At 36.6% G+C, this 67,494-nt stretch overlaps 2 protein-coding genes across 2 annotated transcripts; one reads left to right on the top strand and one right to left on the bottom strand.

Annotated features, from left to right (window-relative positions):
• The first annotated feature begins 6,762 nt into the window (after positions 1-6,762).
• LOC122402826 lies at positions 6,763-46,511 on the top strand. The gene is made up of 6 exons (XM_043405948.1): positions 6,763-6,954; positions 38,519-38,726; positions 39,763-39,911; positions 40,614-41,170; positions 42,997-44,754; positions 46,448-46,511. Exons 1-6 carry the CDS (start codon positions 6,763-6,765, stop codon positions 46,509-46,511), a joined length of 2,928 nt encoding a protein of 975 aa, XP_043261883.1.
• A 2,385-nt stretch (positions 46,512-48,896) lies between these two features.
• Positions 48,897-50,521, bottom strand: LOC122402825 (extensin-like). The gene is made up of 2 exons (XM_043405947.1): positions 50,504-50,521; positions 48,897-50,438 (listed from the first exon to the last, which is right to left on the bottom strand). Exons 1-2 carry the CDS (start codon positions 50,519-50,521, stop codon positions 48,897-48,899), a joined length of 1,560 nt encoding a protein of 519 aa, XP_043261882.1.
• Positions 50,522-67,494: the final 16,973 nt, after the last annotated feature.

The following is a 67,494-nucleotide window of genomic DNA, read 5'->3' as shown; positions in this document are numbered from 1 at the left end:
TCTAAATTGAAATTATTAAATTAAATTTTATTTAAATAATGTCTTTTGCCTGGGAATATACTAGTATAGTGTACTATATACTATACCTATACTATACAGTGTACTATACTATATACATAATATAGAGAATTCTTGTTAACGTTAAATCTTTTATGTTTGTTACAGTATATTTCAAATTGCGACAAATGTGGCGTGGCCTATAGTTGTGACATATTTTGCCGCCAAATAGAAGTGCCTCCTCGACCCCCCCCTTGCATATCACCAAACTGCGTGGGTGGTAAGTCTGACACAATATAAAAATGTAATTTGTGTTTTTTGAAAAACATTAATGACACAAACTTTATTAGAAATCCTCCATTTTGTGTATTTGAAAATATTCTATCTTGCTCTAAACTAGAACTTAAATATTTCTATTTTGTCACTTTCTCAACTTTTTCAGTAAATTAATTCTTCAATTGTTGTATTATATTTTTTAAATATTTTTGTAAAATCTCCTTCTCAAGGGTGTTCTCACTGCGTTGACCATATTTAAAATATCTAGCTTGAGACGTCTCTTGTATTTATATCACGTGCTCAACAATCTTCCATTTTAACACTTTACCGACCGATAGCCTATTAATCGACTGTTTTACCGACCAACGTTTACCGACCGATGGCCTATTAATCAACTGTTTTACCGGCCAACGCTTACCGACCGGTGTTAACTATAAATTCGAACGATTCAAAAATGGAATTCACTAAATCATGGCGGATTCCCGCGTAAATTTGAACGTAAATAAATATTGCAACGTCGCAATAAACGTCGATCATGTTCAAATTTATTTAAAAGGAAGTTTAAATGTATCTTTAATAAATAATGATATAAATATCGTTCTACTCTAAATATTTTTAAATTAAATTCTTATATTTTTTAAATGGATTATTTATAACAAATACTTTTATTTGCAGGTGTGCAGCCGTGAACAGTTTTTGGGCATTGAATATACAGGGTGTTCGACCATTAATTAATGCTATTATTGTGATTTACGATCGCGTATAATAAAATGTATTTATATGTATAACACTTCCAAAGCCATGTAAAATCAAACCAAACGGTATGTATCGTTAAAAATTGTATTTGTCAATGTTTTCAAAATTTCTGTATCAACGCATGCGTGGTAATTGTTTTGTTCGTTGATAAAAAATTTTCATCTATTGTCTTCAGAAAAGTAATTCTTATTGATTGTGAGAGTAAAAAGATTACTATTCGCGATTAATGTATCATTTGTTTAAAAAAAAACTCGAGTTAATTTCAAATAAAACACTTGGAAGCATTTGGGGAGCCGCTGGTAACAAAATTGGATTAGAATTCGGAGTGCAAGGGGTTAATAATCGTATCTTAGTTGGGTAATGCAATCATTAATTAACACTTTACCGACCGATGGCCTATTAATCGACTGTTTTACCGGCCAACGCTTACCGACCGATAGAATATTAATCGACTGTTTTACCGGCCAACGCTTACCGACCGATAGAATATTAATCAACTGTTTTATCGGTCGGTAAAGTGTTAAAAATCGATTAGACACGTGTATATTTAACTAACCTATTTAACTAATAGGTAACGAATAAAGTCAGGGTGAAGTAAAGTGCTGGTTATAATAATGGATAAGCTTCGAGCTTCATAAAATGGTTTTAGAGGACTTTATCTTTTCTATTACTAAAATAAATGTCTAGGTATAGTTAATGAAACAATTATTTTGGATTTGTTCTACTTTTCTGGCAATTATGGTCACTCTAAAACACATTACCGACCGATAGCCTATCAAACGACTGTTTTATCGACGTTTACCGACCGATAGCCGATTAATCAACTGTTTTATCGACGTTTACGACGTTTTATCGACGTAAAGTGTTAAAAAACTAAATAATATTAGGAAATTGGCTGCGATTCGCTTTAGATAGATCATCGTAAATACAGAGCTTCTTCTCTAGATTATGTTGAGAAGATATAAAAGATATAACGAGGATGTATGAATAATATGTTGATTTAATAAGGAAAAGTAATTCGAATAGAGAACACGTGTGTGTTTTAGCAACCTATGAAGATAAATATCAAAACTGGAGTTGGTACCCCTTATGACCTAACTTCATATGTTAAGAAACCTATGAATACAACAGATTAGTTTTGATTCTCATCGAGTCATCAAAAAATAGCTAACAAAAGTTTGTAATTGAAGACAATGTGGGTCAGTGAATCATAGTTTATGCAAATTTCGTCCACTATAGTCCACTGTATAGATATTTTTGTGAATTGAACGAGTTTTCTCGAAGTTAGGCGACTTTTACAGTGGACTTAGCTGGAATAAAAGAGAATCGAGTCTTCGTGTTTGGTTTCACCTGCGTAATTCGCCGCCATTTTCCTTAGCCCCTCTCGTAAACTGTAATGGCACAGTATTTCGCCACGGTGCACCTGAAGGGAACGCCGTTGCACCTCCAGCACCTGTTCCCCGACACCTGACGTCAAGGTTCGCTTCTCCGCAGGGGTCCCAACACAAAGGAAGAACGTCCCCGCGAAAATATCGACGATCAAACACCATGATGCGACACATTTTCCAAAGTAGGGGGCCACCATCTTTGACGGAAAACTACCTTGCAAATTAAATGGCGGAGGGGCACGTCGATGAACATTTTTCAAACTTACAGTTTACCGCCTTTTTTTTTAAATTTAAGTTTGATCTACCTTACTATTATTCAGTAAGAAAGTTTAATCATACATACTCATAGTAGTTTCAACGGAGAGTTATGATACATTGTTATTTTGGGTAAGAATTAATTTAAAAAGAATTCAAATACATTTTGAAGCTCCATTTTGTACTGCGGTGAAAAAAAATGTTTCATTCATTTTCATTAGAAGCTGCAATCGATAGAAATGTTTCCACGTTTCTCGTTAAATGAATATTGCAGGTTAACTATGAGTAATTGATTACGTTAGAATAGTTCTTCTATAACTACTGTACGGAAAAGAATTCATCCGCGTAGATGCTCGAGTAGGAGAAACAAGCTGCCATTCCCACGGCAGGATGCTGCGACCACTTTCGCTATTATTCAACATTATCCAACGTATTGCGAAACGCATAATAGGCTCGTGTCGGTGAGATATTTTCCATGGAGTCTTTTTCAATCGTTCGATGCACACCTTTTACTTCGTCTGTGCATTTCATTTAGTAACAGAGACCTCCTGGTCAACGCGAATAAGTTATACCGTTGATAAATTATAAACTGCATTTTTATACAATTTTTTATTTAGGAAATTTAACGCTTAGATCGTCTCACAAAGTGTTTAGAACGAAGTTCGATCCTCGAAACAAACACTTTCTTCTTTACATATCGATTCAGTATTATTTAAGTACAATTCTCAATAAAAATTATAATTCTATTTGGATTAGAACATTTTAAAGTTGTGAATTTTCTTAATAATCTCTGTTTCTCAACTTTTTCTTAAACGCAATCATAAAAATTTTTATTGAAAATTCTGATTGTATTTGTGCAAAAGTTCACGAACATTATCAAGAATTCGTAACTTTGAAATTTTTTAATTCAAATAGAATTATAATTTTTTTTCGAAGGAATAAATCCTATTTATATATATAAATCCTAACCTATAAAGAGAATAGCACAGATTCGCTTATAGCGAATAAGATTCGCTTATAGCGAATAAGATTCGCTTATAACGAATAAGATTCGCTTATAGCGAATAACTATGAATTTATCGATGCATTTTGGTCCATAAGCGACTGATCATTATAATCAATAGAATTCATACTAAAATTTGACTTTAAAGATTTTACTTGTACAGATTCGTTTTTTGAATACATTTTTAATCGAATCAAATTCACGCTTCTTTATTGTAAATTCTGATAGCGCTATTGGTCGATAAAAACTCGTAAATGTTTCGATAGAATTGATTTGTATCAGAGTGGTGAGACAGGAGAGGATTGAATCCCGTTTTGTATCTCGCAGAATGAAATTTTTCGATCATTGTCGACAGATTACAACACCCCTCGCGTGTAATGTTAATGATTTCGAGGAGGAAGTGCCTATCCCGCAGATTACAGTGTTGCCTGTAGATACTTATGTATGTCGAAAAAAATTTGCATCGAATGGCTGACCGGGCGTACCAATAACATCTATCGTCCAACAATCTCTTTCAATCTTCCTACACTATTTTCTCCGTCGTCGTTATAAATTATAGAACGCTATCTAAATAGTATCGTGCACAAGCATAAAATTGTCCACTATGCTCCTTTAACCGCAACAAACGTTGTTGAAAATTATAGTATTGCACGCCATTGTTCGAACAATTTAGCAATTTCGACTAGTTAATACATAATCGATAAGAAATGCAAATATAATGAAGAGTGATTTCAAAAACACTTTTGCTAACAAAATTTTTTAGATCTAAGCTACATACAGGGCGTTTCTCATTTTTCCATACACAGAAATAATATTGTATAACTGTGTAACAAAAAATCCATCAATGCTTCGTTAAAAATAACAAAAAATAATATTGTATAATTATGTAACAAAAGATCCATAAATGCTTCGTTAAAAATAACAAAAATAATATTGTATAATTGTGTAACAAAGAATCCATGAATGCTTCGTTAAAAAGTTGTAACAAAAATAATATTATATAATTATGTAACAAAAGATCCATAAATGCTTCGTTAAAAAGTTGTAACAGAAATAATATTATACATATAATTATACAACAAAAAATCCGTAATTTATTTAGAATTTATTTAGAATTTATTTAGAAGATTTGATCAGAAGGTTATCACCCTGGAGGATTATTTTAATCTTCAAATTTTTATTTGAAAACCATAGAAAATTTATTTAGAATTTATTTAGAATTTATTTAGAATTCATTTAGTATTTATTTGGTATTTATTTAGAATTTATTTAGAATTCATTTAGAATTTATTTAGAATTTATTTAGAATTCATTTAGTATTTATTTAGAATTTATTTAGAAGATTTGATCAGAAGGTTATCACTCTGGAGGATTATTTTAATCTTCAAATTTTTATTTGAAAACCATAGAAAATTTATTTAGAATTTATTTAGAATTTATTTAGAATTTATTTAGAATTCATTTAGTATTTATTTGGTATTTATTTAGAATTTATTTAGAATTCATTTAGAATTTATTTAGAATTTATTTAGAATTCATTTAGTATTTATTTAGAATTTATTTAGAAGATTTGATCAGAAGGTTATCACTCTGGAGGATTATTTTAATCTTCAAATTTTTATTAGAAAACCATAGAAAATTTATTTAGAATTTATTTAGAATTTATTTAGAATTTATTTAGAATTCATTTAGTATTTATTTGGTATTTATTTAGAATTTATTTAGAATTCATTTAGAATTTATTTAGAATTTATTTAGAATTTATTTAGAATTCATTTAGTATTTATTTAGAATTTATTTAGAAGATTTGATCAGAAGGTTATCACTCTGAAGGATTATTTTAATCTTCAAATTTGTATTAGAAAACCATAGAAAATTTATTTAGAATTTATTTAGAATTTATTTAGAATTTATTTAGAATTCATTTAGTATTTATTTGGTATTTATTTAGAATTTATTTAGAATTCATTTAGAATTTATTTAGAATTTATTTAGAATTTATTTAGTATTTATTTAGAATTTATTTAGAAGATTTGATCAGAAGGTTATCACTCTGGAGGATTATTTTAATCTTCAAATTTTTAGTAGAAAACCATAGAAAATTTATTTAGAATTTATTTAGAATTTATTTAGAATTTATTTAGAATTTATTTAGAATTCATTTAGAATTTATTTAGAATTCATTTAGAATTCATTTAGTATTTATTTAGAATTTATTTAGAATTTATTTAGTATTTATTTAGAATTTATTTAGAAGATTTGATCAGAAGGTTATCACTCTGGAGGATTATTTTAATCTTCAAATTTTTATTAGAAAACCATAGAAAATTTATTTAGAATTTATTTAGAATTTATTTAGAATTTATTTAGAATTCATTTAGTATTTATTTGGTATTTATTTAGAATTCATTTAGAATTCATTTAGTATTTATTTAGAATTTATTTAGAATTTATTTAGTATTTATTTAGAATTTATTTAGAAGATTTGATCAGAAGGTTATCACTCTGGAGGATTATTTTAATCTTCAAATTTTTATTAGAAAACCATAGAAAATTTATTTAGAATTTATTTAGAATTTATTTAGAATTTATTTAGAATTCATTTAGAATTCATTTAGAATTTATTTAGAATTTATTTAGTATTTATTTAGAATTCATTTAGAATTTATTTAGAATTTATTTAGAATTTATTTAGAAGGTTATCACTCTGGAGGATTATTTTAATCTTCAAATTTTTATTAGGTTACTCAGACATTGGCTTTTCATTTTTCGTTAAAAAGTTGTCAATTGTAAATATTATATCTGGTTCAGTCTACTTAATGAGAATGCAGAACTTTAATTATCCGTAGAATTAACGACTACGATAGGGCGATCCTGTACCCCCGATACGTCGCATAATTCAGCTTAAAGGCCTCCAATGTTCTAATCTACACCTGGCGTACGATCTAACTCGTCGAGTTTATAGAGCAAACGGTGCAACACCGATAGAAGACCACCCACCGGACCCACCCAGCTGGGTTTCTCCCTTTCTTCGTGCTGAAAACTCATCGAACGTCTGCTCAGGGCCCTAGATATCCGACTTCCGTCATGCTATTACAGCAAGAGCTCCTCCTTGCCCCCGCGAAGAAACTGGACATTAAATTTTCACGGTTCGGTGCCATCGAACACGAGTCCTCAGGAGGAACTACCGCAACGACGTTTGTATCCGGGGGAGGGCCCAAGACAACGCATATGGCACTAAACTGGTCTACGGAGGTCCCAATTAGGCGAACTACACAGGTATCCTAATACTGGCACACTGTACTTACCCTTCGGACCTGGTCACTTCTCAAACAACACCATTTGATATGTTATTTCAAGTCTTTGTTCATTTTATTACTATTTTTTTACTATTATTTTGCAATTCTTTGAAATAATTATTGAAATTTGCTTTAATATTTGCATCGATGCATTGTTTTCACAATCTTAGTTCATTTTATAACTATTTTTATCCCCACAATCGCTTCCAAAATAACATTATTTGAAATAATATGTTACTTTATTTTGTAAATATTTCAAATAATTATGAAATTGGCTTTAATATTTGGATCGATGCATTGTCATCATACATCAATATTATTTCAAATTTTAGTTCATTTTATAACTATTTTTATGCCTACAATTACGAAATAACATCATTTGAAATAGTATGTTATTTTATTTTGTAATTATTTGAGATAATTATGAAATTTGCTTTAATATTTGCATCGATGCATTGTTTTCACAATCTTAGTTCATTTTATAACTATTTTTATCCCCACAATCGCTTCCAAAATAACATTATTTGAAATAATATGTTATTTTATTTTTTAAATATTTCAAATAATTATGAAAATGGTTTTAATATTTGGATCTTCAGCTATGAAGCTCATTTTTCATTGATTGGACACGTCAATAAGCAAAATGGTCGCTTATAGGAAGTACGCCATGTTCGTTTCTTGTCATTTCCGTTTATTTCTAACCTACAATGATAGACAAGCTTAACAATGGCGTCGCATACGATTAAAGAGCGTGTTAAAGTAATTAAAACTCATTTTAAAAATTAGTGCTCGACACAAAATACTCATCGTTGATTACTTGAATTTTTCAGCGTAAATAATCACTGATCCGAGCGAACAATTCGATATTTGGTTAAGAAACTTTATAAAACCGAATCTATTCGTACAGAAAACATTGCTGTTGTTAAATAGAACGTATCGAAATGAATTTATAATTCAAAAATCGACTATTTATCATTATTTTTATTCCAAACAAAGTACTTACCTGTCTAAGAATTAGTTTACCTTTTAGAAATTCGAAAATTAGTACCGTTTAGTCGACGTAAAGTAATAAATTCTGGCTAGAGGTTTCTGAAATTCGGCTCGTAGAAGTAAAATAAATCATACCGGGGGAAATATAACGGAACACGGGGGCCCATTAGCGCTCAGGAAGACAAGGACAAACCTCTCGATGACTTCGAAAAGGCGCCCCAGGCGTCGCTACGCCGAGACGTCGTCGATAAGGATTCCCTCGACCGTAAAACGAATTGGTTATATTTAACATTGTTAAGAATGAATGGAAAGTTCGTTGAAACACGCCGGAAGGGTTGCAGTTGGTATTCTGCATAAAGATATTCGTTGCTTTAATGCGATCTCGCAGTTCTGAATTCTTGAGAACGTTGCAACGGCTTTGCAAGCATTTCAGGAAGCGTCGTGGAACTAATTCTGCGACATTCGTTAATTCACACAACCCTATCGATAATACGAAACGGAAACATGGTTATTATATAAGTCTTGATAGGGAGATTCGGTGGTGCAGCGAGTAAGGTACTCGGCTGTGAATAAGCTGGTAAATTTTTTACGCTGGTTCGCGCCCCGTTCAAAACATATAAGTTTTAATAATTTGTTATTTACGAATTTCAAGAAAATTTATCGTAAGAACGCGTGTCAGATAAGATTCCTTGAATTAATAGTCGGCTTAAACATTTCAAATTAATCTTCGTAGATATTAAATCTTGTTTCATTCTATTAAAATGTCTTGTATATTTATTTTATTTTCCATTTCATACATACGTTTCTATATTCATGGTTCTGCCGTAAAGTGGTCGATATATTTTCTGAAGAGCATAACAATCTAATGTTACGTAGCCTTGTATACATTTATTGGAATTATTCTTTTTATAATAGGATATTATAATAATAAAAAAGTTGCTTGTGTTTCTGTCATTAATGATTTAAGTTGCTTAGAGAGCTAATAGCAAATAAAAACACGATGGAGGATATGCGGCCTCTTCCCACGTTTTACCTGTGTCACCTGTCCAGTTTTTTAGTTCGAACGATTTTTGGGTGGGAAGCGTTTTATCTGATCCTGGACACAATGATTAACGTAGTATCATTTCGTAGGCGGGAATTTTGAACTATTCTCGAACGATTTTCTGTACTGGTACTGTGATTCAATGCTACGAATCGATTATGATGAAATAATCGATATTATACGTGGGTTTTCTTAAAGTATAGCAGTTTTCCATTAGTTTCCCGAGCCGTTAGAAGAAACTGTTTATTTAAACGTGGATATTTAAACCGAACGCGTTTCGAACCGGTGAGAGTAATTATTTTTAAGCAACCTGTTCGTTCACACGCCGTTGCAGCTTGTCGCGGAACTATTTCCGGTTGAGGACACCCATCGCCATAATTAATTTCCGTTTTTCATGCATCCGAAGCGCATGTACTTGGGTTTAAAGGTGCGTAACAAGAGGCGACAGTTGGATCATTCTTTCACACCTGTCCTCAGCTGCTTCTTTTTGCTAGACACCTTTCACTCTTAACTCGATTAATATTATTTTCTGAAATATTCTGCGATATTAATTACACTTTGTTTAAAATACTTTTCGATCGGATACAATCTTCAAATAAAAAATAAACCTGGTAATAACCAACTCGACTCTTTATTTATACGACATTTTTATTTAGACAATTTACACATTAAATTTATTTTTTGGACATCGAAAATTTAATTTCCAAGCACGATTTGTAAATGAAACTGTCTTTAAACCTACATTGCTTTTATTACAAAGTAAAATTACAGTATTCCTTTGGGTTTCGCCCATCGTCGTTCGAAGGGGATTCCCAAAATGTCCGTGACGGGATAATCCGGGACTTCTTCCAACAAATGTCTCGTATTTCGAGCCAGGTACCCGAGATTTCCCCCAATCAGAGAATTCTAGCCTGATATTTACGAGAACTTTCGCCATCGAGCGTTCAATGCCAGTCAAAATGGTGGGCGCGTGTCCTTCGAACCCTCGAAAATCTCTTCCGCCTCTATGACAACACGAAATCCACCAAAGATAAAGGTTGAAGATAAAGCTTCACGCCTCTGTAGACGGTTGAATAAATTAGAATAAGTTTCGTAATCGACGACATTGCATAGAATATCCCAGTAGCCGGTACAGTAAATTTCCAAGCGTAATATCTTGAAAACTAATGAAAATCGGGTAAATAAATTGCAGGTTAATGTGGATTCCAAACTTTGAGCTTTGACGTAACACTTACTTGTCTAAAATTTGGATGAATTATTAGCATTATTATATTTAAAATTTCAGAAATCTCTTGACCCGACGAATTTTCATTGTTTTTTATTAAAATTACAAATTTTATTTGGATGAATTATTAGTGTTATTATATTTAAAATTTCAGAAATCCTTTGACCTGACGAATTATCATTGTTTTCTATTAAATTACAAATTTCATCCTCGTCAATGTGGATTCCAAACTTTGAGCTTTGACGTAACACTTACTTGTCTAAAATTTGGATGAATTATTAGCATTTTTATATTTAAAATTTCAGAAATCTCTTGACCTGACGAATTATCATTGTTTTTTATTAAAATTACAAATTTTATTTGGATGAATTATTAGTGTTATTATATTTAAAATTTCAGAAATCCTTTGACCTGACGAATTATCATTGTTTTCTATTAAATTACAAATTTTATCCTCGTCAATGTGGATTCCAAACTTTGAGCTTTGAAGTAACACTTACTTGTCTAAAATTTGGATGAATTATTAGCATTATTATATTTAAAATTTCAGAAATCTCTTGACCTGACGAATTTTCATTGTCATTAATTTGTTTAAAGTTGCATCAACTGCTAAAGGTTATTAGCGACTCTTAGAATAAATTGTTAGAGGTTGTTGTACAATTTAGTCATTTTGAGGAACTGTAGTAGTTGTTTTTTATTAAATTACAAATTTTATCCTCGTCAATGTTGGAATATCGAAATTATGAGACCAAATTTTGAATTGAAACGCTGCTTTTCGAAAATGTCAACGCAGAAGGTGGATTTTAGATCGAAAATGAGAAGAAAAGGTGATGTTGCTTAGAATAGACGAAGTGGATGATATTTCGAGGAACGCAACAAGCTTGATTCAACCTGATTCCGTGGCAGCTTTCAACGGAGCCTATTGCCCGCGTCTGACTTCTAAAAGAAGACGGAATAAACGTAAGAAGAAGCAGAAGGGAACAGGTTCTAGATTCATTCACATCTCGCGGAGGCCTTGGGCCCGACAAAAACCATTCTATGCAGTTCCTATAGACTTATCCTTGTATTCTACCGGTATCCCCGAGCTACGAACTCCCGTCGTAAACGTCCAACGAGACAAACTAATAAATGTTGCAACGAAAATGAAAAACTCAATGCTCGTCTCGCTACCATTTCGATCTCGATCGTGTTGCAATTAGAATTATGTAAATCTGCTTGTTGAAACGCTTTCAAAATGTCCAATCTTAATAAAAAAACATAATAATTGACAGTAAACCAGCCATAATACTAAAAACATCAATTCGAAACTAATGGAAGAATGTTTAGAACAATATTCGATTTATTAAAAAAATTAAAAAATTAGTCTCAGTGTTAGTTTAGAGTCTTGAAATTATAGTAAATGAGAGTAATTTAAGTTGAAAATATTGTCAGTAGATTTAAATTTAATAGAAAACAATGATAATTCGTCAGGTCAAAGGATTTCTGAAATTTTAAATATAATAATGCTAATAATTCATCCAAATTTGAAACAAATAGGTATTACATCAAAGTTCGAATTTTAGTATCCAAACTAGTCTATGGAACAAAATTTTCTTGATCCTGCTTGAACCTAATTGCACGAATAAACAATTTAAAAATGTCAACGTTTTATATATATTCAAAATATTGCTTCAAGTCGTAGTAAAAGACTTGTCATAAACGTGAAAGAAATCACCAAATAAGAGACTTTTAATTCCATTTACGTAGAAGCAGTAAAGAGTTTAAAATTTGAATAAAGTTGTGCATAGCATAAAAGGAAAGGAAGACTATGCAGATAAAAGCAAAACAGCAAGGATTCGTTCGAAGTTTTAAAAATGGGAAATGCTTCGCGAAGGGCGCGAATGATTTACGCCACCCTGGTTCCCAATCGAGTGAAGCGCTACGCGCGAATACCTACTGCCTACTGGGGCCTCGGTATCCCCCCACTCCTCGAGCCCACGTGCATCTGCGCGTAGGCGCAACGCGCAGAGCTCCTCGCCGCCGTCGCTACTCTCGCCAGTCTCGACGCAGTCGCGCCGGTGTGTGTACGTGTGCTCCGATCGCTCCGTCAATTGTCAAGACACATCGCAAACACAGCAAACGCGTACGAAATATCTTTTTGTTAACAGTGTAATTTATTTGGAAAGGGTTTTCGTTCTCTGTGAAGTTCGCGTGGTGAGTTTAGGCCGATAAATTGCCATCCATCCGGTGTTAGCATGCATTGATTCCAGGAGTATCTTTTCGCGAGAGGTGAGTGCTCGTTTATCGTTATCGTTATCGTATATCTAGGTTAAATTTTAACGATTTTACTACTTTATTAATTGAAACAACAGCGAATTACGTGAATTTTATTCATGATTACAGGATATCCATAATCTTACGAATTTTATAATTATTTCTTTATGGATTATTGAAGAGAAATAATTTTGTTTTTAGATATAGGATCTAGAAGCTTGTGAACTTCATTTTATGTTATTTGACATGAATTTTCAGGTTATTGTAAACATTCTTGTATGAAAATAGGCTCTAAAATTGCAAGTAAACATTCAGAATTAAATTTTCGGAAATTTTCCAGAGATTAGGTGACAGTTTGAACTGTTTCTTCGGTTTCAAACCGAGTTTGGACACTATAAACAAACATTGTCACGTGTTCCATGCTTCTAACAATATTTATACGCCTAAATATTTTGATTTTCGTTAAAAGCAGAGTTTCTAACTTGGTTTTTCTAAACTAAAAACGTCGTATCTGTGATTGACGAGCTGAAATATCGCCCTTTGCATTTTTATTAACAGTTCTAAGCCTCGAATGCTGTTGCTAAGGAATGCTTCGAATAGCAACGGTTGTGTATTTGTAATCAACGAGAATTCATATAGCTTTCAAGTGTTTACACGATGTTGAATGTCGCGTGACCGTTGCTCTTGACTCTCGAATACATCGAAACAGAGTTTCGAGTTCATTGGACTGGTTCGAACGATTCTGTGCATTTTACAAAACTATTCAACTCTCAAATTAATAAATAAACTATAAAAATTTGTACGTTTATAGAACGTACTATATTTCTGACTACCTGAAAAGAAATGAATATTTATTAATTTGTTTACTAATCATTCATGAAATGCTTTTCTCATATTTATTGTAATTTCACTGCTCGAATCGTATTTTCGAAAGACGATACATCCTCTTTGAGATTTTTAAGGGCAAGTGTACAGAATTTGCTCTGTTTTCTAATTCGAAAACAATTATATTTCGTTATGAGTGAAGGTAAAAGTCACAATCGCTTCCCTTGTCGATTTTCGACAAACTTCTGCATTGTTTTAGAATTCTGAATTTTAGATATCCTAATTCTAATTCTAATTCTAATCTTTGTCTCAAATAACTCGAATTTAATTCAGAAATTATTTCATGATGATGTTTGCTATTGAAAGTTTAATGATTTTGCATGGTTGCTCGCTTAGGTTTTGTTTTTTGACACAATTGGTGATTAGTTAACTAATGATAGGATCTTAAAAAATTAATGTCATCTTTAATAATGAGAAAATTGTACAGAAAAATCGAATTGGGGGTTCGATTTTGACAAACTTCTGCATTGTTTTAGAATTCTGAATTTTAGATATCCTAATTCTAATTCTAATTCTAATTGTAATTGTAATTGTAATTGTAATTGTAATTGTACTTCTAATTCTAAATTCTAAATTGTAATTGTAATTGTAATTGTAATTGTAATTCTAATTGTACTTCTAATTCTAAATTCTAAATTCTAAATTCTAATTCTAATTCTGATTCTATTTGAAATTCTAATTGTAATTGTAATTCTAATTCTAATTCTAAATTCAGAATTCTAATTCTAAATTGTAAATTGTAAATTGTAAATTGTAAATTCTAATTCTAATTCTGATTCTATTTGTAATTCTAATTGTAATTCTAATTGTAATATTAATTCTAATTCTAATTTCTAAATTCAAAATTCTAAATTCAAAATTCAAAATTCAAAATTCTAATTCTGATTCTATTTGTAATTCTAATTGTAATTGTAATTCTAAATTCTAAATTCAAAATTCAAAATTCTAATTCTAAATTCTAAATTCTAAATTGTAAATTGTAAATTCTAAATTCTAATTCTGATTCTATTTGTAATTCTAATTGTAATTTTAATTCTAATTCTAATTTCTAAATTCAAAATTCTAATTCTAATTCTGATTCTATTTGTAATTCTAATTGTAATTCTAATTGTAATTGTAATTCTAAATTCTAAATTCAAAATTCTAAATTCTAATTCTAAATTCCAAATTCTAATTCTAAATTGTAAATTGTAAATTCTAATTCTAAATTCTAATTCTAAATTGTAAATTGTAAATTGTAAATTGTAAATTGTAAATTCTAATTCTAAATTGTAAATTGTAAATTCTAAATTCTAAATTCTAAATTCTAATTCTAAATTGTAAATTGTAAATTGTAAATTCTAAATTCTAAATTCTAATTCTGATTCTATTTGTAATTCTAATTGTAATTCTAATTGTAATTTTAATTCTAATTCTAATTTCTAAATTAAAAATTCAAAATTCAAAATTCTAATTCTAATTCTGATTCTATTTGTAATTCTAATTGTAATTCTAATTGTAATTGTAATTCTAATTCTAATTCTAATTCTAAATTCTAAATTCTAAATTCTAAATTCTAATTCTAAATTCTAAATTCTAATTCTAAATTCTAAATTGTAAATTGTAAATTGTAAATTGTAAATTCTAAATTCTAAATTCTAAATTCTAAATTGTAAATTCTAAATTCTAAATTCCAAATTCTAAATTCTAAATTCTAATTCTAATCTCTGTCTAGTGACTAGTGGTACTTGTAGTTGGTCAGCTTCGTTCTCCCGTAGTATTATCACCATTTTTACCATTTTCATCATTTTTACCGCAAAATATCATTGTCTAGATTGATTAGATTCAAATGCTAGCCGTACAGTCGCTTATACGGTGAACAATGATCAGCAATTTGTATTTACGACCGTATAATGGACAGTCTTAACTCGGTACTAAGAGATTGTTTCTTACGGCGGAGGCGCAAAAGGATACGAAGTTAACGATAATTGCATTGTGCGACTGTTGATCTTATTGTTGGGATGCTAACTCGGATGACACGCAATCCCCCTGCATTGGGCGTTAATGATCAGCGACCCTTCAGTGCTTATTCAATCGTAAATACTAGCTTTTTTCCTCGTTTCCATATTCAATTCTTATTGTCACCAATAGTTCTTGATTTCAAGCATTTGTACTCGTCGAAAAAACTTGCATCAACGATATTAAGCAACGATCCTTTTTGCAACACTTTAAAATGATATCTGATGAAACGTTCAGAACTGCAAGCTTACATTTAGTATTCAAATTCAACATACCAAGCAATGAGAATTTTAAAACTAAATTATCATTTTATAATTTGTCGATATTTGTATTATTTTATCGTTTCAATGAGTAATTGATCATTAATATTATTCAGAATTCATTGAAGAAGATCGAAAATATGCAATTTTTATTTAGATATTCAAAGCAAAAACAATGGTGTTTCAGAATTCATTGAAGAAGATCGAAAAAATGACAATTTTTATTCAGATATTCAAAATAAAAACAATAAAAGAAACTAAGAAGCTAGGAAAGAGGTATTGCTTGTTGTTTACTTAAAAAATTGACTTCAGCTTATCATAAACGCATACATTATTCACCAAACCTGAAAGACTTGAATTTCAATCTCCTAATACTTCTTAAACTCAGTGATAACCATACTAATCGTACAAAATTTCGTTTGGTTCCGTGGCAAAGCCAACTTCCAAAGGGACCAATCTCATGCAAGGTTTCGTTCAAGCTCATACGCATAATTAGTGTCATTCCTAGGTGTCCACAGATGTTCAGGCCCTGTGGGTACCAATGTACACACGATAAAAACCTCTGTCGTAGTGTCTAACTCGTCACATGTGTCGCAAACGCGATTAGAAGCATCCCCCCCAGGTGTTTGAAACGAATTTCATCCCGTGATTGTTGACACGAAGGTAGGAAGAAGCTAACCTGGTGGCTCTAGCAGGCAACCCGAGTGATAGCCCTACTGATCGTACAAAATTTCGTTTGGTTCCATGGCAAAGCCAACTTCCAAAGGGACCAATCTCATGCAAGGTTTCGTTCAAGCTCATACGCATAATTAGTGTCATTCCTAGGTGTCCACAGATGTTCAGGCCCTGTGGGTACCAATGTACACACGATAAAAACCTCTGTCGTTGTGTCTAACTCGTCACATGTGTCGCAAACGCGATTAGAAGCATCCCCCCCAGGTGTTTGAAACGAATTTCATCCCGTGATTGTTGACACGAAGGTAGGAAGAAGCTAACCTGGTGGCTCTAGCAGGCAACCCGAGTGATAGCCCTACTGATCGTACAAAATTTCGTTTGGTTCCGTGGCAAAGCCAACTTCCAAAGGGACCAATCTCATGCAAGGTTTCGTTCAAGCTCATACGCATAATTAGTGTCATTCCTAGGTGTCCACAGATGTTCAGGCCCTGTGGGTACCAATGTACACACGATAAAAACCTCTGTTGTAGTGTCTAACTCGTTACATGTATCGCAAACGCGATTAGAAACATCCCCCCCAGGTGTTTGAAACGAATTTCATCCCGTGATTGTTGACACGAAGGTAGGAAGAAGCTAACCTGGTGGCTCTACCAGGCAACCTGAGCTTACCTGGGTGGATTTGTCGATCGATGACGTCACCCTCTACGAAACAGGCACTCCTGTGCACATCTACCTGCGCTCGTGCACGCGTGTTCGATGCTCGCGAATAAAAAAGGACGAAACGGACCGTTGAGAAAGAAGAGGCATGGCGAAGGCAATCGGGCAACGAACTCTCCCGGCTAGCTGATACACCTCTTTCTCTTTCCCACCTTTATCCCTACGTTCACTCATTCTTTCCCCCCCACTTTTCCAGGTCTTTTCCATCACGACCTTCTTCCTTTGAGACTTTTCTCCCGTTTCATCTCTGATCATGCGACTTTCCTCCTGAGGAATCCCCGAACGCGTGTCACTAGCCCTAGACTAGATTAGAGGGAAGGAGAAGTTATGGCAGGTGCTTCTCGTGGCGATTGGATCCATTTCTAATAAACACTCTCTACTAGTTTCAAGACAATTTAACAGTGCCAAATTTTAACCCTCTACCCAGGATTTGGAATCGAAAAATCGGACAAAATTCTCAAACACGTATCTCAATAACCACAATGCGTCAGATTTTTTTCATAATTTTTCTACTCGATTAAATAGGGGAAAATAGGCAGAAATTCGTTAACCCGAATTTTCTCAATAACTACCCTTCCAAACAAGATGGAGGGTTAAAATTTGGCACAGAACGTTTTTTTCTTGATGCTCTATCGATGGGTCCGTCGTATGTCACATTTGGTTCAAGGGCACATTTCACCCCCTTATTCGGCTGTACCCTTTTCAGGAAAAACATTGTTCCGGCACTGAGACCTTTTTCATAATGTTTTTAAGGCTTCAAACTATTATTTAAGCCAAAAAAAAAAAATTGAATTTTTCAATATTCTAGAATTACCAGACCCCTTAAGCGACAGTCATTTTTATATTCCCAATTTCTTTGTTTTCCAAGGACCTAAACCAAAGAATTGGAAACTACAAAAGTCCTCGAGACTTGAAGGTAGATTATAAAAACACAGGATACACCTGTATTTAATTTATTCACCGTTGTTTATCAGGATAAGAGAGAACGCGTGACACGTGCTGCGTCGCTTATTATAATTATCTGCCCTCGTGGAGTTTACCTTTAGGGTTGTCGTAGCAATTATACCGTTTCGCGCTAACGATTCCTCTGTGGAAGCGCAATTATGGTGGCGCATTAAGCATGCTCGTAAGGAGAAACGATAAACGGAACGCGTTCGGGTACGTTACGTCCACCTAAAATGGCGGGGGCATTACTTTTAAGCACAAGCGCCATTATTTCCGAAGGATCTCGATTCCTACGGTGTTTTGTTCCGGAATTTACAATGCTCTGATAATTCCCCGGGAGGTAAACGTTCGTATCGAAATATTTAAGAAGCGATTATTAATCTGGCACAAGGCAGAACCTGATTAATAAAAGAAGTATCAGGCTTCTTACTCTTGGAGAGTTTCTATACCATAAACAACTGGGGCAAATTAATTTAAAACACAATATTAACACATTACCGACCGATAGCGTATTAATCGACTGTTTTACCGACCAACGCTTACCGACCGATAGCTTATTAATCGACTGTTTTACCGACCAACGTTTACCGACCGATAGCCGATTAATCAACCGCTACCGGTCGGTAAAGTGTTAACTTGTATACAGGGTGGGGTACTTGAAACAGACAACCCGAGTAACTAAATTGTTTCTAATTAAAGGAAAAAAGTGTCAGGCGACAGGTTGTTTCGTTTAAAGGGACACACAAAGCAATAGCAATCTTTTATGAGGATGAAAAGAAGATATAAACTTCAAATTTTTGTTTTTTTTCAAATTGGAGTGATATGAATTTTTATAGTATTTTGATAGAATTTTTTTGGATGAACACAGTGACCTATAAATGAAGGTCATTCAAGGTTACACAAGGTTTTTAAATAATAAAATACTTCTTTCTAAATTCTTTTGTCATCCTTTACGCTTTTCCATTGGAATTTTCTTAATTGTGCCATTTTTACGATTATGGTTACTCATAGAAAAACTGATACACGTATATACACAATGCAGATATTATATTATTACGATTGTTTTACAAAAAAAACATTGATAATAAATTTTATAGTATATTGGTTAATATTCGCTCTATCATTTTTCATGATTTTCGTTTTTCATTTTTAGTAATTTTGTTTTATGCTCTACGGAAAAGTTTTGTAATACTTTTTTGTATGTATCTAGGAGCTCTACTTCGGGGAAAAGTTTCATTTAAATATATTCACTATTGTAGGAGTTATGGCTGTTTGAAAATTGCACCATTTTGGGGGGATTTTTTCTCAGTTTACGGGGTCAAGGAACAACTTTTCGGAATTTTTTGGAATTTCTACATATTCTACACTAAAATACGCGTTGTTTGCCGTTTTAAACATTAAAATCGTCCAATCCGTTTAAAAGTTATGACATTTTAAAGATTTAAGGGGACCTCAGGTTAGATTTTCGATAAAGAATTTTTTTTCTGGAAACTGAGTAGGATTTTGGGGGTTCCTGTAATGACCAAAAATGATTGTAATCCTCCCCTGCAATTGAAAATATTTTTTCTAGATCGATTTGAAATTGTCTAATTTTGTCGAAAAGTTTCTTATTTTCACGAATTTTTTTCTGGAAAGTGGGTAGGATTTTGAGGATATGTCTAATGACCAAAAATAATTTTATTTGAGCTCCCTAGCTAAAAATAATTTTTTTAGAACAATTTGACAAATTTTTTTTTCGCCAAAAGGCACCTCATGGTCAATTTTTCTTGAAAATTCGTTTTCCATTTTTAGTAATTCTGTTTGATGCTCTACGGAAAAGTTTTGTAATACTTTTTTGTATGTATCTGGGAGCTCTACTTCGGAAAAAAGTTTCATTTAAATATATTCACTATTGTAGGAGTTATGGCTGTTTGAAAATTGCACCATTTTGGGGGGATTTTTTCTCAGTTTACGGGGTCAAGGAACAACTTTTCGGAATTTTTTAGAATTTCTACATATTCTACACTAAAATACGCGTTGTTTGCCGTTTTAAACATTAAAATCGTCCAATCCGTTCAGGAGTTATGACATTTTAAAGATTCACATGGAACCATTTCAAGACCTCAGATTAGATTTTCGATAAGGAATTTTTTTCTCCAAAGTGCGTAGGATTTCGAGGGTATGTCTAATGACCAAAAATGATTGCAATTTATCCCTGCAATTAAAAATATTTTTTCTAGATCGATTTGAAATTGTCTAATTTTGTCGAAAAATTTCTTATTTTCTCGAATTTTTTTCTCGAAACTGCGTAGGATTATGAGGGTATGTCTATTCACCAAAAGTTATTGTATTCGAGCTCCCTAACTAAAAATAATTTTTTTAGAACGATTTGAAATTGTCTAATTTTGTCCAAAAATTTCTTATATTCTCGAATTTTTTTCTGGAAACTGCGTAGGATTATGAGGGTGTGTCTATTCATAAAAAATTATTGTATTCGAGCTTCCTAACTAAAAATAATTTTTTTAGAACGATTTGAAATTGTCTAATTTTGTCGAAAAATGTCTTATATTCTCGAATTTTTTTCTCGAAACCGGGCAGGATTTCGAGGGTATGTCCAATGACCAAGAATGATTGCAATTTTCCCCCGCAACTGAAAATAATTTTTTTAGAACGATTTGAAAATCTTTTTTCGCCGAGAAATTTAATCCCCCTTATTATTGCAATTTTATTCTTTTTTTTTTTAAGTGCAATTTTAAAATGAAAATACATTTAACGTTAAAATCCCGCATAACGCCAATATTGATTCTAAAAGAAAATTCCATGTTAGGTGTACGTCATAGTAAAAAAGTTGCGTTTATAAAACCTGCATGATGCATGATGCATGATGCTTCCTTAAATTTAAATTATATTTTGTATGTTTTTATTGCGAATAACCGATTGATTATCGAAGAAATAGACCGCAACAATTAACGTGAACCACTCTGTACATGAGTGAACGCGAAGGAAGAAAATGTTTCCTTTTTCGATTTCGAGGGAACCGGTTCACCGGTTTTATCGGCTCGTATGTTAACGAACAGTTACTGCATCGTATGCAACACGGAGGACACGACTGGAGTCGATTCGAGGCTCGAACGAAATCGGTGCCACGGGTATTTCGGTCGACTTCTCCTCTCTTTCTTCCTTTTAACTCTTATGTCTCGCTTCGTTCGGGTTTAGTCGTTTTTTGGGCCCCGTAGAAAGTAAAACTATGGGGGCCCCGAGTGTCCTCGTCGTCTGACACACATTCGCGTTTTCGAGCCACTCCTGTCCTCGCGAGATCTCTTTCTCGGCACGTTTCCTCGGCAAATTCGACAGGGAGATGCGTAGAAAGCGGATTTAGTTGGCTCACGGGTCCGAATTATGTCCGCCATGGCTGAATCGACCCGCGAAAATTCTTAAATCGTTCTTAGAATTCACGAGGACGCAATGTTTGATTGCTACGAGTCACACAAAAGGGAAAACGAAGCTTGTAAATTTAGAAAAGAGAAGAAACTAGGAATCTCTGCTGCATGGTTTTGCATCCAATAACTTTGCACGTCTATTTTTATATTAAATTTTCTTTCTATTGCTACGAACAACTAATAAATAAGAGAATGAAGCATTTAATATTTGGAAAAGGGGCCAAGCGAATGCATTTTGCATCATTTTTCCACGACTTTTCTTGAATGAAATTTTGTTTCGATTAATATTTCTTCGACATACAACTGTGCTTATTTTTAAACATATACAATTTCGTATTGAGAGAAGAGATACAGTAAAATATTTATGGTGATTTGTGGTGATAAAGTGTTCCTCGTTTTACGGGGTGAAGGAACAACTTTTCGGAAGTTTTTAGAATTCCTACATATTCTACACTAAAATACGCGTTGTTTGCCGTTTTAAACATTAAAATCGTCCAATTCGTTCGGAAGTTATGACATTTTAAAGATTCATCGGGGAAGCATTCTGGGCCTCATATTATATTGTCAGTAAAGAATTTTTTTCTCGAAAGTGCGTAAGATTTCGAGGGTACGTCTATTCACCAAAAATGATTGAAATCGACCCATGCAATTAAAAATATTTTTTCCAAAACGATTTGAAATTGTCTAATTCTGTCAAAAAATTTCTCATTTTCTCGAATTTTTTTCTGGAAGGTGAGTAGGATTTCGAGGGTATGTCTACTCACCAAAAATTATTGTATTTGAGCTCCCTAGCTAAAAATAATTTTTTTAAAACGATTTGAAAAAATTTTTTTTTCACCGAAAAATTTAGCCCATCCCCTGTCGATTTTTCTTGGAAATTCGTTTTTCATTTTTAGTAATTTTGTTTGGTGCTCTACAGAAAAGTTTTGTAATACTTTTTTGTAGGTACCTAGGAGCTCTACTTCGGAAAAAAGTTTCATTGAAATATATTCACTATTGTAGGAGTTATGGTAGTTTGAAAATTGCACCATTTTTAGGGGGATTTTTTCATTTTACGGGGTGAAGGAACAACTTTTCGGAAGTTTTTAGAATTCCTACATATTCTACACTAAAATACGCGTTGTTTGCCGTTTTAAACATTAAAATCGTCCAATTCGTTCGGAAGTTATGACATTTTAAAGATTCATCGGGGAAGCATTCTGGGCCTCATATTATATTGTCAGTAAAGAATTTTTTTCTCGAAAGTGCGTAAGATTTCGAGGGTACGTCTATTCACCAAAAATGATTGAAATCGACCCATGCAATTAAAAATATTTTTTCCAAAACGATTTGAAATTGTCTAATTCTGTCAAAAAATTTCTCATTTTCTCGAATTTTTTTCTGGAAGGTGAGTAGGATTTCGAGGGTATGTCTACTCACCAAAAATTATTGTATTTGAGCTCCCTAGCTAAAAATAATTTTTTTAAAACGATTTGAAAAAATTTTTTTTTCACCGAAAAATTTAGCCCATCCCCTGTCGATTATTCTTGGAAATTCGTTTTTCATTTTTAGTAATTTTGTTTGGTGCTCTACAGAAAAGTTTTGTAATACTTTTTTGTAGGTACCTAGGAGCTCTACTTCGGAAAAAAGTTTCATTGAAATATATTCACTATTGTAGGAGTTATGGTAGTTTGAAAATTGCACCATTTTTAGGGGGATTTTTTCATTTTACGGGGTGAAGGAACAACTTTTCGGAAGTTTTTAGAATTCCTACATATTCTACACTAAAATACGCGTTGTTTGCCGTTTTAAACATTAAAATCGTCCAATTCGTTCGGAAGTTATGACATTTTAAAGATTCATCGGGGAAGCATTCTGGGCCTCATATTATATTGTCAGTAAAGAATTTTTTTCTCGAAAGTGCGTAAGATTTCGAGGGTACGTCTATTCACCAAAAATGATTGAAATCGACCCATGCAATTAAAAATATTTTTTCCAAAACGATTTGAAATTGTCTAATTCTGTCAAAAAATTTCTCATTTTCTCGAATTTTTTTCTGGAAGGTGAGTAGGATTTCGAGGGTATGTCTACTCACCAAAAATTATTGTATTTGAGCTCCCTAGCTAAAAATAATTTTTTTAAAACGATTTGAAAAAATTTTTTTTTCACCGAAAAATTTAGCCCATCCCCTGTCGATTTTTCTTGGAAATTCGTTTTTCATTTTTAGTAATTTTGTTTGGTGCTCTACAGAAAAGTTTTGTAATACTTTTTTGTAGGTACCTGGGAGCTCTACTTCGGAAAAAAGTTTCATTGAAATATATTCACTATTGTAGGAGTTATGGTAGTTTGAAAATTGCACCATTTTTAGGGGGAATTTTTTACATTTTACGGGGTGAAGGAACAACTTTTCGGAATTTTTTGGAATTTCTACATATTCTACACTAAAATACGCGTTGTTTGCCGTTTTAAACATTAAAATCGTCCAATCCGTTCGGAAGTTATGACATTTTAAAGATTCACCGGTGAAGCATTCTGGGCCTCATATTATATTGTCAGTAAAGAATTTTTTTCTCGAAAGTGCGTAAGATTTCGAGGGTACGTCTATTCACCAAAAATGATTGAAATCGACCCATGCAATTAAAAATATTTTTTCCGGAACGATTTGAAATTTTCTAATTCTGTCAAAAAATTTCTCATTTTCTCGAATTTTTTTCTTGAAACTGCGTAGGATTTCGAGGGTATGTGTAATGACCAAATATGATTGAAATCGACCCCTGCAATTAAAAATATTTTTTCTAGATCGATTTGAAATTTTTTAATTTTGTCGACAAAATTTCACACCTTCTCGAATTTTTTTCTCGAAACTGCGTAGGATTTCGAGGGTATGTCTAATGACCAAAAATGATTGAAATCGACCCCTGCAATTAAAAATATTTTTTCTAGAACAATTCAGGCGCCTCGATTTTTCTTGAAAATTCATTTTTCATTTTTAGCAATTTTATTTGATGCTCTGCAGAAAAGTTTTGTAATACTTTTTTGATCTTATAGATCGTGGCGGAGAAATTTGTTGTCATATATCCGGATACACCACTGTACTCAGAAAAGATAATAGAAATTAAATTGCTATTTTACTGTATATCGTCGGTAATTCATGACCATATTAAACGAAATAGTTTGCGCGCATCTATAGTCTGAAACCCGCCAAGTTATTATGAAAATTGACATCGAATAGTCCGGCGACTGTATCCCGTACATATCGCGATCCACAAATGAAACACACGTTTCGAATTGTGTACGTAGAGAGAAGTTCCATGGTGCAGAGAGGGGCCCCCCCCCATTGAATTTCCATAGCATAATACACAGGCAAACTGCTTATAAATTTCGCGGAAGGGAAATAAACAGCGCTATCACCGGCCATTGAAACAAATCAAGCACGAATAAAGCTGCATTTACGACGATGAAAATTCTGCTCGTTATCCTCCATTCGAGGGTCGCGTGATAGCCGTAGAGACGTCTTTATATCGAATAGAATATCCTGTAGAAACCTATCTAAGAACGAGAAGGGGCCCCCAGGACGCGAGCCTTTTCAGGATACACGAAACCGGTGGATTTATGCAAACTCACCGACCAGGATACGCTTGTTTTGCATTCAACGTCGTAGCCAAACAATGTTCCAGAGAACGTGGGAGAATCACGGAAATTGTACACGAGACGTACTTGACGCGGTAAAATTAACGCAACTGGTGTGAACTTCGTGTAAAATACATATGCTCCGTTAAGTTCTGACGATTCATTGTTAACTAACCAGTCCACAGGTCGCAGAGACTATTTAGAGACTCTTTGATCGTCTCTATCGAGCACAGTTTCCTAAATAAATCGATTTTTATTGAAATCCACCGAGAAATGAAATTAAAAATCAGAAATGAAAAATTCATAATTTCTAAGAAAAATACAAAATTCTGAATATTATCGAATATACTTCAAGCCAAATTGCACGTTTAAAGCACTTCAGTCTAAAAATGAGACTGTGGATATTAGTTCGAGGATTATCAAAGTAAATTAAAATCGTTTGTTCAATAGATGTTTACTGTTAAAAAAATGTTTCAGTGTATTTTACATAATTTGTAGTCGAGCCCTCCGTGGCTATGTGACTTAGACGCTTGTCTTCGATTCTCGAGGTCTCAAGTTCGATTCCCCGAGAATTAGAAAAAAAAGAAATCCGTTTTTTCAAACTTGATACAAATTAGTTACTTCTTCGCATAATTTTGTAGTCTTGGGACTTTTCCTTTGCTCCAAAAATTCCTGCTTTGGTCGAAGCTCGCTAGTCCACGAGCGAGAATTCACGCGATTACCAAACAATCGTCGATCAGCGGGCGGTCTGAAAGCAAGCGAATCTACGCTGAAAAATACAGTGAATCGATCTCAATGCGAATGAATTCGATGAAAAAACGAGTACAATGCGTTCAGCGTGGGAGAATCGTCGGAAATGTACACGAGGTTAACCCCCCTGTAGGAAGGGGGACAATCCGACATCTGTTCGTGGCACATTGGAAACCCTAGCCACGTGTTCCCGAAGGGCAGGTTCCCATGACCGAAGGGGGGCAGGTATTATACGCTAGGTCAGGTGTGCCCTCGGTGGGAAGACCTTTCAACAGCTTCGGTTTTTCGCGATTAAGTCGATCCTGTCCACCGAAAGGACGTTTTCCATTGTTCGGTCAGGTACTTGAATAGGCTAGCTTTCGACAAAAATTAAACAAAATTCGTAAACATTTTCGATCCCCCAAGGGTCACGAATGACCCACTCTGGACATTCCCTTCGCTTGATATCTTCGTTATTATCTTTGATTATGACAAATAACTATGGAAATAATTGTCAAAAAAAAGTGATAAAATTTTGCAATGCCCAAGGGTCACGAATGACCCACTCTCGACATTCCCTTCGCTTGATATCTTCGTTATTATCTTTGATTATGACAAATAACTGTGGAAATAATTGTCAAAAAAAAGTGACAAAATTTTGCAATGCCCAAGGGTCACGAATGACCCACTCTAGACATTACCTTCGCTTGATATCTTCGTTATTATCTTTGATTATGACAAATAACTGTGGAAATAATTGTTAAAAAAAGTGACAAAATTTTGCAATGCCCAAGGGTCACGAATGACCCACTCTAGACATTACCTTCGCTTGATATCTTCGTTATTATCTTTGATTATGACAAATAACTGTGGAAATAATTGTCAAAAAAAAGTGATAAAATTTTGCAATGCCCAAGGGTCACGAATGACCCACTCTAGACATTCCCTTCGCTTGATATCTTCGTTATTATCTTTGATTATGACAAATAACTGTGGAAATAATTGTCAAAAAAAAGTGATAAAATTTTGCAATGCCCAAGGGTTACGAATGACCCACTCTAGACATTACCTTCGCTTGATATCTTCGTTATTATCTTTGATTATGACAAATAACTGTGGAAATAATTGTCAAAAAAAAGTGATAAAATTTTGCAATGCCCAAGGGTCACGAATGACCCACTCTAGACATTACCTTCGCTTGATATCTTCGTTATTATCTTTGATTATGACAAATAACTGTGGAAATAATTGTTAAAAAAAAGTGACAAAATTTTGCAATGCCCAAGGGTCACGAATGACCCACTCTAGACATTCCCTTCGCTTGATATCTTCGTTATTATCTTTGATTATGACAAATAACTGTGGAAATAATTGTTAAAAAAAAAGTGACAAAATTTTGCAATTTTTAATTCAAGCTTGCGCCATTTTGCCAATTTTCAACACAAATTTTTGCTACGAGATTGCTAATAGAAATCTTATTGATTCAGTCAAACTTGAAATTGTTCTCAGCCACCATCGAAGTCCTCCAATTATAATAACTAAATTTTTGAGTTGAAAGCTTATTGGCAATTAAAATGTGAAATTTTAATTTTATTGCCATGAATATTGTACGATTAACAAACAAAAAAAGTAAATCGTAATTATCGGTGCGTATATGGAGCAGATCGGCTATTTTTAATATAAATTAACACTTCTTTTACTGTTTTCTTACTGTTCGTGAGTTAATGGGATGAAATTTATGTTTCTCGTTGGTGTTTTTTTTTTTTATACAGATACGTTACATACTTAACACGTATAGGAACAACCACAGCGATTAGAAAGTATCCTTTTTTTATTGTAATTTTTTTATTACTTTTGATAATTTTGTAATTACGATTTAACGTGTTACAAACGCCAACGAGAATGGTGCTTTCGAGTGAAAATGATGCTAGAAAAATAGCGAATAATATCAGTGAAATGATAAGGAATTAACCTAAATGAAATAGGGTATAATTATGTTGAATTAAGTACGCATTTTAATAATAATTTTTAAGGCATATCGTCGCGGTCATAACTTTCTTCCGATGCCGTAATACATGCTCTTTATCCGTTGAATCTCGGTCGCGCGGTTCTCGTATAATTAATGAGGAAACTAATTGTGCAGTTCTGCGAACACTATAATACATGCTAACATTCTAATTACGTGCTTTTTGCGAGTAAATACTAGTGATTTCGTTCCTCCGCCTCATACATTATCGTTGTTCCTCTTCCGCGCCGCTCGGTTCACTCTTTTCTCGTGGCCATTTTGTGACATTTGTGCCATTATTTAGTCAATGACCAAGAAACACGTTTTTAAATGTACTCTTTTGCGTAGAATCTTTCTTGGAAGCTTAAGTATCTTCAAAACGTGTTTAAAATGACAAATTTCATTAAATAGAGAGTCAAGTGGCCATTTTTTTAGTTTATTATTGCATATTTGAATACATCGTATCTGGAGCAAACATCAGTATTGCAAAAAATGTGTAATTTATTAAATTTTACGTTATTATTAGCTCAGAACCCATCAGTGTCTATTTGTAAATTATACTTTTTATGTTCGATATTAATTTAACGAGTAAATGGTAACATGTATGTCATATTTATGAATTAAATTGATACTGTTTTCTACTTAACGTGTTAAATAGTTCACTTTATCTTACAAATATTAAATTTTATCCATCTCTCAACGAACCTGAATATTCAATTTAATAATAATATTCAAATCGTTCTTAAAAAATTATTTTCGATTGCAGGAGTCAATTTCAATCATTTTTGGTGAATAGACATACCCTCGAATTCCTACCCAGTTTCGAGAAAAAAATTCGAGAAAATAAGAAATTCTTCGAAAAAATTAGAAAATTTCAAATCGTTCTAAGAAAATTATTTTTAGCTAGGGAGCTCGAATACAATTATTTTTGGTGAATAGACATACCCCCATAATCCTACGCAGTTTCCAGAAAAAAATTCGAGAAAATAAGAAATTTTGTCGACAAAATTAGAAAATTTCAAATCGATCTAGAAAAAATATTTTTAATTGCAGGGGTCGATTTCAATCATTTTTGGTCATTACAGGTACCCCCGAATTCCTACGCATTTTTGAGAAAAAAATTCGAGAAAATAAGAAATTTTGTCGACAAAATTAGAAAATTTCAAATCGTTTTAGAAAAAATATTTTTAATTGCAGGGGTCGATTTCAATCCTTTTTTTGTCATTAGACATACCCTCGAAATCCTATCCACTTTGGAGAAAAAAATTCGAGAAGATGTGAAATTTTTCGACAAAATTGGAAAATTTCAAATCGATTTAGAAAAAATATTTTTAATTACAGGGGTCGATTTCAATCATTTTTGGTCATTACAGGTACCCCCGAATTCCTACGCATTTTTGAGAAAAAAATTCGAGAAAATAAGAAATTTTGTCGACAAAATTAGAAAATTTCAAATCGTTTTAGAAAAAATATATTTAATTGCAGGGGTCTATTTCAATCATTTTTTGTCATTAGACATACCCTCGAAATCCTATCCACTTTGGAGAAAAAAATTCGAGAAGATGTGAAATTTTTCGACAAAATTGGAAAATTTCAAATCGATTTAGAAAAAATATTTTTAATTACAGGGGTCGATTTCAATCATTTTTGGTCATTACAGGTACCCCCGAATTCCTACGCATTTTTGAGAAAAAAATTCGAGAAAATAAGAAATTTTGTCGACAAAATTAGAAAATTTCAAATCGTTTTAGAAAAAATATATTTAATTGCAGGGGTCTATTTCAATCATTTTTTGTCATTAGACATACCCTCGAAATCCTACCCAGTTTCCAGAAAAAAATTCGACAATCCTCCTGGGGATCTAAATGCAATTCAATCGTAAATCCTTCGAAAAGGATCAATGGATCTTTATACAATATTGATAAAAATTTCCTCAGTATGGCCGAATGATCTCCAAGAAAAGAGCTTTCAGCAGTTCACGTGGTCCACCGTGTAGATCCGTTAGCGACAAATATGGAAGAAGCATGATTCCCGGAGGTGATGGGGGGAATTGTTGTTTATTGCACAGAGATAGTAGCGTTTTATGCAACGCGGAGAAGGGCGAGACTCGACAAGTGTCGCCGGTTTCAGGCGTCTCGAACGCGTTAGTGACTCACGTTACCGATACGAAGAAAGGAAAGTATCAATCGAAACGAAAGTTCTCTCGAGTAACCACCATTCGAGCATCGGCATTCTGGCCGCCATTTTATCGCGAAACACGTTTCTTCCTTTTGTCTCTTTCGTCACCCATTAACATTCAATTCAATCGAAATACCTTATGTCAGAAATTGTAAACGAAATCTTAAAAACAATGTTAGTTTAGCGCCATTTAATTTCACAAAATGTTAGGTTAGCGCCATTTAATTTCACAAAATATGAGGTTAGCGCCATTTAATTTCACAAAATATGAGGTTAGCGCCATTTAATTTCACAAAATGTTAGGTTAGCGCCATTTAATTTCACAAAATGTTAGTTCAGCGCCATTTAATTTCACAAAATGTTAGGTTAGCGCCATTTAATTTCACAAAATGTTAGTTCAGCGCCATTTAATTTCAGAAAGTGTTAGTTTAGCGCCATTTAATTTCACAAAATGTTAGTTCAGCGCCATTTAACTTTGTACGTGCAATGAATGTTTCAATATTCACTTGTGTATTCTTATTGCTTGTTTACTGAGAAAAATAGACAATCTGACATGTTGAACAATTAATATTCTTTTTTTAAAAAACATCGAATACAATTTGGTACCAAATATATCAAAGATTGTAGGAGAGAATCTTCAGTTTCTTAGTTTGTTAGTTTGTTAGTTTGCTAGTTTTCTAGTTACTCAGTTTCCTAGTTTCTTAGTTTCCTAGTTTCTTAGTTTCTTAGTTTGTCTAACAACACTTAAGCTAAACTCTAGATACCTGCAGCTCTGAAGCTCCTATTTCTCGAATGTCCTATCAAAAATAAAACGTTTTCAGTTTACAAGTAGTAAAATTGAGGTATAATAAGATCCCCATAGCTTTGGGTAGCAGTGAAAGCAGGTAGAGTCATAAATTTAGGGTTCAGGAGGCGATGACAACCTTCCTAGATCGGATTCGATGCCCCAAAGCTGTTGGAACAGGTCAAGAAGCATTGTATTAGGGTTTATTTATTGCAAACGTTCTAAAAACAACTTGTAACTTTAAACTGTCGAGTCATCATGGCCGATCGACGTGTTAAATCCTCAGTTTTAGTGCGCCCATCGAGTGTACCTTGAGTTTCTTGCACAAAAGTTGCTAACACTCCGTCAAACTATCACATCGAAGCTTATTATTCATTCTGTTACACTCAGCTATCGAAGTAGCTGCATATATCGAAGAGAATTTACATGAAATCCACATGAAAATGAACTTCCTCCTACAGTATAGCGTCCAGAAGACTTTGACGCGCTTGCAACTGTAACTTTACACCGGTATTTAGGAAAAAAGGGAGAATTCACGAACGTAGCAAGAGTTTCTGGTTTTTACCACGCAAATTATGACCACGAGCCTCGCCGGGAACAATGGTAACCGATGCCTGACGATTAACGGAACCTCACAGAGCCGGACATGTGTTCCGCTGGTAAATGGCGATCGTGGTCCTCGCTGGGAACGTTTTTTCCCTCCGGATGTCGAAGACCGGAGACCCAATCACCCACATTTTACGGTCAGGTTACTCTACCTGGTTTTAATATCGGTGTTCCACAGTTCTGTGCAAACGCACGCTGCATTTAACCTCGTGCATTACCGTTTCTAGCCCCCCAATAGACGCAAGGTTGACCCGTGACTCGCGTTTAGGAGAAAGCTTTGCACGGAAAAATGCATTTGTACCCATTGTTAATCTTCTGTTTGCTCTGTTTGGTTATGAGAATTTTCAAGTAACTTCTAAATTGACCTAGGAATGCTAGAAAAACGTTTAAAGATTCCTTATACAGAGTGTTCAATCACCAAACAAAATCCAGGAAGGTAGACTTTGTCGACAAAATTAGAAAACTTCAAATCGTTTTAGAAAAAATATTTTCAATTGCAGGGGTCGATTTCAATCATTTTTGGTCATTACAGGCACCCAGGAATTCCTACGCAGTTTCGAGAAAAAAATTCCTTAGCGAAAATATAATCTGTGGCCTGAAATGGTTCCCCGAAAATCTTTAAAACGTCATAACTTCTGAACGGATTCAAGGATTTTAATTTTTCAAAAGTCAAACGACGCGTATTTTGGCGAAGATTATGTGGAAATTGCAAAACTATTGGAAAAGTTGGTCCTTCACTCCGCAAAATAAGGAAAACCCCATAAAAATGGTCCAATTTTCAAACACCTATAACTTCTACAATAGCGAATATATTTCATTGAAATTTTTGGAGGAACTAGAGTTCGTGGATACCTACAAAAAAGTATTAAACAACTTTTCCGTACAGTGTCAAACAAATTTATTAAAAATGAAAAACGAATTTTTAGGAAAAATCGACAGTCCCTTTTTCCGATGCAAAAAAAAATTTCGAATCGTTCTGGAAAAATTATTGTAGGCTGCAGGGATCAATTATAATCATTTTTGGTTAATATATATATCACCGATATCCTACGCACTTTCGAGAAAAAAATTCGAGAAAATTAGACATTTTTCGACAAAATTAGAAAATTGCAAATCGTTCTAGAAAAAATATTTTTAATTACAGGGGTCGATTTCAATCATTTTTGGTCATTACAGGCACCCACGAATTCCTACGCAGTTTCGAGAAAAAAATTCGAGAAAATAAGAAATTTTTCGACAAAATTAGAATATTTCTAATCGATCTAGAAAAAATATTTTTAATTGCCGGGGTAAATTACAATCATTTTTGGTCATTACAGGTACCCCCGAATTCCTACGCATTTTGGAGAAAAAAATTCAGAAGTTGGAGAAATTTTTCGGTGAAATTAAAATTTTTCAAATCATTCTAAAAAAATTATTTTCAATTGCAGGGGTGGATTACAATCATTTTTGGTCATTACAGGCACCCCCGAATTCCTACGCATTTTCGAGAAAAAAATTCGAGAAAATTCGAAATTTTTCGACAAAATTAGAAATTTTCAAATCGTTCTGAAAAAAATATTTTTATTTTCGAGGGTCGATTTCAATCATTTTTGGTGAATAGACATACCCCCGAAATCTTGCGCATTTTCAAGAAAAAAATTAAATACTGTCTGAACTTAAAATGTTAATAACTTTTTAACGAATCCTCCATCAACAAATTGGTATTCTTGATTTTCGTTCTATTTTGACATCTAGAATCTCCCATTAAAATTTTTCCCAGGGGTGATCAATATTAGCAGTGAAAATGGATTTAAAAAATAATCAAAAATACTAATCTGCATATATATATTCTTATTTCATATTAATACACTTTATTAATAACAAAGCGTTTTAATTTAATGCCGGGTGATACACGGTCCAGGTAGGAAGTATTTTCTATTCTATAGTTGGTGATCTAAACACGATTACTGTAATCAATAGGTACGCTAACTACGCGTGCTCTGGATACCGTGTATCCTGAATATTAAGTTCTCCGGATAGCAAGGTATCCTCAGATGTAGCTGTTCTAGATAGTAGGTGACCTGACAATGAATACCAGGTGTTCTATATACAACCATAGGTGTTGGCCTTAGATCCTTCGGAGAACTAGAGCCACCTTTCACATCTGGATCCTCGATCTATATCCTCTTATAGAATTTAAGCACTTCGAGACAACAAGTACACACTATAGATTATGCTAAATACAGATACTTCGGATTTAGTGTAGATACTTAAAGAAACTTTCCCAAAAATGTACAAACAAAACATTTTCCATGTTTCTACTTTAATTAATCTACAATTAAGTTGCAGAAAATAAATAAAGTATGCTTTCCTTATTTTTTTGGAACATATTAAGAATAACAATTTTTTTTATATTTTTGCTTTAATCAACCTTGAGAGCTGCAATCACCAGTGTTTAAACTAAGGCGTAATAAAATCATGAAAAGTCACTAAAAATGATTGAAAAAATTCATTTTGTATTCTCAATGAACAGTTACGTAAATTGGTAAAATAATTTATAGCGTCAGATGTAACGTTTAGTTAAAAAAAAATTGATAAATATGGTTGAATTTTGCAAGGTACACTACCACCCCTTATGAACCATTAAATTATGGGTTTTCTTCGGTTCTTTTCGCAATTGTAGAAAATAAGAGTCACCCGTTAGATCGAAAGCACCGGTAGAAACGTTCCAGGACCGTAGAAGAGGGAACAGGGTGTGGAGACAGGGGGAAAAATGTGCCTATAGTGTGCCCACGTGTGTCTCGGGCTGGCCGTATAAGTGCATATCACATACGCCACATGCCTGCGCGTTTTTCCGGGGCGAAACGTGCACAGATGCTCGCGAGAAAATGGCTGCCGCTACTCCCGACCGGATACGATCAATTTTCCTTTACCAAACTTGAGATCTCGGCCCCTACACTACAAATTCGAACGTAATCTTCCTTTTCTCTGCAGAAATAACGACTAGACTGCGTATCTTAATGCAAATTCACATTTTTATTAATAGAATTAATGAAACGGAAGCTTGACAGAGCCTAAATATAATAATTCGTATCTTATTCGAAGTATTTCTCATATTTTCGCATATTAAAAGCATTCTCTAGTTTCTTGAGGATTAAAATTCCCCATCTGCAGTCTAGTTACTAATTAAATAGCACTCTGTGTATTAAAGAAACGACAAACTGATCACCCAGAGCATAACAGTCGCATCGTTAGTACCAAGATAACGTTTTTATCAGTCGGAGAGGACAATTTTCTGAACAACCTGACCATCGCTGTGTTTATGATGGAAGTTTGTCGCAGATCCCGGTTGCGTGCGCCTGCGAGTATGCGCAGAGGAGTGTGCGCGAGCGAGAACGCGCGCATGCGTGTTGCGTCGCTTTTCCACCGTCGAAATTCCCCATAAATGCAGAAACATCCGCAGCCTAATAATTCGTATAATAATTCGTATCTTATTCGAAGTATTTCTTATATTTTCGCATATTAAATGCATTCTCTAGTTTCTTGAGGATTAAAATTCCCTATCTGCAGTCTAGTTACTAATTAAATAACACTCTGTGTATTAAAGAAACGACAAACTGATCACCCAGAGCATAAAAGTCGCATCGTTAGTACCAAGATAGCGTTTTTATCAGTCGGAGAGGACAATTTTCTGAACAACCTGACCATCGCTGTGTTTATGATGGAAGTTTGTCGCAGATCCCGGTTGCGTGCGCCTGCGAGTATGCGCAGAGGAGTGTGCGCGAGCGAGAACGCGCGCATGCGTGTTGCGTCGCTTTTCCACCGTCGAAATTCCCCATAAATGCAAAAACATCCCCAGCCTAATAATTCGTATAATAATTCGTATCTTATTCGAAGTATTTCTTATATTTTCGCATATTAAATGCATTCTCTAGTTTCTTGAGGATTAAAATTCCCCATCTGCAGTCTAGTTACTAATTAAATAACACTCTGTGTATTAAAGAAACGACAAACTGATCACCCAGAGCATAAAAGTCGCATCGTTAGTACCAAGATAACGTTTTTATCAGTCGGAGAGGACAATTTTCTGAACAACCTGACCATCGCTGTGTTTATGATGGAAGTTTGTCGCAGATCCCGGTTGCGTGCGCCTGCGAGTATGCGCAGAGGAGTGTGCGCGAGCTAGAACGCGCGCATGCGTGTTGCGTCGCTTTTCCACCGTCGAAATTCCCCATAAATGCAGAAACATCCCCAGCCTAATAATTCGTATAATAATTCGTATCTTATTCGAAGTATTTCTTATATTTTCGCATATTAAATGCATTCTCTAGTTTCTTGAGGATTAAAATTCCCCATCTGCAGTCTAGTTACTAATTAAATAACACTCTGTGTATTAAAGAAACGACAAACTGACCACACAGAGCATAAAAGTCGCATCATTAGTTTCTTGTATGATATTATTTAGATCATCATCGTTTCTTTATAGCCCATTTCTTTCAATTTATGATCTTTCTGACTATCGTCGCTCTCGATGGATTACGTTAATTTAACGAGGTCGATAGTTATATCGTAGAATGCAACTTTCTATATCATTTTGTGGAATTTAGCATCAGTATACTTTCTCTGTATGCTTGGGACGAATATTTGAGCAAGATTCTTGTGCATTTTAATCGATAGATGATCAATAAAATCGGTTGCTATTAATAAAATTTCTCTTTGCTTTCGTATCATTATCTTAAATCGACAAAATCGACATAAAGTTTTTCCTACTTTACGGGGTCAAGGAACAACTTTTCGGAATTTTTTAGAATTTCTACATATTCTACACTAAAATACGCGTTGTTTGCCGTTTTGAACATTAAAATCGTCCGATTCGTTCAGGAGTTATGACATTTTAAAGATTTAAGGGAAATTTCGGGGACCTCGGGTTAAATTTTCGATAAAGAATTTTTTTTCTGGAAAGTGAGCAGGATTTCGGGGGTACCTGTAATGACCAAAATTGATTGTAATCCACCCCTGCAATTAAAAATATTTTTTCCAGAACGATTTGAAATTTTCTAATTTTGTCGAAAAATTTCTCATTTTCTCGAATTTTTTTCTAGAAAATGCGTAGGAATTCGGGGGTACCTGTAATGACCAAAATTGATTGTAATCCACCCCTGCAATTGAAAATAATTTTTTTAGAACGATTTGAAAAATTTTAATTTCACCAAAAAATTTCTCCACCTTCTGAATTTTTTTCTCAAAAATGCGTAGGGATTCGGGGGTACCTGTAATGACCAAAATTGATTGTAATCCATCCCTGCAATTAAAAATATTTTTTCTAGATCGATTTGAAAATATCTAATTTTGTCGGAAAATTTCTCATTTTCTCGAATTTTTTTCTCGAAAATGCGTAAGATTTCGAGGGTATGTCTGTTCACCAAAAATTATTGTAATCGATCCCTGCAACTCGAAATATTTTTTCCAGAATGATTTGAAACTTTTTAATAACTTGTTAACGAAGCCTCAATCAAGACTTTGATATTTTTGATTTTCGTCTGATTTTAGCCTCTAAAATCTCCCATTTAAATTTTTCCCAACGTTAACGAACACCCTGTATACCACTGGTTGATATCAACAAACTCGAAACCCCTAAATCACCAAGTTTCACAAAGATTTCCAACGAAATCTTGAATTCTGTCCACGTTCCCGACCCCTTCAGTCCACCGTGGGGGGGGAATCCCAGTTGGGCCAGTGGTACCCCGGCCTCGAACAACGAACGACGCGATCGTCGTCCATGAAGCAGCTAGAACGTCACGATTCCGTGGAAACGCAGTACGCAGCGATGTGTAGCGTGACTCGGAGCGAGCTAACGATTAAACAGCATCGAATTACAAAGAGTAGAAGGGCAGCACCCACGTACATACACGTCTCCTTTGAGAAAACGCAGCCAGCCAGAACGAAGCCAGACGGTGGTGCCGGCCTAACGGGCTTCCTTCTTCACTTTTCATTCATACACGACCATCCACGAAATCTCTGGTGCTGGCCCCCCCCTCCAGAGGACCACCCGTCTGCCACGTTTCCTACAGAAATAGATGCGTCAGGATGCCCGGTGTCTCGGGACACCGGAAACAGTCGCTTCCCGTCGTACGTTCTTCTTTTTTCGAACACCCTCGCGTTCCTTCTCACTTCCCAATAAAAAATTCGACCTGAACGAGCTTCTATCTTTCGCTGTTCGCCTCTGCAACCGACTGCTCACCTATTTCAAGGTAACGGTGCGAGATCATAGGTGACGCGAGATGCATTACAGTTATATGCCTGGACGCATGGCGTACTTTAATCTCAACCGACGTTTCGAACGCGCCTTCGAGATGAAAAATAAGATTATAGAAAATATATAAGAAAATTATGATTTGTCTTCGTCCAAAGGGTTCGGAGATCTTGAATCATAGTCATTATCGAATCATAGGCATTGCGTATACAATACTCTGTTGTTTTCACCGAAATTTTATGCAATCTTTGCTCGTTTAGCCTATTAATCGACTGTTTTACCGACCAACGCTTACCGGCTGAGAGCCTATCAATCAACTGTTTTACCGGCCAACGCTTACCGACCGATACACGATTTATCGACCGCTACCGGTCGGTAAAGTGTTAAGGGATGATTTCACTCAATTTTCTTCGTGGTTTCATAATTATTCTTGACCAAACGAAAGTAATGTTTAATTTCAAATGAATTTTCCTTCGTGAAATCTTCATAATATTTATTATGAGTTAAAATGACCATGCATTCTGTCTTCCAAGGGTTAGGTCAACTTCAGAATATACAGTTTTTCGAGAGTAGCTTGATCATGGTTGTCAAAGAAGAAAAATAGAAAATTAAAGGCTTCATAAACATTACGATCGATCGTTTTCGACACTCGTTCGATATAAGCAAAGGCGTAAACACTATAATGATAAATTTGACGCGAATAGAAGAGGATTACAGCTTGCCAAACGTCCTTGGAATGCCGGGAAAGTGAGTTAGGCTTTTACTGAACTTCCAATGCTTGTTCTCGCTACGATTGGACGTTCACCCCGGTTTTTGCGGTTTGACTACTCGAAGAGATCCCCTTTCTTGGTGTTCGCTTCCTTTCTATGGTTTTTAGCTTCCAGAGAAAGCGTCTTACGCTTCCTGTATTACCGTGAACGTCAATTTTCGATCGTGGATCGAAAGTTATTCGTTTCTCTGATCAATGGCGTCGCTGTTTGTGATTCCAGGCTATCGCGATGCGTCTGTTCAAACGTCAGGCATCTGATACCAGTCCTCAGCTTGTCTCGGCCACGCCATTGTCTCAGGATGGAACTGCTGTCGATGAGAACTCTGAAAAAAAGAAGACGCAGAGCGAAAACGATGGTTCGGGACGAGAAAACGCTGGAGACGCGGTGAAACCCTCTTCTTCTCAATCTTGCGTATCTAATCGCAAAGGTAAAATGTTCAAAACTCTAAAAATCAATGTTCTAATTTGGGTAATTAACTTTAATCGAGTGGTGCTTCTAAAGTATGATAAAGTCTCTCCATAAATAAATTTTGAAATCGTACTTTCTAGAAAATATTTTAGCGTTTGATTAGAATGTTTTAGAAATCTTTATGAAAATTAATTCTGTTTGACCTAATTTCTGACTTAATTTCTGACTCAATTTCTTTTAGTATTTATTGAAAATTATTCACTTAAAATGAATTATTATAAATTAAATTTATATTTAAATAAATTTAAGTTGAATTTTCATTTAGCGTTTGATTAGAATGTTTTAGAAATCTTTATGAAAATTAATTCTGTTTGACCTAGTTTCTGACTCAATTTCTTTTAGTATTTATTGAAAATTATTCACTTAAAATGAATTATTATAAATTAAATTTATATTTAAATAAATTAAAGTTGAATTTTCATTGAAATTATTTTTACAATATTATATTTTAAGCGTGGTATCACTCTTCATATATTTTCTAATTTTCTCGTTGAAATCATGAAGCGTTACAGCGTTTAATGCACTCATGATAGCTAAATTTCATGTGAAATTGATAGTAATTAACACTTTACCGACTGGTAGCCTATTAATCGACTGTTTTACCGACCAACGCTTACCGACTGATAGCCTATTAATCAACTGTTTTATCGGTCGGTAAGCGTTGGTCGGTAAAACAGTCGATCAATAGGCTATCCGGTCGGTAATGCGTTAATAATGCATTAAACCAACGATTATTAATTAAATCTGTGTTGGAGTGTTATTAGAGGTATTTATTAATGCAAATTTGTTATTTCAGAAAAATAAAAACGTATGAAATGCTTCTTCTAACACTTATCTAACGATTTGGATAAACGAGAGCATCCCACGATTGCTTTATTTATCGCTAAAAATATCAGACACGTTTTATAGTGTTAGTGAATGCTTTCATGACTTTCCTGTAAAGTGACGTGCCATTATGAAGCAGAAATTAACGCGATTCGTGGTTTGCATCGCAGGAATTTCGACATGGGGTAGGAAAGTGGGTCGAAGATGGGATCAGCTGAAGAGATCGGATAGTTCGGAGTTGCTTTCGGTCTCGAGCCGAAGGAGACGATGGAGCCCGAACCGGAAGAGCTGCGGCGACGTCACGGACGAGAAAGAAAAAGTAAATACTTTAATTTACACCTAATTAATTTAATTACTCGACTCGATCTCACCTGTTTGGTAACCTGCCAATCACCACTCTTTCCTGGAATCAGTAATTTAACTGGAGCGTTGCATCAAAATGCTCGATAGAGATCTAACGTAGATGAAAGTGAATAAATAAACGATATCAATTATACTGAAAGTTCTAGAATCTTGTGTTGCGTAAGGAAAATTTATGTAATCGATTTAAACGTTTCTAATCAGAGCACTCTTCTTCGATATTATGTTTAACACTTTACCGACCGATAGCCTATTAATCGACTGTTTTACCGGCCAACGCTTACCGACCGATAGCCTATTAATCAACTGTTTTATCGGTCGGTAAGCGTTGGTCGGTAAAACAGTCGATTAATAGGCTATCGGTCGGTAATGTGTTAACATAAATTTTGTATAATACAACAGCATACAGCATCGAATAACCTTCAAAAGGAAATGGAAAAATTCGACACTTATTTTCCAATAAATTCGTTTTTCAGGCCAATGAAATTTGTTTCATTCGATGTTATTTGAAGCTCATTAGTTGACGTGTACTGCAATATTGCATTATAAAAAAAATGACTAAACTGAGAATTGCTCTGGCGATATAAAGGAACGAAACAAAAGACATATTTGCAAGGTAAATGGTGCAGCTTCTTTAATTACAAGATTCGATTGTGTTCAGAGTTGCAGCCCATCGCCAGAGTTACCAAAGCCAAAGAGAGTGTCCAGAGTGGAGTCCCTGCGGAACTTGTTCAGGAGCACGGAACGTAACAGCAATCTCCTAGGGGGTGAAGTGTCCAGGAACGTGACTATCCAAGAGGAGGATGTCACCTGCATCAGTCATTATCCAATGGAGAAAGCCCTGAGCGAAGGTGCTATAAAAAACGTACCCTTTCGCGCCAGCGCTGATGACAGTCGACTGGGTCGCGAATCCCTTCTGCACGAGAAGAAGAAACAGATCAGTCGCAGCATCCAGGACCTCCAGGAGCAGCAAAGAGTGTTGGATTATATTTTGAAGAATCATGGCATGCTGAAGACGCAAGAGGGATCAGATTTTGCTAGGGAAACCTTGGGCGATGTGAGGAGAAGCTCGAGTCCAAAACAACGAACCGGTCGGTCCACGTCGGATGGTAGCAAAAACAGTGTATCGACGCACACGAAAGACTTTCTTAGCAGTCAGCTGAATAATATTAAGAGGAACCTTTTCAACACGCGCGCCAGCGTCAGCGAATGTGATAGGTCAGAATTGCTTTTAGCTATGGTTACTAAAAATAGCTTCCAATATTGCAGGGAACATTCGTTAAATGTCTGTAATAATTATGACATGACAGATAACTAATGATCAAAGTGAACTTTTAGCTTTTAAGATAAAGAATTAATCCAGGAAGAGGTAGCTCCTTGTGAATGTTTCAAGAGGTTATTAAAAATGAGTGTAGATAGACGTTTTCACAGACTTGTGTCTTTCATGTTAACTGTGCAAGAGAAAAACATCATCTTGATCTCTGTTTAATTCCGTAGAAGTTACTTCTTTAGACTTTGTTTTTGTGAGTTACCTTGTAACGTGAAATCATTTACAGACGTAATATAAAACCATGTGTTACCAATACTAGAGCTACTAAAGCAGTCGAAATGACCCATTCATAATTTTTAATAACAGTTTTATTAACCCAGACCTAACCCAGACCTAACCCAGATCTAATCCAGATCTAATCCAGACCTAACCCAGAGCTAATCCAGACTTAAAACAGATCTAACCCAGACCTAACCCAGACCAATTCATCGCTGACAACGGGGGTTAGGTCTGGGTTAGGTCTGGATTAGGTCTAGATTAGGTCTGGGTTAGGTCTGGGTTAGGTCTAGATTAGGTCTGGGTTAGGTCTGGGTTAGGTCTAGATTAGGTCTGGGTTAGGTCTGGGTTAGGTCTGGATTAGATCTGAGTTAGGTCTGGGTTAGGTCTGGATTAGATATGAGTTAGATCTGGGTTTGGTCTGGAATAAGTCTGGGTTAGGTCTGGGTTAGGTCTGGGTTAGGTCTGAATTAAGTCTGGGTTAGGTCTGGGTTAGGTCTGAATTAAGTCTGGGTTAGGTCTGGGTTAGGTCTGAATTAAGTCTGGGTTAGGTCTGGGTTAGGTCTGAATTAAGTCTGGGTTAGGTCTGGGTTAGGTCTGAATTAAGTCTGGGTTAGGTCTGGGTTAGGTCTGGATTTATAGATAACCTTATTCCCCAAGGGAATAGATTTATTTTGCTTTAAATAGATTTAACCCAGACCTAACCCAGACCTAACCCGGACCTAATCCAAATCTAATCCAGACCTAACCCAGACCTAATCCAGATCTAATCCAGTCCTAACCCAGACCTAAAACAGACCTAACCCAGACCTAACCCAGACCTAACCCAGACCTAACCCAGACCTAACCCAGACCTAACCCAGACCTAACCCAGACCTAACCCAGACCTAACCCAGACCTAACCCAGACCTAACCCAGACCTAACCCAGACCTAACCCAGACCTAACCCAGACCTAACCCAGACCTAACCCAGACCTAACCCAGACCTAACCCAGACCTAACCCAGACCTAACCCAGACCTAACCCAGACCTAACCCAGACCTAACCCAGACCTAACCCAGACCTAACCCAGACCTAACCCAGACCTAACCCAGACCTAACCCAGACCTAACCCAGACCTAACCCAGACCTAACCCAGACCTAACCCAGACCTAACCCAGACCTAACCCAGATCTAACTCAGACCTAACCCAGACCTAACCCAGACCTAACCCAGACCTAAAACAGACCTAAACCAGACCTAACCCAGACCTAACCCAGACCTAACCCAGACCTAACCCAGATCTAACCCAGATCTAACTCAGATCTAACCCAGACCTAACCCAGACCTAACTCAGATCTAACCCAGATCTAATTCAGACCTAACCCAGCTAGTTTCAATAATTGTCGATAGTTCTAATGTCCGTAAGTTACTCCAAACCTGCATTTACCTTCACCAATATCAATTTTAGATCAACCTAAAATTTCAAATAGTTAAAATCGTGTGTTCTCATTTACAGAACCGATGCTCAAAGAACTTGCCCAACGACAGGTCTGGAAGACCTGATGAACAACCTGCGATTAGGTTGCGACGAGAGTGGCTACGACTCCGACAGCACGCGAGCTGGAGCGGATTCTCCTGACAGCGAGAACTCTGTACCAGCGATGTTGAAACCGCGTAGCTTCTCCATAACCTCCGACGACTACCACGGGATCGATTTGTCGTTGCCAGTCAGCACTCCGAAGAAGACAGACGAGACTACGAGGACCGAGGAAACTGAAACGGGAGCTTCCTGTCTCGACGAGACTCTGGTCGAGAACAACTCGTTAAGTCTGTTGAACGAGTCCACGAGAACAAACACTACTACTTTGCTATCCGATGAGGACGACACCGACAGCTGTGACGAGGATACCTTCGCTGGGTTTCCAGAGTTTCGGATGAGCTGCAATACAGAGTACGCAAAATCCGATGCCAACACCTTGCCAAAAAGCTACATCGACTCGTCGAAGGCAACCTCAATCAACGCAGGTGTGTCGAGGACATTTTGCAATCTCTCGAGCAAAGAGCTCTCCAGGCTACCGGAGAAGAGGTCGGTGAAGTTGCAGAGCTTGCAGAAGGAGACCAGGTCTCACATACCATTAAAATCTCGTAAACACGCGAAAGCATCCCCCAGCGCGGTGTATTTGCTAGAAACCGCCGCGTCTCCATGTAAAGACAGTCCACCAGCATCGAAGATGAACTCTACGATCGTGAGCAACCCTCTGCAGTACTACAGTCCAAAGAGATCGCGATCCCAGATGGAGCTGAAGAACTCAGACACCTTGAACTCGAGGAACAAGGCGAAGAGACTGGCGCAATCGACGAAGATGGCGCCTCCAGCGACCCCAGCCAAGACCTTGATCCGTCGAGAACTGAAAACTATGAAGCTGTTCGTGGAGAGACCCGGGTGTCTTGGTATTTCCGTGGAGAGGCGAGAGGCTGTCAGACCTTTCTACGTGATTTCCAAGATGGACGCGATCGGGGAGGCGGCCAAGTCGAAGCAGTTTCGGATCGGTGACGAGATCGTGCGTGTTTGCGGGAGGAGGCTGCGCGGAATGTCGATCCTCGAGGCTAGGAACGCGCTGAGGAGCTGCACGGGGACTGTCGAGTTGCAGATAGCTAGGGAGCCCACTTTCACGTTTGGCGAGGAGCTGGGTGACACTTGGAGCGACACTTGGGGGGACATATTGGTCCGTACTCGTAGCGACTCCGAGGTGTGGACGTTGAAACAGGAGAAGACGGAAGTTCCGGTCTCGGTGGACTCGCCCAAGTGCAAAGTAGTCGGTGCACTGACGAAAGACGGGAATTACGTGTCCGCGGATCGCATGGAAGGCGAGTCGTGCACGAAAAAGGGCTCCGATCAGAAGATGACTGGCATGAGGAAGTTCTACGTGGTGAGGAAACGCGACAATCCGGTTTCCTGTCCGCGCAGGGCGACTAGTCTCACGATGGATCTGCTGACGATCACTCTGGAGAAAAGTGGGACGAAGAAGTTGGGTTTCTCGATCGTCGGTGGATCGGATAGTAACAAAGGATCGATGGGCATCTTCGTGAAGGATATCATGGCTGGTGGCCAGGCGGCTGACGATGGTACTCTCAGAGTTGGAGACGAGATTCTGGCTATCAATGGAATATCGATGAATGGATTGACACATGCGAGGGCCTTGCAGACTTTTAAGGCCGCCAAGCCTGGAAAAATGATCTTCCACGTGGGTCGAAGGGACCCCACGCACAAACGGTTGTCTCGCAGACGATAGAATTCTTGTTGATCGTAACTTTGGGTTAGTTCTATGGTGCTTTTGCTTTATTATTACACTCTTAAACAGCGCTGCGCGTAACACTTTTAACAATAGATTTAGGGACTGATTTGACTCATTAAAAAGCTGATTACTGTATGTATATGAAACTTAAAATGGTGGATTTTAGTTACGTAATGAAGTATATGGAAATGTTGATTCCTCTCTGCTTTTATGGTTGTGAGCCAATTTGACTGATAAAGGAATTGAACAGTTAACTGATTTAAACACAGAAAATATGTGATTTACATGTAAATATAAACTCTTGTTATATTGTAAATATAAACTATGCTTGTTTTGTATACGATCAAATGATCTGACTAGCTCGTTCGACGATAGGGCTTGTTTGCTATTCAATGATTAATGAATACGTGTCAGTCTAACCCAGACCTAACCCAGACTTAATTCAGACCTAACCCAGACCTAACCCAGACTTAATTCAGACTTAATCCAGACCTAACCCAGACCAATTCATCGCTGATAACGGAGGTTAGGTCTGGGTTAGGTCTGTGTTAGGTCTGGGTTAGGTCTGGGTTAGGTCTGGGTTAGGTCTGGAATAAGTCTGGGTTAGGTCTGGGTTAGGTCTGGAATAAGTCTGGGTTAGGTCTGGAATAAGTCTGCGTTAGGTCTGGGTTAGGTCTGGATTAGATCTGAGTTAGATCTGGGTTAGGTCTGGGTTAGGTCTGGAATAAGTCTGGGTTAGGTCTGGGTTAGGTCTGGAATAAGTCTGGGTTAGGTCTGGAATAAGTCTGCGTTAGGTCTGGGTTAGGTCTGGATTAGATCTGAGTTAGATCTGGGTTAGGTCTGGGTTAGGTCTGGAATAAGTCTGGGTTAGGTCTGGGTTAGGTCTGGAATAAGTCTGGGTTAGGTCTGGAATAAGTCTGCGTTAGGTCTGGGTTAGGTCTGGATTAGATCTGAGTTAGATCTGGGTTAGGTCTGGGTTAGGTCTGGGTTAGGTCTGGAATAAGTCTGGGTTAGGTCTGGGTTAGGTCTGGGTTAAATCTATTTAAAACAAAATAAATCTATTCTCTGGGGGAATAAGGTTATCTATAAATCCAGACCTAACCCAGACCTAACCCAGACCTAACCCAGATCTAACCCAGATCTAATCCAGACCTAACCCAGACCTAACCCAGATCTAACCTAGATCTAATCCAGACCTAACCCAGATCTAACCCAGATCTAATCCAGACCTAACCCAGACCTAACCCAGATCTAACCTAGATCTAATCCAGACCTAACCCAGATCTAACCCAGATCTAATCCAGACCTAACCCAAACCTAACTCAGATCTAACCCAGACCTAACCCAAACCTAACCCAGATCTAATCCAGACCTAACCCAGATCTAACCTAGATCTAATCCAGACCTAACCCAGACCTAACCCAGACCTAAAACAGACCTAACTCAGATCTAACCCAGACCTAACCCAGGCCTATAAACTTCATGTTAAATAAACCTATTTTCACAAGATAGATAACAAAAAAACTAACATTAAATCTAATAGTAATACTGGTCTTATTTATTGAATAATGCAAGTAAATTTGCACGAATATTATTGGGATGTGCTTAAGACTAATATAATTGTATTTTAATGCTTTCGTTGTTCTAATGAAGAACAATACTATGTTACAGATACATAATTCAATCGAAATCGTACGATTGCTTGGACAAATTGACGGAGACTGGAGTCGAATAGAAAGCAAGAAGATCCAAATCACATCAAAATTGCACTGATTTCATTTTGACGAGCGAATCGAATGTATATTAGTCGTGGGGGAAGAAAAGTATATGTATATATTTTCGTATAAAAATTTCAGCACGTTGTTTACGATTCACGATCGTTGACTGTCGATTATACATAATTAACCGATTATATTGTAATCATATTCATTTTTTTTCATCGTGAAGGTTGATAAAGCGTTTGTAGAATTTTACAATTAGTGTATCGTAATCAGCGTGCATGTGACTTTTTGTGTAATAATGTCACGCGTTCGAATTGACCTACATTTGTAATAATTATTTTCCTTAAGATAGTAATTGTGATATCGGTTGACTATTTTTATTAAAGAGCAATCTAAGTAAGTATTTCTTCAATTATTGCTTCAAAACTAATGAGATTAATTACGGCTGATAGTTCCATTTAAAAACAGAGATTTTTCAATAATTTCGTAAGTGTATTTATTTCAGTAATCAAACTACTGTTAAATTGGCGTGTTTAAAATTAATTGCAATAGAATTACGTATAAAAAAGAATGTTTTCGTGGTTATATTTCTGCGGATATGTAAATATATGTTTTCGGTTTTTAACAGGATGAATTCATTTGTTTCGTAGAGAAATCGTAATTGTAATAATAATTATAACAAAAATTGTACATAGTCATGTCCCGTTAGATGTAGAAACGCTAACACGTTGGATGATGGCTGTTTAATTTCCGGTGTAGTGCAGATTTAACATATGTTTCCAATCGAAACATATTTTCGTTTAATATCAGCTACGCACCAGCTCTGAATGATTATCATTAACTCATAGTTCGCTCATAGTTCGCTACTCAATTAGGTTTAAGCGTTTCGCGGATTAATACTTTTAAGCTACTGAGACTGACATTCGGAATGTCTACCTGAGAAATGCTGTGATATTCATTGTAGTCGCATTAGCTGGTATCGTACAAACTGTATTTATAATGAACCTGGTTTTGTTAATAAATCTATGTACATGGTTAGCTCGCTTTCTACCGTCTGCAATTTTCTCATTAACATTGTTTAAGCACTCCATTTTGGAAACGTGGTAACATATTAACACTTTACCGACCGGTAGCGGTTGATTAATCGGTCGGTAAGCGTTGGTCGGTAAAACAGTTGATTGATAGGCTCTCAGCCGGTAAGCGTTGGTCGGTAAAACAGTCGATTAATAGGCTATCGGTCGGTAATGTGTTAATAAGAAGCATTCGTTGTTTCAAATGATCCGGCATAGAGTCTGCTACGCGCAGAAGGTAAAAATAAAAACATACAACGTCGTGATATTGTTATTATTATTGTATTTATTTGAAAATTAATTCGATTTTGCATTTGGACTGAATTATTTTCATTTATTGTGCTGTCATTTAGGTTTTTAGGTTATTATTTAGGTTTTTCGAGCTTCCTGTTGCATTCGTTACATTTCACACGATAAAAGGTACGTGAATTTCGTATTTTTACATAATTCTTTTAAATTTCTGTTGGAAGGGACTCAAATTATTATGTTATCATTTTATAAAGTTCACTGAATTCTAAAATTTGTCGATGCATGTGTTTCATGTATTAATTTATCTCCTATAGTGAATTCATATACAAAAATACCATTCAATAGAAGCCTGCCTTTATAAAAATTAATTCAGCCATAATGACTTGAACGAAAACGTTACATAAAGTGCAGTTATGCTAAATAAGGCTGCACAAGACAAATGATTCCTCACGTTCAATCAAAACTACTCGAATAGTCAATTTACAATATTTAATTATTGATCATTTTCACTGGATATATGAAAATTCCTTTTTTTTTTGCGTTATAAAATACATATTTACATCGTAACATAGACATTGCGCTATAATTACAAGATTTTTTAAAATATAATCACAAAAATCCTTATCTTAACTTGGTCGGTAAAACAGTCGATTAATACGCTATCGGTCGGTAAGTGTTGGCCGGTAAAACAGTCGATCAATCGGTCGGTAATGTGTTAATTTGCCACCAACAGGTTAAACTATTCGCTTAAGTATTCAAGTGTATATCAAAGAGAACGTCATTACACGAAATTCAGATTTACCGATTAAAATGTTTAAAAAAATTATTTCGTTATTCAAACATATACTGCACATATGATTCTTTATAATAAATAAGCCTTTCAATTATTAATTCATGAGCTAAAAAGAGAAAAAGCTGATTTCTCTCACATCTTATTACTCAGAGGAACTGTTTAAAGCTCCTTGCATTTTCGTTTCAGTCATTTTTTTGCAATTGCGACTGAGACGGTGAGTGTATCACATTTTATAGTCCTGAACCACCAGAGTATGAAGCAGTAGGTGAGGGATGATGTTACAGGCGCTAGGGAGCTGGAAGATAAGTTTGTTGGGGGGCAGGGTAGTTATTTTGGGGCTGTGGAGCTGGATAACTAGGTCTAGGTGGCGGATAATAGGGCTGAGGGGGTGGTGAAGGTTGTGGGTAACTTGGTTGAGGAGGAGGGTAACTTGGTCGTGGAGATGGAGCTGGGTAACTTGGTCGAGGAGCAGGGTAGCTTGGTTGAGGTGCAGGAGCTGGATAACTTGGTCTTGGCTGAGGAGCAGGGTAACTTGGTCTTGGCTGAGGAGCAAGATAACTTGGCTGAGGTGCAGGGTAGCTTGGTTGAGGAGCTGGGTAACTTGGTCTTGGCTGAGGAGCTGGATAACTTGGCTGAGGAGCAGGGTAACTTGGTCTTGGAGAAGGAGCTGGATAACTTGGCTGAGGTGCAGGGTAGCTTGGTTGAGGAGCAGGGTAACTAGGCCTTGGAGAAGGAGCTGGATAGCTTGGCTGAGGTGAGGGATAACTTGGCTGAGGGGAAGGATAACTTGGTTGAGGAGAAGGAGCTGGATAACTTGGCTGAGGAGCAGGGTAACTAGGCCTTGGAGAAGGAGCAGGATAACTTGGCTGAGGAGAAGGAGCTGGATAACTTGGCTGAGGTGAGGGATAACTTGGTTGAGGAGTAGGATAACTTGGCTGTGGAGAAGGAGCTGGATAACTTGGCTGAGGAGCAGGGTAACTTGGTTGAGGAGCAGGGTAACTAGGCCTTGGAGAAGGAGCTGGATAACTTGGCTGAGGTGAGGGATAACTTGGTTGAGGAGCAGGATAACTTGGCTGTGGAGAAGGAGGAGGATAACTTGGCTGAGGAGCAGGAGGAGGATAACTTGGCTGAGGAGCAGGAGCAGGATAACTTGGCCTAGGCGTTGGAGAAGTATTATAAGCAGGGGAAGTCGTTGTTGTAGAACTGGGGTAACTGTATCCCTCAGTAGAAACTGACGAACTGAACGCTGATGCAGACGACGATGATGATGTTGTAGGTGCTGGTGAAGTGAACGTTGGGGCAGTTGCTGCGGAGTTTCCAGCCGATGTAGAGTACGGTCTGGTTACTTTGACGTCGCTGAACGCCTGTGCCGATGCTGTGCTCGTCGGGAAGCTGGCGGGTCCTCGAAAATCTTGACCTTGCGGTTCCACTTGGCCGAACGGTGGTAGATAGGTTGGCGCTGGCGTTGAGTACGTTGGTTGCGTTGGTGGAGGTGAAGGGGGCGTTGGAGGTGGTGAAGGTGGAGGTGTTGGAGATGGAGGTGTTGGAGGAACATAAGTGCGTGGTGTTGGTGGTGGCGTTGAAGGAGGTGGTTGTGGGGGAGGCGACGGTGGTGCTACATATTTCGGTTGCGGCGGTGGTGTTGGAGGCGGTGCTGGGGGTGGTAGATACGAAGGGGCATACGTAGGAGTAGAGCTAGTTTGATAGGTTGTCGGATTGCTAGTAGGAGGTGGGAATGGTATTCTTGGTATCTCGTAAACGTATCCCGCCTGGCGAGCCGTCCGTTGAGTCTGTCCAGCAGCGCAGTTGAACAACACCAATATCTCCAACTGCACACGAAGCAATGAACAAAGTATCTTTTATAAAAAATATTCTTTGTTAGGAGTCTACGTACCCATTCTAATGGCCGCATAATCAGTTATACCTCCCAAAACAAAGTGACAACGCCTTTTATACACTCCCCTGTTGCTAACTTCGCGCTCGGCACTTTGCCCGAAACCGCACGTTTCGAAATATTCCACCAAACAGACGTCCGCGAGATTGTTTGCGTCCCGGTTGCATCGAGGGCTATTAGATCCGTGATTACACTCCTCGAGAAGGGTGACATTTTTGTTTGCTCATCTCGTACACGAAATCCTAGTGAGGAACGTCGTTTCGTTACGACTACATCGTTCACCATAAATACGCTTGTTTACCTAATTTGTAATGTCGACACAGTCAACAGGAACTCGTCCTTGTTCGATCCTAGACTTTTGAATCGTGTTCTCTTGTGAAATCCTGAGGAATTGTATTTTTGCTGAACTGTATTGTTGGAATTGTTACGTTGTGCAGTGTATTCAATTGCTAAAGTGTTGTCACCTGATTATAGCGTAACAGTAGTCTACCTGCTAATTGTGTAGCGGAAAGGAGTAATTACAGAGCATTTATCCACTCTCACGATTCCACTGATATTAATTTCATGGCAAAGCTGACTCTAATCACACAGTATTCTATTTTATGCAGTTTTAGGAACTTCAGCGACATTTACTTTAGTTTTATGATAGGTGACTGTGTGATATGACAATATCGTGATAAGCAAGACACCAGAGGATGTCATCTTCCCTTGACTGGGACCTATATCCATCATGCTTGCTGGTTGTAAACAAATTATCGATAAAAAGAGAGGTCTTTTGTCACGGTGCACTTGTCAGAATTGCGCAAGTGCAGCTGCAACGCCATCAGTGCAAAATGGCGTCGCGGCAAAACATCGTCCAAGTGGGATTCCCCGTGAAAGAATCGATGGAACACAGCTGTGTGTTCCTCGAGCAACTATAATGGCAATCGGGCTTCAATTTTCTCCCCGTTTTTTCTCTCTTTCTCTGTTTGCTCGCGAGAGTTCGCTAATGTAGCGTTGATCCGAAACGCCGCGACAAATTGGAATGCGCGCGCACTTTCGCTTACGAACACCATCGACGGGGCTCGTAAATCTTCTTGTGCAAACTTATCGGCCCCGACAGGTGGGTTAATGCGATTTTTATTCTCGAACCTGTTATGATTAATCGCGAACGGAGAGGTCCGGTAATTATGTTCTCTCTTTCTTTTTTCTTTTTTTTTCACGATGTCGAGAATCGACGCGTGATAATTACGTTCATTCCCAGATCGGGCAATTAGCGAGTCCAGAATTTTTTTTTGAAGGCCTGATTAGGTCTCGCGGTACTTTTAGTTTAGGGTTTGCATCGCTGGTCTTTTCAAGTACAAAATGGAGTATCTTGTTTGATAAATTATATCCCAGAAATATCAATTTTAATTTTCTTATGTATTATACATTTTTCTATGACTATGAAGAGTAAGATTGGTTCTGTCTATTTCATTTTGCACTCGAAATTCTTCATTTTTCTTACGCCATTATGCGTTCTTTGGAACCAAATACATTAAATGCTGTTATTTGCATCCATAATGGACGTTATAGAGAGAAATATTACTTGGAAGTGTTCCACGGGTCAAAAAAAGGGAAACAATTTTCTCAATAACAATATTTCAAAACGTATGAGATCCTTGTGCATTACTGAAAACATAAATCACGATGTTTACAGTCTCCTTTCTGTTGCAGAGCCCCCCAAGGCGGATATTGCTGATGAAAGAAAGGCGCATGGGTCCTCGAAAGTCCTCGAAAGTCCAAAAAGTAAACAATTCGAGGAAGAACGAGTGTGAAACAGATGACCAGGCCAGTTTTGTAGCAGAAAGACGCCACAGTCCAATTTGTTTTGCGGCACAAGTCTCTGTTCCTGTGTACTCTGCAATCATTGGCACGAGGGAAGCCTAATGCCATAGTCGGGAACTCCAGCAGGGATCACGCGACCATTATCTCCTCGCATAACTAAACTTTCCATAGTCCAGATGGCCTGGAAGAGCCATTCTTTCCTTTCATCTTCGTCGAAAACGATGCCACTGCTAGTGGGCCCCAAAGAACGATTCCATCTCGCGACAAAATTTGGAAACTAAGCACTTTATATAAGAATTTTATACACATGTTACCGTGAATGACCGAAATTGGAGAATGTCAACTTTCACCGGTGAATGTCAACAGATACCAAATACGTCGGTGAAAGATCGAATATTTCATTACATTGTTGTACATTCGGACCCTCTCCGGTGTGTGTCGACAATCACAGATATGCTCTGGTGGACGTCCAAAACAGAAGAGTCAAAAAACAAGCGACTGGCTCTCTCCTGCCAAATCCTTTGTTCTGCTAGGAGTCGATCAGCTTTGTCAGTCTTATGCAAGCTTTGATAACGCGAGCAACGTTTTCTTAATTTTTTTTCCGATACCCTAATTTATACTAAATGGATACTGCAGTAAATCGTGATCTTTTTCTAACGCAGACCTAACCCAGACCTAACCCAGACCTAACCCAGACCTAACCCCCGTTATCAACGATGAATTGGTCTGGGTTAGGTCTGGTATAAGTCTGAATTAAGTCTGGGTTAGGTCTGGGTTAGGTCTGAATTAAGTCTGGGTTAGGTCTGGGTTAGGTCTGGGTTAGGCCTGAATTAAGTCTGGGTTAGGTCTGGGTTAGGTCTGAATTAAGTCTGGGTTAGGTCTGGGTTAGGTCTGAATTAAGTCTGGGTTAGGTCAGGGTTAGGTCTGGGTTAGGTCTGAATTAAGTCTGGGTTAGGTCTGGGTTAGGTCTGAATTAAGTTTGGGTTAGGTCTGGGTTAGGTCTGGGTTAGGTCTGGGTTAGGTCAGGGTTAGGTCTGGGTTAGGTCTGAATTAAGTCTGGGTTAGGTCTGGGTTAGGTCTGAATTAAGTCTGGGTTAGGTCTGGGTTAGGTCTGGGTTAGGTCTAAATTAAGTCTGGGTTAGGTCTGGGTTAGGTCTGGGTTAGGTCTGAATTAAGTCTGGGTTAGGTCTGGGTTAGGTCTGGAAGAAAAATTAGATTTTCTAATTAGCAAACTCGTCTTTTTAAGAGTAAATTAAGACCTAACCCAGACATAATTCAGACTTATTCCAGACCTAACCCAGACCTAACCCAGACTTAATTCAGACCTAACCCAGACCTAACCCAGACCTAAACCAGACTTAATTCAGACCTAACCCAGACCTAACCCAGACTTAATTCAGACCTAACCCAGACCTAACCCAGACTTATTCCAGACCTAACCCAGACCTAACCCAGACCTAACCCAGACTTAATTCAGACCTAACCCAGACCTAACCCAGACTTATTCCAGACCTAACCCAGACCTAACCCAGACTTAATTTAGACCTAACCCAGACCTAACCCAGACCTAACCCAGACTTAATTCAGACCTAACCCAGACCTAACCCAGACTTATTCCAGACCTAACCCAGACCTAACCCAGACTTATTCTAGACCTAACCCAGACCTAACCCAGACTTATTCCAGACCTAACCCAGACCTATCCCAGACCTAACCCAGACCTAACCCAGACTTAATTCAGACTTATTCCAGACCTAACCCAGACCTAACCCCCGTTATCAGCGATGAATTGGTCTGGGTTAGGTCTGGAATAAGTCTGAATTAAGTCTGGGTTAGGTCTGGGTTAGATCCTTTCAGAAAGAGAGGCGAAAAAGTTACGTCACCCTTGTGACGTTTTATAGCGACTGAATTACGGGGGAAGAAAATATAAATCACCAACATGTTCAACACTCACCATTAGTGCATGGTGAATGTCAACATTTACCGGTGTAAGTCAGAAATAAGGGTGTTTAACAAATATTTCGGACATACACTAAGCGACTATGTGAATGTTGACATTCACCGGTGAAAGTCGACATTCTCCAGATTTCGGTGTTTCACTGTAACACATATATCCGTATCTTTCTATTAACTCCTTGGAAATTACGAAATTTCAATAACAATTGAGAAGATTTAACTGACTACGCCTGGCAAAGTATTTTAAGTAATGGGTTAGGTGATAGAAACGAGAAATTGGGCCTTTTTTATGAGAGTTTCACACTTTACGAGGCTAAGGAACAACTTTTCCAACATTCTTTTTAGATATTCTTCACCAAAATACGCGTAGTTTCCATTTTGTAACATTAAAATCCTTCAATTCGTTCAACACTGGCCACACATTATGTTTTCAGTAGGGAAAATTGGCGAAGTTGCGGCAATTTTAACGCGTGTGTATCAAGCTCCTCCAAGTTGGTTCTACCAAACTAGTCTATTCGATAGATTGCAAATGCTCATCGAAGATGTATCAACGTAGCAACATGAGACCAGCTGGAAATAAAGAAAATCCGCCCTCGTGGTATACTTCGTTCGGACCTTGTAAACCTCCATTACGATCGAAGATACCTCGAAACGTGTTCGAAATGAATTAGCCTTAGCGGGGTAGCTCGTGAAGATATCAAAAGCGTGTTTCAAACGTGCAGTAACGCGCAGTTAAACGAAGTTTATGGATAAACCAGGTTGAATATTAACTCGACCACAAGGCCAGCGCGTCTGTGCAACATTATGAGCGTTATTGCTGCATTTCGGGGGCCCCCATGCCGCTCATAAATGCGACTTTATCGGCGCGAACTTCGTCGGGGCCTGTTCGTTATTTCGAAGTCTTTTTTCTGGGGACTTCGATTAAAAATCGGCACCGAAGCCACTCTCAATGCGGAATCGACGTATTTCAGACCGTGGGGGATTATTTACTAACCCCCTGGTAGCGAATTGCCTTTAACTTAACGTTAACGCCCGGAAACAACACGGTCGGTTAGAGAGTGTTGCATAAAAACAAATGTAAAGTCTTAACGATCATTTTCTTTCATGTTGATGGGTTGAAAATACTTAACAAGTGTTTATGATACGGTAAAACCCCGTTTAATAGTTCAGATATGTTTTTAAAAATTTGTACGTCGATGAAATCGCGGTTAAACAGAGTCTTAACCTTGCACGGGCATTGATAGCGCTTGGACTTAATTTTTGGGAATAAATTATACTTTTTCTTGGGTGCTCGTTGTCGATTTTCTTAATGATAACGATATTGATAATTGGATTTAATAATTTAGTGATTATTTTGAATCGAAACATAGAAGAGGTAATAAATTCTTCTCTGTTAATATAAAAGATACACTTCTCAAAAGAAATAGTCGAAATTTTGCATTTTTACGTATTTCATTATACGTCACAAACAATTGATTTTTGACAAAATTTGTTAACAAAGAATTTAACTGTATGGATTGCAATTTATAACAAAAATAAAAACCTTGAATTTCTAGTAAAGATCATTTCTATAATATTTGATAATTTTTCCAGAACAATTTGCAATTTTTTAATTTTGTCGAATTTCACACATTCTTGAATTTTTTTCTCGAAAATGCGTAGGATTTCGGGGGTATATCTAATGACCTAAAATGATTGTAATTGACCCCCGAAGCCAAAAATAATTTTTACAGAACGATTTGAAATTTTTTTTTTTCGTCGGAAAATGCCCCCTGTCGATTTTTCCTAAAAACTCGTTTTTTATTTTTAACAGTTTTATTTGACGCCCTACAGGAAAGTTTTGTAATACTTTTTTATAGGTACCCATGAGCACTATCTCGGGAAAAAGTTTCATTGAAATATGTTCACTATTGTAGAAGTTATGGCTGTTTGAAAATTGGGCTATTTTCATGGAGTTTTCGTCACTTTACGGGGTTAAGGAACAACTTTTCGGAATTTTTTGGAATTTGTACATATTCTTGATTAAAATACGCGTTGTTTGCCGTTTGAAACATTAAAATCGTCCAATCCATTCAGAAGTTATGATATTTTAAAGATTCGCATGAAATTTTAAGGCCACATTTCTAGTCATAAATTACATTTTCGGTTTGGAATTTTTTTCTCGAAAATGCGTAGGATTTCGTGGATATGTGTAATGACACAAAATGATTGTAATCCACCCCTGCATCCGGGAATAATTTTTCCACAACGATTTGAAAAATTTTTTTTTTTGCAGAAAAATTTCAGCACCTACTCGAATTTTTTTCACGAAAATGGGTAGGATTTCGTGGATACGTGTAATGACAGAAAATGATTGTAATCGGCTCCTGCAACCGAGAATAATTTTTTCAGAACAATTTGAAATTTTTTAATTTTGTCAACAAAGTCCACCTACACGAATTTTTTTCTCGAAAGTGCATAGGATTTAGGGTGTATGTCTATTCACCATAAATGATTGTTACTGCCTCCCACAACCGAAAAATAATTTTTCCAGAATGATTTGAAATTTTTTATTTTAATTTCCTTACGAAGAAAAGGTTCGTGAAGTTTACGAGTATAAACAAAGACTTCTCAATAACATTTAATTGTAAGAGGCCCAATGTATCAACGTTTGGTCGAAAAGCATCCCCTGGAATTTGTGGAGCAACCCAATAATTCAAACGGCGGAAGTATGCACGCTGCGTGGCGAAGGAACTCTTGCAAAGAGAATCTCGTGGATTTCCGCGAACGAAGAGAGAGAACTTCTGGAACAATTACTATCGCAAGGACGATAATGCGTGGCACTTGCTGCCGACCGGTTGCATGCCAGATGGCCAGGTTTTGCCAAGAATCTTATAAACACTGTAATAGACGTCTTCGTATTTAATACGTAGTCTTACAGGATAACGACGAAAATGAATAGAAAGATTCGAAAAATCCAAACTTTCGAGAGCAAAGAATGGGATTTTAAATTATTAATAATCGAAACTTAATTATTTTCACGACGTTGTCAAAATTGTTGAGATCAAGTTCAACTCAGGATTGCCCCAAATAAAGATAAATATCGCCCATACCGACAATCTGAATCATTTTTTTAAAACTAAGATACGTATGTAGCTATAACAGAAAGACAAAGAAAATTTAAAAAAAAAATATGATAAAATACGTATTGTCGTGAATATTTCGGACGTTTGATCCCAGTTACGAACAGTCGAAGTGTTAAGTACTCGAGTGATTCAATAAACATTTTCAGTACCGCAACGTTTCACTGATTCATAAGAAAACAAGAACGGAAGAGTTCTTTTCTTTCTGTTAAAATCGATAAAGACATGCCCAATTACTATTATCGAGTAAACCGGAAAAGAAAGAAGCGAGAAGCAACCTGTCGATCAACGAGTACCGGAGGCAGAGGCTAAAATCCATTTGCAAAACGAAAAAACGTTCGAACGTGTCCGCGTTTCGCTTCTAGCGGGCACGTCCGATCTTATCGACTATTTTTCCAGCGTTTCGAACAATTTTCTCCGGGACAAAGGGGCACGAAAGAAGCGTCGTTCGAACGAGTCCCCAGGTATCAGCATTTCATTAGTGTCTTGGTCGTAATGACTTCCAAGGCAGCTTCTTCCCGCAGAGCGCGATTAAGCTGATTCCTCGTGATTATACGTTTGCGCGTTTCAGCGTCGGACAGGTCGATGTGTCACACGGTGATTCTCTAGGGAAAACTCTCTGCAGGCCAGAATTCTCCCGCGGAAAGAAAGGGACGCGGGAAACGGAGGGAGTGCCACAAAAAAAAGTCGGAGCACCGGAGGAACGGCCAGTTTTTGCGACCAGGCTAGTTACCTTAGACCAGCGATGGGCCTGTCGAGTGCATTGCTAGTATTCAAGCAAGTCAAGACTATGGAGTATCGAAGCAACTTAAGGAGCTTCCATAGATCTCTCGAAAGGCCAGACTGCAAGAGAAAGCATTTTCTCCGGGAAGCAAATTGTACTTTTAAATAAGGAATAGAATAGTTTAACGAGGTTTGATAGATCTCTTGAGGCCCAAACTGTAAGAAGAAAAACTTCTTTCAATATTAGATCTTGGAAAATGAATTTTATCCTACTCTGATAGTAGACTGGGGCAAATTGAATTTTTAAATAGGGAATAAAATAGTTTAACAAGGTTTGATAGAAAGCTTGAGGCCCAAACTGTAAGAAGAAAAACTTCTTTCAATATTAGATCTTGGAAAATATATTTTATCCTACTCTGATAGTAGACTTGGGCAAATTGAATTTTTAAATAGGGAATAGAATAGTTTAACAAGGTTTGATAGATCTCTTGAGGCCCAAACTGTAAGAAGAAAAACTTCTTTCAATATTAGATCTTGGAAAATATATTTTATCCTACTCTGATAGTAGACTGGGGCAAATTGAATTTTTAAATAGGGAATAAAATAGTTTAACAAGGTTTGATAGAAAGCTTGAGGCCCAAACTGTAAGAAGAAAAACTTCTTTCAATATTAGATCTTGGAAAATGAATTTTATCCTACTCTGATAGTAGACTTGGGCAAATTGAATTTTTAAATAGGGAATAGAATAGTTTGACGAGGTTTGATAGATCTCTTGAGGCCCAAACTGTAAGAAGAAAAACTTCTTTCAATATTAGATCTTGGAAAATAAATTTTATCCTACTCTGATAGTAGACTGGGGCAAATTGAATTTTTAAATAGGGAATAGAATAGTTTAACAAGGTTTGATAGAAAGCTTGAGGCCCAAACTGTAAGAAGAAAAACTTCTTTCAATATTAGATCTTGGAAAATATATTTTATCCTACTCTGATAGTAGACTGGGGCAAATTGAATTTTTAAATAAGGAATAGAATAGTTTGACGAGGTTTGATAGATCTCTTGAGGCCCAAACTGTAAGAAGAAAAACTTCTTTCAATATTAGATCTTGGAAAATATATTTTATCCTACTCTGATAGTAGACTGGGGCAAATTGAATTTTTAAATAGGGAATAAAATAGTTTAACGAGGTTTGATAGATCTCTTGAGGCCCAAACTGTAAGAAGAAAAACTTCTTTCAATATTAGATCTTGGAAAATGAATTTTATCCTACTCTGATAGTAGACTGGGGCAAATTGAATTTTTAAATAGGGAATAAAATAGTTTAACAAGGTTTGATAGAAAGCTTGAGGCCCAAACTGTAAGAAGAAAAACTTCTTTCAATATTAGATCTTGGAAAATATATTTTATCCTACTCTGATAGTAGACTGGGGCAAATTGAATTTTTAAATAGGGAATAAAATAGTTTAACAAGGTTTGATAGAAAGCTTGAGGCCCAAACTGTAAGAAGAAAAACTTCTTTCAATATTAGATCTTGGAAAATAAATTTTATCCTACTCTGATAGTAGACTGGGGTAAATTGTACTTTTAAATAAGGAATAGAATAGTTTAACGAGGTTTGATAGATCTCTTGAGGCCCAAACTGTAAGAAGAAAAACTTCTTTCAATACTAGATCTTGGAAAATATATTTTATCCTACTCTGATAGTAGACTGGGGCAAATTGAATTTTTAAATAAGGAATAGAATAGTTTAACTATTTTAGAAGTTTAATTATAAATTAATGGGTCATTTCGACTGTTTTGGGAGTTCTAGTGTTGCACAACTTGGTATTTCAAGTATGTTGCGTTTTCTTCGTCGTTTCTGTGTTGGAGTTGCTTGAGATTGTTTGAATCCCGTCGCTACTGTGGGCCCAGCTAGCATTCTCGAGGGGTCCCGGGCGAGACGGGGCCTTCCGTGCTGGCCCCGATGCGCGGAAGGCTCGTTCCACGTCCTCTACGAAGAAATGGAGCGGGACGGCCGCGTAATGCTGTAATCACGGTCCCTGCGGTCGCTCGCGGACCCGTAACGATCGCTGGCTGCAACTTCGCTGCCAGTTTATTCTATTTTCTCGCGTATTAATGGCCGCCGTATCACCGCCATTTAATTTTCTGCTTATCGTCCGTTGGTTTGCACCCGCGGCCTTGATTAATCTTGATTAATCCGCGACTGGGTATCGCGGACACGTTCGAAGGATCTGTTCTGTTTTCTTCTGTCTCGTTTCTTTTTTTTATTTAGCCACGGTGTTCCGTAAAGGGAGACGATTCGATGGTGTTATGGTGATCGATGCTTGCTAGAGGAGAGCAGGGCAAAACCAATGTCTTCCCAAATATTTGCTTTAGATTGTATCACAGAATTTTGCTCCTCAACTTCTGCAAGAAACAACTTTTTTTCATATAAATTTGATCGAATAACTGTTATTTTTGGTCTTTGGGAGACTTCTCACTAAGGAATTAAAGTATTCATTTCTAAGCTGAGATATTAAACAAAATAAACTGTAATAGAATTCATGGATTTCGATGAGGCTATACAAATTTTAAGTTTAGTGGTTTCCAATTTTAAGACGCATGAAACAGTTAGGGGATGCTTCTTAAATCAGCCTAGTGACGCATCTATATGCATCTGACTTAGTATTTGTGTTCCAAGAACAAGTTAAAGACAGTTATTGTCCAATAGATGATACTATTTAATTGTTTTGATATCAATAGAAACGATACTGATTGTTTGGTTCTAACACCAAATAATACACAATTTAATACGTTTATCGCGACCTTTCTCGATCACATATTTACGACCGTGTGTACGATACGTTTCGAAGATTGTGCACCGGTTATGCGACGTTCGTTTTGCCCTTTTACTCGGTCATGCTGTTTCGTAATGGGGTGGTGTCGGGGTTCCCCGATGCTTTGCACTTCGCGCAGCTATTGGCAACGGTGTATTCCATTTTTCCTGGATTATTATCTGGTTTGTCCAGTTCTTCCCGAGAATTTTCTCGAGTCCCGGGCAGATAGATGGTTGGTCCGTTTGCAAGTTTGATAAATGAATGTTTCATTGAGGAAGCGAAGACTCTGATGGCGGTAAAAACTGTTCTTACGTTTCGAGTGTTAGGACTCCAATTTGCTCGTTGAGCTTGGATTGCAGTCAATTGGCGGATCAAGGCCAGTTTCTCGACTTGTGAATCACGCGAGACTTGATTCGTACTTTTACGGTCCGCCAAATTACCTTTTTGAAAAACGGGGACCATGAAAGGGCAAAAGGTAGGCCAACGGAGTAGCCAACTGGCTTCTAATAAAAATTTCAGATCAATAGGAAGCTAGATTTGCCCCCAATTTCCGTTAATAAATTATAATTTACGAACTTTCGCGGTCGAATCTGACTGCCATACCGACATGAAAATTCGGAGGTGATTTTGGCGGCCTCTACTCATGGATAGCGGTCAGTTGAGTAACTAACTGAATTAGTATAAGAGGCAGCAGCCTAGTTGCGTGTCAGTGCATACGAGTTTAAAAGTACGAATTATTCGCGTTTCCTAGGCTAGTTAAAGCTGTAAATAATTAGCCAAAATCAGTCTATCCGCGAGTTCTACCCGAGGCAGCGCTCGGACTCGTAATGCGAGCTTCGGGAGACATCGGAGCTCCCCCCACCGCGCCGCCTAATTCACGAGCGTTCCCGAGCACAGCAGACGGCCATCATTCGTACTCTGAAAATAAAGATAGCAAGACGTGTCAAGACGTATCGGCGTTTCGCGACCGTGGTGCGTATTTCTAACCTCTTTAACCTTCCAATATTACTACTCGCGTTCTAATTACGATCTCCTGCAATACGGTTTCGATTTAATCACTACCTAATTGTAATAATCGTCGTTATTTCGTTTCTCTTACAGTCTCTGATTGAAATTCGACGCCATGGACAATTTCATTGGCGCATCAACGACACCGTAACAGATGGCGGACGAGTCAAGAAATTTTGGAGGGAATCTTGGTAACATCTAAGTAATTATAACAAATATTAACATCCACATAAATATTTATATATTTTTATCGCTTTATTAAGTAACTCGTTGCAAGCATGAGCATAATTTTATTATCGGCCATTGTTAAGATCAATTATGAACATCTTTGACAAACTTTTTATCTACTTCGATACATATCGAAGCATACAAAAATGGCGTCGGTAGATAATAACGATACAATTGGAATAGTTTATATCAGACTGTATTCTGATCGCGATTTAATATTTCCGAGTGTTATTTATTCAATTGATCGTTCATATTTCTTTATGAATCGTTGTAATTGCAATTTGCATACATATTTCGATGCAAGTTTAAGAAAACGTAGTAACTGCGGAGTTGGAATGTGCTATTCGAGCACAAATAACCAAAGAACTTTAATTTTTGCAAATTTCGGAATATTTATAAAAATTATCGGATATTCTAACATTCGATAATGTAAACCTAATCATGCTTACAACTCTAACTATGAAATTTAGTGATATATTATTTATAAATTGAACAATTACTTGTAGATAATATTTTATCGTTGAAATTCTCATTCATCGAGAATATTTCGCCTTCGTGGCATTGATCTTGTACGGGACAAACTATGTATACAACAGTACTAAGTTAAGCAGTGTTTTCGTTGACGAACGTTTGTAAGACGAAGAAAGAAAATCGATAGGCAAAGCACAGACGTGCTTGTTGCGTTTCTTATCTCCTGTCCCTCTCTTTTCAGCTGTTTTCTTTCCAGGGAATTTGTTGGCCGCGCGCAATGCGGCCGGTAGAATCGGTGATCGAGCGTAGCAACAAGTTTGTTTTTCGGGGCAAAGTGACCCCGAGCACGTTAACGTTCACGGTGTTAGGCAAACGCGAGAATAGAAGCAGTGTTTCTTACGCGGTATTAAATTATTTCCAGAGCATCGTGGCTCTTTCTGTTTACTGAATCGCGATAGTAGAATCATTTGTTCGCCGATTTCAATCTTCGGTCGCGGTATTCTAATTTAATAATTTCCAATCGAATTAATTATTTTTTCAATTTGAAATTTAAACTCCTCGTTGCCGGAATTAGAGTCAGTGCATCACCGAAGAGGATTATTTGGCGATGCTCCACGAGCAAACAATGTAAGCATAAATTCATACTTTGAAATTTTTAATTAGAAATCTTTTCAGTTTTGACAATAGATTCTAATTGTTTTCTTACAGTTTTCTTACAGTTTCTGAACACGATCCTGGGTACCAGCAGCAGCACCCGGGGGGGTATCGGGCGGTGGACCACGAGCGAACAACGTAAGTATAAATTTATATTTTGAAATTTGTTAATTAAAAATTTCTATAATTTTAACAATAGATTGTAATTGCTTTCTTATTCTTTATAGCAGGACCATGCAGGGGGCTTTGATGACTTCCACTGGGGCAGCAGCAGCATCATTATGCAGTCATCCCAGGGGCACAAGTTCATCACTCGTGAGTCGCATGCTATTTGTGTTCCTCTGGTCCCCAATCATGTTGTAGGATGAAAGATCCGAATCAACACGGGTGACCAGTTGTATACTTAGTATTTTTCACGAGTTAAGTGACCACGGGTATGAAAAATACCCATGAATTGTATTTTTTTAGCGCAGGCTAGGGTCTTCTTGCACTCGCGTTTTTTAATGTTATCAATAAATATTACACAATATGATCATTACACAATTTTGATCAAATATATGAACTATGTTTATTAACTTTATATGAATTATATAATTGAGTAGAATATAGATTCAGTAAAATATCTTAGATTATTAATATAATTATTAAATATTCGTTTTATCGATTAATACATCATATGATGTATTTTACGTGCAAGAAGGCGTTTCGCGACTGGTCGATTCTCAACTCAAAGGAACATGCATTTATTTTTTTAAAAATCTACTTTGACGACAGAATCGACCATGGTTAATTGAATATTTTGAACAATAATTTAACAAATTTATTTCAATTTGCAAAGTAAAGTATTTTATCATGAAATCTTTATTAAAGTCTTCTATTTTGAACAATTAAATTTCACAAATTTTTCTTGAATAATAATATCTTTCAATATTAATATACTCTGTTGTTGATATATTGCATATAACAAGTCGAGTCATTTTAACTGAGAATAGATACCGTTTAGTTAATGATTAATAACCAGTTCTAGTCAGGATTTTCAGGATACTTTTCCGTGTTCGTTGCCTAAGTTCGTGCACATGCCCAAGTGTTATTTGCACGAGCGAAAGCAACGGGGCACGATGACTTAGTTTCTAACATTTATAATAATAATTTATGTGTGCGACTGACATTGCTAGTGTATCGTGCACGATGTACTCTCCACATATGTGTGTTTGTGGTTAGGATGTGGAAAGTGCATCGTTTCAAAAGTTCATTACAATTCAGATACAGAATTTTTTCACATTAGATTCATAACAATCGTAATAATAATATTACACTTATAGTTATTATTTACTTGGCAATTGTTCGCATTGCATACACTTCAACAATATTGTAAAATGCATAATGAATTTTCAATCTCATATAATTATATCTTAATAAAGACTATAATATCAAAGTGTTTTACATGAATAATAAAAGTACGCAATGTGCACTAGCTTTGTCAGTCGATTCCAGAAAATGGTACGTACATTTAGAGTGTGAATGAGGTCGTGTCCGGGTGTCGGAGGAACCCCGGGGAGTCCTCTCTAGTTTAGGTCGCGCCCGGACATTCAGAATGAGAACCGTGGAGTGTTTGTTCGAGAGACTGAGTTTTGCAATTTTTTAAATATAGGGTTAGGTAGGTAGGTAACTTATTCTCTGGTGTGTGTGTGTTTAAATCTAAGTAGGTAGGGTCAGGGCAGGACTGTCCACATTAGTAATTCGGGCAGGCGCGTTTTCGCGTGGCAGTTCTGTTACTGTAGTTACGATCTCGAGAGTAGAAATTTTGCTGATTCAAACGGTGCACTTGTTCTGTTTGTTTCGGCTTTATTTTCGACTCCTCGAATCGCGCGACTCTTAAAGTCGCTCTCTCGCGCTCGCGCTCGCGATCAGGCCCCTTTCGAAACGTTCGTCCCCCTCGAGATTCACCACGTATGCTCTTGCAACAATTCGTACATTGTTGGAAGACTACGTATTGCACAAAATCTCGAGCCCTGTTTTAAGTAAGTTTCAGGCATCGGCAGGACCGCCGAAGAAAGAAAAGGCTCGATGAGCCGAAGAGGCCCTGACAAACTGTTTCAAGAGTGGGCTGCAACAAATGGCTTTTCATCTTCATTTTCGAATGAGGATGGAAAGTCATTCCTATTACTATTTTGTCACTTAACTCGTCCGTAGTTGTAGTTAGTTTATTTTTCTTGCTGGCTCACGTATGCATGTACCTGATGGTACACGATTGCACCATACATGCCAACCATCCCTCCCCATAACTCGCGGTTATGATGTACATAGAGTCACGAATATCCAATAATCGCGTTTGCTTTTAGAGTTGCGAATTCCTATTTTTCGCGTTTCCTTTTCAGGGTAGTGTCGCGAATAATTACCATTCGCGATTGCTTTTTTGCAAACTTAGATACCAAAAGTTTGCTTTAAAAGTAGCGTTGCGAATTATCGATAAACGCGATTGCTCCGTAGAGTTGCGAATTACCATTTTTCGCGTTTCCTTTTCAGGGTAGCGTCGCGAACAATCACGATTCGCGTTGCTTTTTTACTCTTTTATACATATAATGGACATCAACCGCGTTTGCAATTTTCATATCATAAATTAGCGTTGCGATCTCGATCAATCGTGCGATTTTTTCTTTAGAGTTGCGACATTTTCAATGCCCAAATTCTACCCCAATTGTAGTACTAGCAGTAGTTAGTTTATTTTGTGGCCAGTACATGTCTATGCACATGTACCAATAGCCCCTGATTAAAGTTAGAGTTGCGAATAATATACAATGTGTCGCGTTTGCTCGTAGAGTCGCGAACAAATATTTATCGCGTTGATATATCAGTGTTGCGAATAAACACGATTCGCGATTGTCTTTGTGCAAACCTAGGAACCGGGCGTTTGCTTTAAAAATAGCGTCGCGAATTTTTAGTAAACGCGATTGCGAATTAGAGTAGCGAATTACTATTTTTCGCGTTTGCTTTTCAGGGTAGCGTTGCGACTAATTACCATTCGCGGGTTGCTTTTATTCTTACAAGTCGCGTTTGGAATTTTTCTATTATAAATTAGCGTTGCGACTGTTGATTTATCGCGTTGTTGGCCCGTAGTGTTGCGATATTTAAAACGTCTAAATTCATCCTCATATGTGCCACTTGTAGTTTGAAGTAGCTTGATGTAGTTAGTTTATTTTGTGCAATTTTATTTATTGTATGATTTATGTTTCAGGGAAACATCGTGGGATTAATCAAGACACCAAGAAGAAATATTTTTTCATATTTATTTGTTTTATATGGTTTATTTTGTGCATGTATGTTTCTAGCTACAACCAAAAACGCCCAGCACTTGATCCAGCATTTTTGGGCAAAACGCGATTTGCATTAGCGTTGCGAAACAAATATATTTCCAATTAAAGATAGAGTCGCGAATATAGAATAATCGCGTTTGATTGTAGAGTTGCGAATTCCTATTTTTCGCGTTGATTTTTCAGGGTAGCGTTGCGAATTCCGATACGCGATTGCTTTTATCGTTATTTAAGAATAGCGTTGCGAATCAACTGATCGGTTTGCTCTTAGCGTTGCGAATAATCACCATTCGCGGTTGCTTTTATCGTTAGAAATCGCGTTTCGAATTTTTCTATTATAAACTAGCGTTGCGATCTTTACTTGTCGCGTTTTTTATCAATTAGAGTTGCGATTCAATGCCCAAAAGCTGGCCAAAACGCTGCATTGTATCAAGATCATCGAGAAGCAAGCTGGCGATTCTACGAAGCTTCGAATGACTCAATATCGTTATTAAAATTAGTGTTGCGAATGATTGAATATGGGTGCACGCGATTTAATTAATAAAGGAACCCTGTATGCTTCATTTTCCGAATAACAGGCACCATTCGCGTATAGTTTTGTATTTTATAAATTAGCGTTGCGAAAGAAAGAATGGTCCACTCGCGGGTTGTTTGAATTTAACACGAGTGGACGTTTATTATTTATATGTTTGTCAATGGAAATACTGCTTAATAGTACTGTTGTAAATAGACCAATTGTTTCATTCTTTATAACGCGTTAAAATCTGTAATTTATACGAATGTATTTTTATCACAGATTTGTGATGCATTTAAAAATGCTGTATTATGATTAATTTTATGATTCCAAATTATATCACTAATTATTCATTATTAGAGTTATTTTTATTTTTACGGGGATA

This window comes from Colletes gigas, unplaced genomic scaffold, assembly GCF_013123115.1.
Source record: "Colletes gigas isolate AHSC1104 unplaced genomic scaffold, ASM1312311v1 Colletes_gigas_Sc00040, whole genome shotgun sequence".
NCBI classification, from domain to species: Eukaryota; Metazoa; Arthropoda; class Insecta; order Hymenoptera; family Colletidae; genus Colletes; species Colletes gigas.
This window is presented reverse-complemented; position numbering and strand designations above follow the sequence as displayed.

What these genes read in the sequence shown, in the direction of transcription:
- LOC122402826 (XM_043405948.1), top strand. Translation starts at nt 6,763, where the DNA reads ATGCTATTACAGCAAGAGCTCCTCCTTGCCCCCGCGAAGAAACTGGAC. An exon ending in TTGCGTATCTAATCGCAAAG is followed by an intron (nt 38,727 to 39,762) that starts GTAAAATGTTCA and finishes TTTGCATCGCAG; the next exon opens with GAATTTCGACATGGGGTAGG. An exon ending in AGGGACCCCACGCACAAACG is followed by an intron (nt 44,755 to 46,447) that starts GTTGTCTCGCAG and finishes ACTATGTTACAG; the next exon opens with ATACATAATTCAATCGAAAT.